Consider the following 58,536-nt stretch of genomic DNA (forward strand, 5'->3'; position numbering starts at 1 on the left):
GTACAGTGTGTGTGATGTGTGTGTATGATGCATGTACAGTGTGTGTGTATGATGCATGTACAGCATGTACAGTGTGTGTGTGTGTATGATGCATGTACAGTGTGTTGTGTGTATGATGCATGTACAGCATGTACAGTGTGTGTATGATGCATGTACAATATGTAATGTGTACAGTGTGTGTATGAAGCATGTACAATATGTAATGTGTACAGTGTGTGTATGAAGCATGTACAATATGTAATGTGTACAGTGTGTATGAAGCATGTACAGTATGTAATGTGTACAGTGTGTGTATGAAGCATGTACAGTATGTAATGTGTACAGTGTATGAAGCATGTACAGAATGTAATGTGTACAGTTTGTGTATGATGCATGTACAGTATGTAATGTGTACAGTATCTGTGTGTATGATGCATGTACAGTATGTAATGTGTAGTGTGTGTGTGATGCATGTACAAGTATGTAATGTGTACAGTATGTGTGTGTGTATGAAGCATGCATGTAGTAAGTAATGTGTACAGTATCTGTCTGCATGTACAGTATGCAATGTGTACAGTGTGTGTATGATGCATGTACAGTATGCAGTGTGTACAGTGTGTGTGTATGATGCATGTACAGTATGCAGTGTGTACAGTGTGTTGTGTGTATGATGCATGTACAGTATGTAATGTGTACAGTGTGTATGAAGCATGTACAGTATGTAATGTGTACAGTATCTGTGTGTATGATGCATGTACAGTATGTAATGTGTACAGTGTATGATGCATGTACAGTATGTAATGTGTACAGTGTGTGTGTATGAAGCATGCATGTAATGTGTACAGTATCTGTGTGTATGATGTATGTAATGTATACAGCATGGTGTGTGTATGAAGCATGCATGTAGTATGTACAGTATCTGTGTGTATAATGTATGTAATGTATACAGCATGGTGTGTGTATGAAGCATGCATGTAGTATGTAATGTGTACAGTATGTGTATGAAGCATTCATGTACAGTATGTAATGTGTACAGTATGTAATGTGTACAGTGTTGTGTGTATGATGCACGTACAGTATGTAATATGCAGTGTGTTGTGTATGATGCACGTACAGTATGTAATGTGTACAGTATGTGTGTATGAAGCATGCATGTACAGTATGTAATGTGTACAGTGTGTTGTGTGTGTGTATATAATGCATGCAGTGGCGGATCTGGGGGGGGGATGGGGCAATTCCCCCCCCCCCCCCAGATCAATTTCCCCATCACTATTAAGGACATCCCATGCCCCTGTTAACCCTCTCCGCCCTCGCAGGGACCGCCGGGAGGTAGCGCACGCCCGGATGTCACTGACGTTCCGTGCGTGCGCCCATTGGAAAGCAACGCGGAGGAGCGGAGCACCAAACAGGACAAGCGCTTGCCAGCATGGTAAGTGATCAGCGGCACATCAGCTTCACTGCTCCGACCACCGCTCCTCCAGTCCCGGGACCTATTGCTATGTTGGCCGGACCAGAGGAGCAGTGGTTGCAGCACTGAAGTAGGGCAGTAAACAGGCATACAGCCTGTATGTCTTTGGGGGAACACTGCTAGCCTAATGTGGGGGGGAAGTGTGCCGCACCTAATGCGGGGGGGGGGGGGAACTGTGCCGCACCAAACGTGGGGGGAACTGTGCCGCACCTTATGTGGGGGCCTCGTATCGACATTCGCTCACGTCACGCTCCCAGAATTCAAGGGCCGGCGTTACTACTTCTTGACGCCGGCCCTAGACCGTGACGTGTGTGAACATTAAGGGGGGGGGCCTCCATGTCCATTTTGCTTGGGGCCCCCAAATTCCTTCAAATGGCCCTGGTCCCATCAGTCTGACCCCCCGGCGATCAGACATCTACCCCCTATCCTGTCGATAGGGGATATGATATTCTGCGGCAGAGTATGCCTTTGCAGCAAGATGACCAGTCCTGCACTACTCCAATTCCACTCCAGCATTAGAGGGGCTCACACTTTTTGTGGTAATTTTTTATTCAGTTACTTGAGACAAAGCCAGAAGTGGAATCCGCAGGAAGGAAAAGTATATACCCTTTATATTACCTATTTCTTCAGAATCCAATTCTGGCTTTGGCTCAAAAAAATACCTGAAATTACGATGTCAGAAATGTTGCATGTACCAGTGGTTGGGAGACAACCGGCAAATTGGAATGACAGCAAGAAACAAACTGCTGCATAGACTGATCGGCAATCAGATGTTCAACTGACCTTACAACATGCTCGCAAAGGCTATCATGGGGGAACACATCAGACCACCCACAGCACGATTGCCGGGCTCCGATGAGTCAACATGGCTGCTGAAGGTCTCCTTACCTCTATGCCACTTTTCCGGGATCAATCTGCATGGTCTGCCTACTGGCACATTGTACAAATGGATCACACATAATGCCAATGAATAGCACTGAACAGTACTAACAAGCAAAGCAATCACTAATTTTACCACAAAATGTATGGAAAACCCCCAAAATTAAAAAATAACCTGAAATTTTGCAAATATTGGAGGGTTTTGTTTTCACACTGTACGGTAAAAATTACATGTTTTCATTATTTTGTGGGTCAATACAATTAAAATGATACCCATGTATACATGCTTTTTTTTATTATTGGACTGCTTTTAAATAAGCTCAAACTTTTTTCACAAAATAAGTATGTTTAATATTGCCCTATTTTGACCACCTATAACGTACTCATTTTTCCATATACGGGGCTGTATGAGGGCTCATTTTTTGCTCCGTCATTTTATTTTTTGTACCACTTTAGCGTATATGTGAATATTTGATCACATTTTATTATTTTTTTTAATGTGATGTGACCAAAATACAGCAATTTTGGACTTGTTTATTAATTATTTTTTTTACACATTTTGGGGTAAAATGGGAAAAATGGGTGATTTACATTTTTATTGGGGATGTGTTTTTCAATTAGTTTTTTAAACTTTCTTTTTTTTTTTTTTTTTTTTTACACTTTTTATAGGGGACTATTTATTGCAATCATTAGATTGCTAATACTATTCGTTGCTATAGGCATAGCCCAGTGAGTATTATCGGCGATCTTCTTATCTGGTCTGCTCGATGTCAGACCAGAAAAGAAGACCCCAGGAGAGTGGCAGAGGCATGTGAGGGGAGCTCCATCCACTATCTTGAATGATCGGATCCCCAAAATGCCGTGTATTGTAATGGCAGACATCAGCGCGATGCGAGCACCCCTCTGGTGCTCACATCATGTACAGGACGTTCATGTTAGTCCTGGTGTGCTAAGTCCCAGCAGATCAGCATGTACATTTACATCCAATGTCCTTAAGGGGTTAAAGCATACCTGTCATTTTAAAAATAAAAAAAGTTACTCAGTACCTATTCCTGACCATGCACATCTAATGTTTATGCCTCTATTACCTGTATTTATTATAAAAATCTCCTCTTTCATTAGCTCATAGTATTAGAAATCCTCTCGGGAAGAGGGCGTGTCCCTCCCTTGTGGTGGTGAGAGGTGATTGGTGTGTCTGCTCATGCAGCCTTGTCTGAGTCATCTCTTGTCCATGAGTCATGGACATGCCTGATGCTCCTGCAGGACTGGTTAGGGTCCCAGTAGGTATGGGGTCCCCTAGTGGTGGAATTTTCAGGGGCAGATTTCTTTATTAAATATATTTTTTTAAATTAACCATATTACAAAAGGTCTTACATTTTTATCAGTAACAACATATAAAAAGTTATACAGATTTGACTGTCCAGAGCAGGAGATGTTTTCTATGGAGATTTCCTACTACTCTGAAGAGTTTCTGACACAGACAGAGGTGACAGCAGAGAGCACTGTGGTCAGACTGGAAAGAACTAAACAACTTCCTCTGGAGCATACAGCAGCTGATAATCCTTCCAGTACTTAAGATTTTAAAATAGAAGTAATTTACAAATCTGTATAACTTTCTAGCACCAGTTGAAAATTTATTTTTCTACCTGAGTACCCCTTTAAATGAGTACTCCACTGCCCCAGCGTCCGGGCATCGTGATGTCACAGCCATGCCCCCTCGTGACATCATGTCACGCCCCCTCAATGTTAGTCTATGGGAGGGGGTGTAACGGCCAGCGTTAAGTACTAAATTTTCCTGGACGCTGGGTCAGGGGAGTATCCCTTTAAGTTCTTTTCTTGTGTGACTCCTCCTGGTCACACGACCAAGCACATTTCTGACATTGTCAAAGATCCTAGTCAAACCACTGATGAGAGGAAGTTAAAGGTGTTGTACACATGACATTCATCTTCACCTACTGCCCTGCACCCATCACACAGAGCAGAGCCAGCAGGCAGCATTAGGCTATGTTGACACAATGGAACTTCAGTGCGGAATTCTGCACTAGAATTCCGCACGGAGATTCTGCAGCAGCAGAGTCCTGTTGATATCAATAGGATTCTGTTGCGCTCTGCACAGAGCAGAATTTCTGCAGCAGATGTTTCCAGAATCCACAGAAAGGATAGTCATGTATATTCTTTCCGCGGGTTCCATATGGAAATGCATTGCTGTCTGAGATTCTGAATTTCTGGATGGTCCTAGCACCGCTATGTCCATCCAGCGCTCTGCCGTGCGGACATTGCCTGTGTGAGCATAGTCTTGGAACTGGACCCCACCCACCTCAATAATTACCAGTTCCCAAATGATACCAGTATAAGGGTGTGTTCACACGCTATTACTAGCAGTGGGTTTCACGCTGTGGGAAACCTGCTGCGAGTTACACTACCATTGATTGAATGGGTCCACAGACAGTCCGCAATAGTGTCAGATTTGCAGATCCATTTAAATCAATGGTAGCGTAACTTGCAGGGGTTTTCCCGCAGCTAGCTACTAGCGTGTGAACGCACCCTAAAAGAAACAAATATCACCACACATACTACCATTGAACTGTTACTGAACAAACCCTGTTACAGCAAGACCATCATTACCAATAATATAGTATTTAAGGGCCGAATAATATGACCACTACCATTACACCACAAATTTATTTACTAATATGTTATTAAATTGTACCTCCACACTATGGCCACTACCAAATCCCCCTCTTTTCCCATTTTACAAAAAAAAAATTAAAAATCAACACACTTGGTATCCTCGCATGGGGAAATGTCTGATCTCTTAATATATAATGATACTGATCCAGTACAGTACACAGTGTAAATGTGTAAAAAATACCAAAATAGTCCAAAATTGCAAATTTTTGGTCACATCACATCCCAGAAAAAAAAGGAATAAAAAGTAATCAAAAAGTCACACAGTGGTCCCTCAACATATGATATTGATTGGTTCGAGGAGAACCATCATATGTTGAAACCATCATATGTCGAGTACATATGTCTATGTAAAAATAGTAATTGGTTCTGGGGCCTCGGAACCATTGTATGTTGAATACATATCTCTATGGGAAACTGCTAATTGGTTCTGGGATGACCATTGTATGTGGAGTGTATAGGGAGTGTTTAACAAACCAGGGTGCCTCCAGCTGTTGCACAACTACAACTCCTAGCATGCATGTACAGCCATTGACTGTCTGGGCATGCTGGGAGTTACAGTTTTGCAACAGCTGGAGGCACACTGATAGGGAAACATTGATGTATGGGGTGTATAGTGTGTATATGTATTGTATGTGATGTGTGACATCGCATACAGTACTGTACAGTTCTTTAAATACCTTCAGGGGGGACAGAATGTCCTTCATTACGATCCTGCCGACTACAGCTCTATAGGAAAGGAAGGGGAGGGCAGCCAGCAGCTCATTGGATGCCTGCAGCAAGATGCTGCAGGCTATTGGCTATGGCTGCACTGGGGGGGCGGGGCTTACACGGAGCTCACAGTGGAAGCCTGCATGAGTTAGCAGGACGGGGCACACGGGCACATTAAACAACTATCTGTCAGTTGCTGAAGTTGTCAGCGCTGTCAGATAGCTGTTTGTACGATGGACCCAACACACAGCAGCATCATATGTCGATGTTGCCTTCAACATACGATGGGCTCTGAGAGGCCACCATATGTTGAAATGATCATATGTCAGGGCCATCATAAGTCTGGGGGTCACTGTAATATAAATAAACATTACAGAGCATGACACAAAAAATAGCTCTCATACAACCCCATATATGGAAAAATGACAAAGTTATAACAGGTCAGAATACAGAAAGTTTTGTAAAAGTAGTACAATAATAGGAAAATGTGTAAATACTGTATTTACCCACACAATAATGTGCACTGCGTCCCCCCCCCCCCCCCCCCCCAACAAAAAAAAAAAAAAATTGTTTTTTTTCTCAGTTTCCCACCATAAATAATATAGTTTTTGGTAGTGCCATACATTTTAGGGTAAAATAAAATATATAGTTTCAAGTACAATAAATGAATGAAGAGGATTTATTTCATAAACGGAAAACAAAATAAGACAAAATGAAAAAAAAACTGCTGGGGGGAATGATGTGTTTGGGGGTTAGCAACCCCTTCTTCAGATCAATATATAGTGCAAAAAGGCCACCAGTTACAGTGGGAGGGCCCAAACATGGTAAAACACTGGATACATTTTAAATTACTAATACATTAATTGTCTGTACATATAAATACAAGTATCCTGACATATGCAAGATGTAACTCCTGCAAAAAACGATCACCAGACCATTGCTAAGTAGCGTCGCTAAGTCACGGCCTTCCTCTTAATGTGGAATGGCTGCACAGAATCACATGATTTTACTCCCCTAGAAACACGATATTTGGACTCTTCATATGTGAGAGAAAAATGAATAAAAAGGGATCAAAAAGTGTGATCAAAACAAACTGCAAAAAGCGTAGAAAAATAATGAATACACATTTAATATCGCCGCGTGCGCAAAAGTCTGAACTATCAAAATATATTGTCAATTATCCCGTACGGTGAATGGCGTAAACGTTAAAAAATAAGAAAGTGCAAAATTGCTGCTTTTTTTGTCACATTTTATTCCAAATAAAAAGTAAAACCTAAGCAAACGTGGTACCAATAAAAACTGCAGATCATGGTGCAAAAAATTAGCCCTCATACCGCCCCATATATGGAAAAATTAGAAAGTTATAGGTGGTCAAAATAGGGCAATTCCAAACATACTAATTTTGTTAAAATAGTTAGAGATTTTTTTTTAAGCGGTACAATTAGGCTAGGTTCACATTGTTTAATTTCTGGGCAGAATTTCTGCCGGAGATCATGCTGGAGGCACTAGGACCGCGCGGACTGCATTGCCGTCCCCATAGATGATTGCCGTCCCCATAGATGTCAATGCATTTCTGAACAGATCTCCCAAAAGATCTACCCAGAAATGCATTGCCGTCTATGGGGACGATAATGCAGTCCTAGTGCCGCCGGCTAAATCTCCGGCAGAAATTCTGCCCAGAGATTCCGTAGAGTGAACCTAGCCTTATAGAAAAGCGTATATCATGGGTATCATTTTAATCGTATTAACCCACAGAATAAAGAAAACATGTCATTTTTACCGGAAAGTGTACAGTGCGAAAACACTCTTCCAAAATTTTCTACATTGCGGTTTTCTTTTCAATTTTCCCACATAAATAATATTTGTTTGGTTGCACCATACATTTTATGGTAAAATAAGTGATGTAATTACAAAGTACAATTGGTGACACAAAAAAAAGCCCTCATATGGGTCTGTGGATGGAAATATAAGAATTATGATTTTTAGAAGGCGAGGAGGAAAAAACGGAAATGCAAAAATAAAAATTGGTCTGTTCCTTAAAGGGGTATTCCCACCCTAGACATCTTATCCCCTATCCAAAGGATAGGGGATAAGATGTCTGATCTCGGGGGGTCCGCCCCCTCCCATAGACTTGAATTGAGGGGACGGGCGTGACGTCACACGGGGGCGGAGTTCTGATGTCATGGACTTCCGTTCCCGTTGTCGCGACTCAGACCCCCCAGCACTTCCTGACAAAAAAACAGGTGGGAGCCCTGAGATCAGACATCTTATCCCCAATCCTTTGGATAGGGGATAAGATGTCTAGGGTGGGAGTACCCCTTTAAGGGGTTAATAGCTGGAGGCACACTGGCTGGGAAAAAGCTAAGCTTAGTCTGGGCTGGTGTAGTTTTAGAGACTTTTCAGGCTTTGCGCCTTTTCACAAAAAGGCGCAGTTGATAAAACCCTTCCATATCATGTGTATTGCCAAAATCAGTTGATTACAACTCAAAATCAGCAGAAATATGTAAACCAAAAAGCGCAAGTAAACCCTGCTTGCGCCTTTTTTGCGCCTTTTCTAGACACAAAAATTGTCTAAAGACAATGATAAATGTTGGCCTATGAGAGGAGTTCATTAAGCTGTTTAGAAACTTTTTTTAAAATCTAAGATTGTCGCACAAAAAGTTTGTCAGTTCCCATGCGACTTTTGTGAGACTTTTGCTTTTGATCATATTTGAAAGTAAACCCCCATTTGCGGTGCTTTAGACTAGTTTTATGCAGTGGGCAGTGATTATGTGTGACTTTTCTCTGAAAGTCTCAAAAAAGTCTCAGCACCATGATTTACACACGAACTCACACCATGTTTTTTTTTTTTTTTTTTTAAGAGCTGAGGCAAGTGCTCTCTATCACCCAAAGTGCAAGAAAAAGTGCAAACATGTCGCACTAAAAAAATATGCACAAAGGATGCGGTCTATCGCTAAGCCCTTCTCCGATAGGAGAGAGGCCCCCCCAACAAATCTACCCTCCACCTCCGGGCCAAAAGGCCCCTGCAAGGATCCAGGTTCGATGCTCCTTTTCGCCGAAGCTACTAAGGGGCCGAAAATGCTCCTGGCTTCAACCTAAGCATTAGCCAAGGTATCAGCCGAGGAGCCGTATACTGGTGGCATCTTGACCAAAGCCAAGATGCCCAGGGGTTGCAGGGAGGTGAGGAACCTAATGGCCACACAGACCTCCCCTAGACCACCAGGAGGAACACCCAGAAGGGCTACCACATCCTGACAATCCTGTGTACAAATAAAGACACAAATGTGGCAGTGACAAACAAAAAACTCACACCATGTCACTTCAGTCCTGGAAAGCAGTCTAAACGAGTAGCATGAGCGTCAGTTATGTTGGGGACAGGTGGAACACATCCCCCAGATGAACTGACGTGGTGTGGGTCCTCTGATGCCCCCACCCTCAATTGTGCCCTCAGGATAATTTAGGATAACAGGCGGCAGGGGGAGGATGTTGATGCCGAGCAGGCAAGTGAGGCAGCCTGTTTCCATTGCCTGAACCTTGGCTGCTTAGCTTATTTCCAGTGCCGCGCGCTGACGGAACAGGTGGGAAAAATTGGATGACTCTGAGGTAATGTTCCAGTGCGCCAAATTCATCAAATGGCGTGCGACTTTTGGTGAATTTGGTGCTGGAAGGTGTATTCTTAGGTGACTTGTCACATCTATAATAGCACATATACTATTAAAATATTGATGGATGCCCCTCTATAAGGCTATGTTTATGAAATTTTCCGGACAGACATGCCGTAGACAGCGGTTTGTGGCAGAACATGCCAGTGCTAGACTGCTTGGAAATGCACTTTCTCCATAGACAGCAATGCATTTATGAGTGGATTCCGCCTAAAGAATTGGCATGTCACTTTTTACTGCCAAGACCGGAATTTGAATTTCAATGGCAGATGTTTCCAGCATGGCAGGATACAGCAGAATCACACTGAAAACAATAGGTATGTGCTGCAATGGAATTTCCAAGCAAAGGTTTTTGACTGGATTTCGCTTGGAATTGTGCTGTGTGAACATAGCCTTAGTGGTGCTTGTATAGATACATATATAGGTGGATACATAAATGGGCCCAAGACCCTCACTATTATGTAAAAAGTGAATAAGCAGCTATAAGAAGGCAGAAAATAAGCTTCTAGTCATGCTGCAGCAATTGGGAAAGAGCACAAGCTCTAATGATAAAGCCAGGCCTCATGACGTCATCAGTAACTGGGCAGCCCACGAAGCCTGACACTACATTTCCCGAGAGCCTCCAGGGCGCCGTCATGACGTTTTCGGAAACCGACGTCGAATTCTCACTTGTGCGTGACAGGAGGATCCGGTGGCACGCAGAGAGAGTCGAGGCTGCATTCACTATAAGACAGGATGACCGGGTTACCCCGCAGGATCGTTAAGGTAACGCAGAGGGCCCCCATCCGGGCTCTTAGCTGGGGCCATGTATTCCGTGTGCGGGGAGGAAGCCAGGGAGTGCTCCACCCTCCGTGCATCGCCAATATGGCAGGCGCCGGGTGGTGGAGCGGCCTGGTGTCTGTCGCCCCACGAGTTGGTGTATGAATGGGCTGTGTCCGGTGTGGGGTAACCTGCCGGGGCCCCCTGCACTAGCCGCCTGTGTTAGGATGTATGTGGCCTGCTCCTCACTCATTGAATGGTGTACGGGGCCACACCCACTGCCGCCCCTGGCAGCCCGCCCTCCCGCTGCTTCGCGGCTATACACACTGACTGCTGCCGCAGCGGTACCGGAGGAGGGGCGGCTGTGTGTGCTGGACCCAGAGCACCACTGTATAGTCAGCTTCCTTTCGGTCTCCCATTCATCACTGCAGATACTGGCTGATAACAGGGAGCAGTAGACTGCATGGAGCTATCCCTCAGTGTTTCCCAACCAGGGTGCCTCCAGCTATTGCAAAACTACAACTCCCAGCATGCCCAGACAGCCTTCAGAGCAGTAGACTGCATGGATTTATCCCCCAGTGTTACCCTACATCAGTGTTTCCCAACCCATGTGCCTCCAGCTGTTGCAAAACTACAACTCCCAGCATGCCCAGACAGTCTTCGGAGCAGTAGACTGCATGGATTTATCCCCCAGTGTTACCCTACATCAGTGTTTCCCAACCAGTGTGCCTCCAGCTGTTGCAAAACTACCACTCCCAGAATGCCCAGACAGCCTTCAGAGCAGTAGACTGCATGGATCTATCCCCCAGTGTTACCCTACATCAGTGTTTCCCAACCCATGTGCCTCCAGCTGTTGCAAAACTACAACTCCCAGCATGCCCAGACAGCCTTCGGCTGTCTGGGCATGCTGGGAGTTGTAGTTTTGCAACAGCTGGAGGTGCATTGGTTGAGAAACACTGCCCTATATAATCGTGTCCTGTTAAGGGGATCATACTAGTTAGAAAATGGCAAGTGTGACCAGGGCTGTAGTGTCCCTTTAGCATCTCTACAGAGGTACAGTCAGGGTCTGGTTCTATTTGTGGCTGTGATGGATGGGTGCTGGGGTTCTGATCTGAAGGGGAATCTGTCACCTGCATTGAGGGGGTGGTCCAGTCCTGAAAAACGTATCCCCTATCCTAAGGATAGGGGATAAGTTTCAGATTGTGTGGGTCCAAATGCTGGGGCCCCCTGCGATCTCCTGTACGGGGCCTGGCAAGCCCGTGGGAAGGGGGCGTGTTGACCACCGCACGAAGCTGCGGCTGACACGCCCCCTCAATACAACTCTATGGCAGAGTCGGAGTGCTGTATTGAGGGTTGGCTGCCGCTTCGTGTGGTGGTCAGGGACCCCGTACAAGAGCTTTCCGAGGGTCCCAGCGTTCGGACCCCCAGGATCTGAAACTTATCCCCTATCCTAAGGATAAGTTTTTCAGTACTGGATATCTCCTTTAACCCCTTAAGGACTCAGCCCATTTGGGCCTTAAGGACTCAGACTATTTTTATTTATACGTTTTCGTTTTTTCCTCCCCGCCTTCAAAAAAATCATAACTCTATTTTCATCCACAGACTAGTATGAGGGCTTGTTTTTTGCGCGACCAGTTGTCCGTTGTAATGCCATCACTCACTTTACCATAAAATGTATGGCGCAACCAAAAAATACTATTCGGGTGGGGAAATTAAAAAGAAAACCGCAATTTAGCAAAGTTTGGAAGGTTTTGTTTTGACGCCGTACAATTTACGGTAAAAATGACGTGTTCTTTATTCTTTGGGTCAATACAATTAAAATGATACCCATAGTAATATACTTTTCTATTACTGTTGCGCTTAAAAAAAAAAATCGCAAACTTTTCAACCAAATTAGTACGTTTAAAATCCCCCTATTTTGAAGACCTATAACTTTTTAATTTTCCGTATAAGCGGCGGTATCAGGGCTAATTTTTTGCCGCCGTGATCTGTACTTTTTATTGATACCATATTTGCTTATATAAAACGTAATGACATTTTTTTTGAATAAAATGTTATTAAAAAAAGCAGCTCACCGTGCGGTTTCATTAACATTTTATTAGTTCGGATATTTACGCACATGGCGATACCAAATATGTAAATAAAATATTTTTTTTACACTTATTGTGGGTGAAATAAGGAAAATGGGACAATTTATGTCTTTATTGGGGAGGGAGTTTTTTACTTTTTTTTTTTTTTTTTTACATTCGATTGCTAATACTGTTTAGTGTTATGCATAGGATATAGCACTGATCAGTGTTATCGGTCACACACCAGAGCATAAGACCCGTGGGAGGCAGGTGAGGGGACCTCCGTCTGCCGTGCTGGATGATCGGATCGCTGCGGTTGATTCGATCATCCATTTTAGTGTCCGCAATGCTGCAGATGCCGTGATCTGTATTGATCACGCCATCTGAGAGGTTAATGGCGGACATCCAATTGATCGCGGATGTCCGCCATTACCGGCGTGTCCCTGGCTGCTATCAGCACCCGGGACCTTCCGCACATGATCCGGGCATCGCTCCGATGCTCACGGTTAGGCATAGGACATACATGTACATCCTGGTGCGTTAAGTACCAGCTCACCAGGGTGTACATTTACGTCTGGCGTCGTTAAGGTGTTAATGGGGTACTCTGGTGGAAATTTTTATTTTTTTTTATCAACTGGTGCCAGAAAGTTAAACAGATTTGTAAATTACTTCTATTAAAAAAAATCTTAATCCTTCCTGTACTTATCAACTGCTGTATACTACAGAGGAAATTCTTTTCTTTTTGTGATTTCTTTTCTGTCTGACCACAGTGCTCTCTGCTGACACCTCTGTCCATGTCAGGAACTGTCCAGAGCAGGTGAAAATCCCCATAGCAAACCTCTCCTGCTCTGGACAGTTCCTGACATGGACAGAGGTGTCAGCAGAAAGCACTGTGGTCAGACAGAAAAATCCCAAAAAGAAAATAATTTCCTCTGGAGCATACAGCAGGTAAGTACTGGAAGGATTAATATTTTTTAATAGAAGTAATTTACAAATCTGTTTAACTTTCTGGCACCAGTTGATTTAAAAAAAATGATCTAAAAAATTTTTTTCGACTGGAGTACCCCTTTAATATGCTGGTACAGGCTAATAGTGTGGATGACGCTGATTCCAATGCTGTTCCACTCTGCTCACTCAGATCACATGACGATCATCACAGGTCCTTCAGCCATATTCTCTTCTATCAGCACTGCTAGGTACAGGAGGTGTCACAATCATGTGACCAACCAGGAGCTTAGCAGTGCAGGATATCAAATAGAGGAGTGGCTAACAGACCTTTAATGATGATCATGTGATCGGTGTCACAGAACATCCCCAATAGAGATCCGCTTTTATAAGCCACAGTGGAGAGCATTGTAAAAGCCTGTCCTCGCTGATCAACGGTGTATTGGGAGGCCTCTCATTGTGTTTCCCAACCTGTGGCATGCCCGCCGCTGCAAAAAAAAACTACAACACTCACAATGTGGCATGATAGAAGTTGTAGGTTTTCAACAGCTGGAGAGTGACATGTTGGAGCCACGGTCTTAACCCTTTATGGAGGTACGGTATGGGCCCATAGCAGGATAAGTATAGGTACTATTACAGAGACCTTGTTCAGCTGCGTACGTTAGGCTAAAACTATGGGAAACTAGATCATTAGGGCGAAAGGTTGTCAGGATATATACACATACTGGGGTAAAGATCTCTAATAGGGGGGTCCGAGAGATTCTTCCTGATCCATAGAACCGATAGAGCCACAGAAGGAACCAGAGGACAGAACGTATACATTTTTATAAAGATATAATATCTTAATAATCTATGCAGATGTAAAATGTACCCATCTTGTAGCCAGTGGGCTGGGGCAGATTTATGCAACCATTCACTGTGCTGCTTTCATTTTTTTTTTTTAAAGGAGCTGTGATTGGTTGCTGTTGGTAAATAAGATAACTTTTTGTTATATCTGCCCCATTAATGTTTTTTTCAGCAGCATTAGGCTGGTGACTATCAGGTTTCCGGCTTGTGTCAATCATTTTGCTGGACCTAAAAAAAAAAAAAAAAAAAAAAAAAAAAAATTACTACTTGCGACTTTTTTTTTTTTTGTCCCATTATTTGAATGGATTCTATCACAGATGTGAATCTAGCTTTACTAGAGCAACAGACTAGATAAAAGCCCAGGGGATGTGTAGAGTGGTAATTGAAAATTATACTTGGCTTCATTCCTGATCCCCTATATCGGACATTCAATGTATGGTCTCTATGACCACAACAATAGTAATGTTGAGCATTTATGACGGAGCAATGATTATTCAAATTGAATAAATTATCGTAAAATGTAACCTTCACTGTACAAAAATGTATCTCAAATCAATTCCTCTGTATTCAAAATGACACCCATGTAGTGGGACTTTGGGCCATAATCCTTAGATCACTGTCACCATATATGGGGGGGAGGTATTAGTCTGCAGATAGGGCTGATACTTGACCAGAGAAAATAACTCCTAGTCTGAAGGGGTGGGATGGGATAGGTGCACACTATTTTCCCACCCACAGTCTCTCCCTCCTTACTAGGTTGGCGCCTGTGACAGTCTCTTCCTCAAAATAACAAACAAAGGGTTAGAAAGAAAAATCTCCATTTAAAATTATTACATGCTTAATGTGCCATCTATGGTGAGCAACATTATGCACAAAGTGCACAAAAGCCCCACATACTCTAAAAAGAGTCAAAAAGAATATTCACAATGTTGGATCAAATATTACTCAGGTGGTCCCCAATAAAGTGGATTCTCTTTGGGGTTAGTAACTGAATCTCTGTTATATAGGTCCTGACAAGTTTTCTTACTTTAAATGGGCACTCTTATGAAAACTGATTTTTGCTATTGGTAAATAAAAAATACAAAGCAATATCAAGGTAGAAAACTAACAAATAATAAAAATAACAGCAGGGGGGGGTTTATCATGATTGGGCAGTGAACTGGAAGGATTATAAAATTTAACAAGATCATAACAGGTACTCTTTCAAGACTTGGTGGCTTTATACACTGCTCAAAAAAAAATAAAGGGAACACATGCTAGATCTGAATGAATGAACTAATCGTATGAAAAACTTTCGTCTTTACATAATTGAATGTGCTGACAACAAAATCACACAAAAATTATCAATTGGAATCAAATTTATCAACCCATGGAGGTCTGGATATGGAGTCACACTCAAAATCAAAGTGGAAAACCACACTACAGGCTGATCCAACTTTCATGTAATGTCCTTAAAACAAGTCAACATGAGGCTCAGTAGTGTGTGTGGCCTCCACGTGCCTGTATGACCTCCCTACAATGCCTGGGCATGTTCCTGATGAGGTGGCAAGTGGTCTCCTGAGGGTTGTCCTCCCAGACCTGGACCAAAGCCTCTGCCAACTCCTGGACAGTCTGTGGTGCAACGTGGCGTTGGTGGATGGAGCGAGACATGATGTCCCAGATGTGCTTAATCGGATTCAGGTCTGGGGAACGGGCGGGCCAGTCCATAGCATCAATGCCTTCCTCTTGCAAGAACTGCTGACACACTCCAGCCACATGAGGTCTAGCATTGTCTTGCATTAGGAGGAACCCATATGGTCTCAGGATCTAATCTCTGTACCTAATGGCATTTAGGCTACCTCTGGCAAGCACATGGAGGGCTGTCTGGCTTCCCCAAAGAAATGCCACACCACACCATTACTGACCCATCGTCAAACCGGTCATGCTGGAGGATGATGCAGGCAGTAGAACATTCTCCACGGCGTCTCCAGCCTCTGTCACATGTGCCCAGTGTGAACCTGCTTTCATCTGTGAAGAGCACTGGGTGCCAGTGGCGATTTTGCCAATCTTTGTGTTCTCTGGCAAATGCCAATTGTCCTGCACAGTGTTGGGCTGTAAGCACAACCCCCACCTGTGAACGTCGGGCCCTCATACCACCCACATGGAGTCTGTTTTCTGACTGTTTGAGTGGACACATGTACATTTGTGGCCTGCTGGAGGTAATTTTGCAGGGCTCTGGCAGTGCTCCTCCTGCTCCTCTTTGCATAAAGGCGGAGGTAGTGGTCCTGCTGCTGGGTTGTTGCCCTCCTACGGCCTCCTCCATGTCTCCTGATGTACTGTCCTTTTTCCTGGTAGCGCCTCCGTGCTCTGGACACTACGCTGACAGACACAGGAAACCACCTTGCCACAACTCACACTGATGTGCCATCCTGGATGAACTGCACTACCTGAGCCACTCTTGCTCACTAGAATGAAAGCATCGCCAGCATTCAAAATTGACCAAAACATCAGCCAGGAAGCATAGGAACTGAGAAGTGGTCTGTGACCACTGCCTGCAGAACCACTCCTTTATTGGGGGTGTCTTGCTAATTGCCTATAATTTCCACCTGTTGTCTGTTCCATTTGCACAACAGCATGTGAAATTGATTGTCAATCAGTGTTGCTTCCTGAGTGGACAGTGTGATTTCACAGAAGTGTGATTGACTTTATGTTTAGTGTTCCCTTTATGTTTTTTGAGCAGTGTACATATTGCCTTTGCTACTGCTTACACCTCTATGCATGAGAGAGAGGTTGAGCTTACCTGGCACCAGAGTTTTGTTAGGAGCGATGCCAGATGCTGTGCTCTATTGTGTGACAATTGGACTTCATTTGATCCATTCAGGTTTATGGGCCTCTCTGCAAACTGGTTATTAGAAATGCTGATATGAAGCCTGACATTTTGCCGACGTGCCCGTGAACAAGTAAGGAACATATTCATAATTGTGAAGATATTTGCCCATTTGGACGAGCAGCCCTATGTAAGAATGTGCCTTTATAACAGCCTTCAGAGGTTTTGGTCATCTGGTCACTTTGCTGCTGACATTTGGGACTTGCTAGCCTTTGCTTAGAGCTGTAAACCAGAATAATCCTTGTTCGCATGCTTCTCACCTGCTTTAATAGCACAACGGACGGACTGTTCTCTTGCACATCCTAAATATGTCCTTTTCACTATCCATAGATATTTTTCTCACAGGTATTCTCCCATTCAAGTGTTGTTTTTAAAGGGGTACTCCACCCTAGACATCGTATCCCTTATCCAAAGGATAGGGGATAAAATGTCTAGGGGTAGAGTATTCTTTAAAGGCACCACGAGGAGTGTAGATAGGTCTTCCCTTATGTGTCTATATTAAAGACCAATCAAAATGAAGATAAAAACTTTGTGCTTTGCCCATAGCAACCCATCACAGCTAATCTTTTATTTTAATAGTGCAATTTAGCTGTGATTGGTTGCTATAGAAAAATAGGACCGTTCTTTGGGTCAGTTTTGATAAATCTGCCCAGAAGGCTCCTTGTGGGGCCCATACCCCTGGCGTTACTTTGTGCATGAGGCCTAAAAGTCACTTGAATAACAGACTAAGGTGCACAAGACGATCGTTGCTTGGGGCCTATTTTGCAGCATTAGCATACCAATGAATGAGGAAGCCATGTAAGCACGTTGTAGGGAAGTGAGATGAAATGACTGTACAGAACATGCTGGAATAGTCTCTGTAGGGAGGGTAAATACATGGGTTCCCTTTTTACTGTGGCACTCCTGCCATGTGACATCGGATTAGCCCGCGGCCTAATCATCGGGGTGAAAAGTGCAGGTTTATATGTTTTGCTTCCAGTCAGGCCGATTATTTACATTAGGCAGACTGGATTGGCTTCAAAGAATAGCCCAAGAGCTGCGAGCACTGTGCCAGCAATTCATCTAATCTGCTTTCACTGCATTACCTAGTGGAAGTGATCAAGAAGCAACAATTGCAGCTGGTGCCAGCAGTGTGGTGCCCATGTGAGGAAGGTCAGAGGGTGACGATGATGTGGCCAGAATACATCTGCCACCTTCACATCATTTTTCCTTTTAGGGACTGTTTCCAACTAAAGGCTGGGCTACTGAAGTGCCGTGCCCCATGCTCTCTTCACTACAGGGATATGGAATTCCTATCACCCGACACCCGGGACATGCAGTGGCGGGCGCCGGGCAGGTGAATTTTTCTGGCCCTTAGCCCTGCTTCGGGCAAGCAGTGCCGGACCTGACAAGCACGGCGGCGCTCAGCAGTCTGTATGGAGCCGGCTCCAGACTCCTGCCCGCTCCGTACTCTGCAGCCCCCAGCTGTTCTCAGCCGGGGGCCGCCGCTAATAGCCAGCATGCGGCGGGATATTAACCCTTTAGAAGCTGACAGCGGAGTCTAAAGGGACATGTGAATGCTCCCTGGTGGGCTAGTTGGGTGGATCGCTCCCTACCCACCCCCTGGCTGGACTAGGCTCTATCAATGGATTGCAGAGCACACAGATCAATGGAGTTCAATAGAACAATATTGATCTGTATGAGGAATCTAATGATTTCTCCTAAAAGTCTAATAAAGTGTAAAACTAAAAAAAAAAGTTTAAAAAAACGTTTGACACACATTAACCCCTTCCATGTTAAAAGTTTAAATCACCTCCTTTTCCTATATAAAAACATGTAAACATAATAAAAGTATATTTAGTATCGCTGCGTGCGTAATTGTCCAAATTATCAAAATATAACATTATGTATCCCATATGGTAAATTATGTAAATGTAAAAAAAAACACAGAATTGCAATTTTTAGAATATCTCAGAAAAAAAAAAAGCTAGATCAATACCAAAATGGTACCGATACAAAAAATTGATTATAAACAAGAATTTCCAGCACGGCAGATTCTCTTATGAACTTCCAGCTTTATTGCAATATAAATAATCCAACACACAGGGCAGGAGAATGGTGACATGTTTCGGTCTGATCACCAGACCTTAGTCATGACTGGTAATCAGACCGAAACATGTCACCATTCTCCTGCCCTGTGTGATGGATTATTTATATTGCAATAAAGCTGGAAGTTCATAAGAGAATCTGCCGTGCTGGAAATTCTTGTTTACAGTTTGCTGGGTGCGTCCACACCTATCCTTGCATTGGCCGGACATGGAGGTGAGCTGGCTGACTACACCTGCTGCAAAATAACAGATTATGGTGCAAAAAATTAGCCCTCCTACAGCCTGGTATGCGGAAAAAAGAAAAAAAGGCTACGGGGGTCAAAAATGTCAATGAAAAAAATTTCAAAAAAGTTCTGAATTATTTTTTTAATTATTAAAACATGACGGAAACTATACAAATCTGGTATTGCTGTAATCAGGCGACCTAAAGTATCAAAAGAACATGTTATCTCAACCACAAGGTAAATGGCGTAGAAAAGAAAAAACACCAAATTTGCTAAATTATCTATTTCACTTAACTGATTATATATATATATATATATATATATATATATATATATATATATATATATATATATATATATATATAAATAAATTATACATTTTTTTTGGGTGAGAGAATGTTATTGAAAAATGAAAAGGTATCATTATAGTAGGTAGTTATGGCTATTATAGGGCGAGGAGGAAAAAATGAGTGTAAAAGCGAAAATTGGTCCTGACAAGTGGATCATCGTGAGGGACAAGTAGATTTTGCTCCGTTTTTTTACTAAATTTCCACACCCTTGCACTACATACATCAGGGGAGAACCTGGTTGTTTTGGTAACCGCTACCCTTTGCCTTTATATTAGTTCTTATAAACCAATAAGCTGTCACAAGAGCTCAAGTTGGTGAAGATAATGTTGCCAAAGTTATCAGGCAGGTTTTCCAGATTTTGTCCTTTACAACATTTTGCAGATTAAAGGAAATCTGTCAGCTGTATCTCCCACACACAGGCTTGTAGTGCGGGTGATGCTGTTCAAAACGATACGGCGTCCAGATTCGCCCAGCCGTTCCGCCGCAATTCGCTTTTTCTTTTTATGCAAAGGAGCTCCGAACCGAGCTATGGGCACACTGACGTCATCTTAGCTCCGCCCGGCTCATCAATATTCATAACCCCACATGTGCCATACACTAACACGGGGTTCAAGAGCAGCGGGTTATGTATATTAATGAGCCGGGTGGAGCGCCCGCCTGGCAAAGATTGTCACGCTGACTTAATCTTTGCCAGGCGGGCGCTCCACCCGGCTCATTAATATTCATAACCCGCTGCTCTTGAACCCCGTGTTAGCCCCTAGCTCGGTTCGGAGCTTTGCCCATGACCCAAGGCCCTCATTTGCATAAAAAGAGAAAAGCAAATTGCAGCGGAACAGCTGGGCAAATCTGGACGCCGTGAGTATCGTTTTGATCAGCATCACCCGCACTACAAGCCTGTGTGACAGGACAGATTCATATAATGTTACTATATGGCCAACTGCATACACACACAAAGAAAGCAAAGCCAGTCCTAATATGGGCCATTGACTTTCATTTTCATAAGTAAAATCATAAGACAGGAACTATATGCAAAACCCCACAACAAGGTGTTCAGTGTAATGTGACGTATGGATTGGGCAGAACTGGGCCTTGTGTACTGCTTCTGGTGGAGGATACATTCGTAATGTCAGATCCAAGGGATCCCGACAAACATTGGCTCTCCTTTACCTCCTAATAAAAGTGCAGCTACAGTAAGGCCCTATAGACGTCTGTGTGCTGTGTTATAGCTGGCACAGGGCTGTGGCATGGAAGCTAATATGTATTTGCTGCAGAGTCACTGTGGGATCTAATTTATATACAGTCGTTGTTGTCCACCCATACCTGACCCAGTAAGCTATAGTACACAGGTTGGAACAAGTAGCCATTTACTAATGTGCTATTACTGTGGATACCAGGCACATGCTGTTTTGATGCGGTTTTTGGAGCCCAGAGTGGATCTCTTAGAGAGAACTGACTTAGAAAAGGGGATTACAATGAAGCCAGAAATGTGCGCAGCTCACAGCTAAAATGTCCGAGGTTAATGTGGTTAATTACCCAACGATCTAAATAGAAATAATCACACCTAAAGGACACCACCATTACAAATGGTGCATAATAATAGGAAGATAAAAGACTGTGCTTCAATTTCATATAATATTTATAAAAAAAAAATAAAATAGACATATAATAATAAAACAAGCACTAATAACAATATCCTTCCGCTGGGCCCCAGTGCTAGGGAAATGAAATGAATACCGCACTGTTACATGGAAATACAATGATCATATAGCTAGTAAATAATGGCATTAGATGTTATACTTCCACATTATTACTGTATATTACCTATGATGCAGGATATTAATAATGTGGAAGTATAACAGCTAATGCCATTATTTATTAGCTATATGATCATTGTATTTCCAAGTTACAGTGCGGTATTCATCTAGGAAGGATATTGTTATTAGTGCTTGTTTTATTATTATATGTCTATTTTTTTATTTTTAATAAATATTATATGAAATTGAAGCACAGTCTTTTATCTTCCTGATATTATGCACCATTTTTAATAGTGGTGTCCTTGAGGTGTGATTATTCTTTCTTAGGTTTGATATAGAAGAGACTACTACTACTCTCCGATGTGCAGACTCATCCTCTATGTAATAAAATTGGCACAGAATTTGACCAGCAGTCCAGTTTTTAGATTTGCAGCATGTCGGTGTATGCCGTAGATATGTTGCAGATGTTCCCCGTTGACTTCAATGGGGAAGTTAAAATCCGCAATGGAATGTTTTCTTTACAGAATCTAAGGAAAGATCTCACAATGTACCATCTGATGCAGATTTGCCACTGCAGTTGTTTCCACAAAATTTAGGGTGCAAAGCCGTAGCATATTTTCCCCTGTGAACTTGCCCTTTAAAGGAGTACGCCACCGCAAAATAATTTATCCCCTATCCAAAGATTAGGGGATAAGTTACAGATCGCTGGGGCCCCCCATGATCTCCTGGACTGGGCCGCGGCAGTCTGGAGGAAGGGAAGTTTCGTCCCCAGCAGAAAGCCGTTGCAGACCCACCCCCTCCATGTATCTCTATGGGGTACATGGAGGGGGTGTGTCAGCCGCCGTGTCATGCGGGGATGGAACGCCCCTTTTCCAGCATACTGCTGTGGCCCCGTCCAGGAGAGCCGGGAGGCCGCAGCGCTTGGACCCCCCGCGATCTATAACTTATCCCCTATCCTTCAGATAGGGGATAAGTTATATTGCACTACAGATGGTTTTAGACTGTTACTATACATGTGAAATAAAAGGTCATGCCGTGGTAGCTTAGAACAGATGGTAACTGGTGGGGATTCCGTTACATGACTGAAATGTAAGTAAGGTTTTCTACCTTATGTCTCTGAGAAGCCTTACAGGCCATATATATATATATATATATATATATATATATATATATAATGCCAAAGGATATGTCCAGCAGTCTTTTATTAATGCTTTGTTCTCTAGTATATTGTATAGGCCAATGTCAGCCTTGATTATTTAGTTTTTCTTAACATTCTACATCTTCGGGCAGTGTTATAACATATAGGTTGCCTTCTGATGCAATGTCTGCTTGGAGGGATCAGATGACACTGAAGAGATGTTGGCATTAGTGATCTTGTAGTGAAGGGTTTATTGAGTTTGTGCTACGAGCACAGCATGGGCTTGGTCCGCATTATCTTCCTCATTGAGGTCACCTATAGAGTCTAGGAAGCAAGCCAAGTTTGTCTTTCGGAAAGTGCCCCTCTCCGTAGTGGCTCTTGAATGTTTTACATGCCTTTTGATAAGTAGAAGTGTCTCACAGATGATGTGCGTCAATTACAATACATGATCTATTATAGTACCTGAAACATTTGCCCAAATTTGAGCACAAGTCTCCCTGAGGGTTTCATTGTGTAATAGGGGAGAGCTATCAGAAATGGAGCAGTTGCCCAGAACAACCAATCAGAATACAGTGATCCCTCAATTTACAATAGTTTCAACATATAATGGTCTTTTCTGGACCATTGTAACTTGAAACCAGACTCAACATACAATGCTATGGACAGTCCAGATCTGTAAAATGTGTCAATACCTGGAAGAACTGACCAATTAGAATGGACATTCACTGGTAAAACCCCTGTATTACTGAAGTGTATGCACTGACTGGCTGGTAAGGCCCCCTACAGTACAGGGAGGTATCACATGTTCTGTACTCTTTACCTGTTCCAGGGTTAGCTGCTCCTTTGGACACCAGGTTAGGGCGACTCCATGTTACTTTTTTATTACATTGTGTATTCTGTACAAAACCCTGAAGAAGCTCCTGTCCTCTACATAGACCAGCATTTCCCAACCAGGGTGCCTCCACCTGTTGCAAAACTACAACTCCCAGCATGCCCGGACAGCCTTCGGCTGTCCGGGCATGCTGGGAGTTGTAGTTTTGCAAAAGCTGAAGGCACCCTGGTTGGGAAACACTGACATAGACAATGATTTACAGCTCCCAGCAGATCTTTCTTACTTTTTATATGGAAGGACTTGCTTTATCTGTATTAGTTATCTACTTATTTTTCTTTAAAGGGGTATTGCAGGAAAAACATTTTTTTATATATATATCAACTGGCTCCAGAAAGTTAAACAGATTTGTAAATTACTTCTATTAAAAAATCTTAATCCTTTCAGTACTTATGAGCTTCTGAAGTTAAGGTTGTTCTTTTCTGTCTAAGTGCTCTCTGATGACACGTGTCTCGGGAAATGCCCAGTTTAGAAGCAAATCCCCATAGCAAATCTCTTCTAAACTTGGCAGTTCCCGAGACAAGTGTCATCAGAGAGGATTTAGACAGAAAAGAACAACCTTAACTTCAGAAAGCTCGTAAGTACTGAAAGGATTAAGATTTTTTTTTTTAATTTACAAATCTGTTTAACTTTCTGGAGCCAGTTGATATATATAAAGTTTTTCCTGGAATACCCCTTTAATCCTCACATTTTCCTATTTTTGGATGACATTTTGGGGGCTTCAGAACCAATTACCAGGTTTCCATAGAGTTATGGTCTCAACATACGATGGTTTCAACATACAATGGTCATCCTGGAGCCTATTAATATTGTAACTTGAGGGACCACTGTACTGCTGCCGTTCCGAACAACGACTACTAGAATCTTTTTGCCGCTATAGTTTGCTGTTCCTCTTTTTCTTTCCATTATCTACTACTATTACTAGATTTTTCTCTAGGGTATAAGAATTGTTTGTGAAATCTCAGAACTGATTCAGAATGCTTCTTGATGTCTCGTTTTATGTGTGTAAGGGTTGGTTCACGTCATGGTTTTTTTCCCCATTGAGTAGTGTGTACACCAGGGAAAACTGACAATTTAACACATTAATTGAAGGCTGTGACGGATGCCTAACAGGGGCATCCGATACCCGTAGGCTAATATGGCACATGTTTATTGATACCTTGTGAGCTTTTTCATGGCCTATTTGTTATGGCCAATGCAAACTATGGAATTTCTGCCACCTGAAATTTTGGTGCGGCAACCTTTAGTTCTCATCGCTGTGCACACTGCAGAATTTCCAATGCCAGACTCAGACAAACGAATGAATATGTTCATTCTTTCAGTGGAATACCGTGTGAAACTGCATTGCCTTCAATGGGGACGGACGGGTCTGCCCGGTCATGGCACCAATTTATTATGGCGCCTCCTGTTGCAAGCATAACGTCTGCCTGGAATGTCTGCCTGATAGAGCAGGAGGTATTCTCTTTTAAAAGCTCTTCACTTTCAGGATTGTATCCTCCCTTTTTGGTCGCCATGCTCAGAGCTGAAGTATTGGAGAGACTTGTTGAGCCTTTTTTAGAAGCACACTATGTATGTTGGGGCAGAGACTCACAAGGAGGGCAGAGCTTGGGTAAGAGTTCTCAGAACTGCCTGGGGGGATTAGATTGATGTAATCCTGTGGTTCACAGGAAGTCACCAACACAAGAGACCAACATCCTGGGTACACAGTACTGCATTTACTGGACTGGTGGTGTAGGTGGTGATCACATGACCCAGCTCCAGTTATGTATGGATACAGCTGGGCTGGAATGAAACAGATGCCACTACAGGTGTGTTCCTTAACTTGACTGTTAGAGCCAGTGTTATAAGCTAGGGTGCTTGCTTTTTTTTTTTTTTTTTTTTTTTTTTTTTTTTTTTAATAAAGTCTGCTATTAAATCTTACTGTATTTAATTTGTTTTATTTTGTAGGAAACCCAGCGCCTAATGGCAGAGCCAGTTCCTGGGATAAAAGCTGAGCCAGATGACTGCAATGCACGATACTTTCATGTTGTAATTGCGGGTCCACAGGATTCACCCTTTGAAGGAGGGACATTTAAACTTGAATTATTCCTTCCTGAAGAGTACCCAATGGCAGCTCCTAAAGTACGCTTCATGACCAAAATCTATCACCCCAATGTAGACAAGCTGGGAAGGATATGTTTAGATATCTTGAAAGGTAAGACTACTAATTTGAATCCCACTACTGCACAATCCTTTATCCATTGCCATTGTATGGTACCTTCAACCTGTTTGGGACCAAGGGCATATGGGTACGGCCTTGCGCCCTGGTACTTAAGAACCAAGAGCGTACGTGTACACCCGTGGAAATTTCAATCCCTGTGCTAGCCGGACGGGGATCGGACCAGGAAGCCTGCTGAAATCATTCAGCAGGCATCCCGTGCAAATGCCCGGGGGGGGGGGGGGGGGGGGGTTCAATTCAGATCAGCGTTTCCGGGCTGATCGGCTCTCTGATGGCCCAATAGCCTGGAAAATGGGGATGTTCAGGGCTGTCAGAGACATGGACAAGGGTTTACAGCAAGTTTAAATAAAAAAACGTCTTCAGCCTCCAGCTGTTGCAAAATAAAAACTCCCAGTATTGACTGACAGCCATTGACTGTCCAGGCATGTTGATGAGTTTTGCAACAGCTGGAGGCACCCTGTTTGGGGAAAACTGACGTACAGTATTTTTGGTGGAGGAGGCAAGTGTAACGTTTGCTTCCGGGTACACCCCAATGAAAATCCCTAATATAGGCCTCAAATGCGCATGGCGCTCTCTCACTTCAGAGCCTTGTTGTATTTTAAGGCAACAGTTTAGAGCCACACATGGACTATTTTCGTACTCAGGAGAAATTGCTCTACAAATTTTACGGGGCTTTTTCTAATTTTACCCATTATGAAAAGGAAAAGTTGGGGTCTACACCAGCATGTTTGTGTATAAAAATTATTTTTTTTCCCACTAACATGCTGGTGTTTCCCCATACCTTTTATTTTCACAAGAGGTAAATTGGGGGGGGAGAAAGACCCCCAAAACTTGTGACACAATTTCTCCCAAGTACAGAAATATGTGGGCGTAAAATGCTCTGCTGCAGCACAACAAGGCTCAAGAGTGAGAGCGCACTATGTACATTTGAGGCCTAAACTGGTGATTTGCACAGGGGTGGCTGCTGGTTACAGCGGTTCTGACATAAGCGCAAAAAATGAACACCCACATGTGACCCCATTTTGGAAACTACACCCCTCACAGAACGTAACAAGGGGTGCAGTGAGTATTTACACCCCACAAGTGACTGACAGATTTTTGGAACAGTGGTCCGTGAAAATGAAAAATTTAATTTTTCACTTGCTCAGCCCACTGTTCCAAAGATCTGTCAAACGCCAGTGGCGTGTAAATGCTCACTGCACCCCTTTTTACGTTCCATGAGGGGTGTAGTTTCCCAAATAGTATGCCATGTGGGGTGTTTTTCGCTTTTCTGGCATCATGGGGGCTTCCTAAATGTGACATGCCCCCCAAAAACCATTTCAGCAAAATTTGCTTTCCAAAAGCCCAATGTCGCTCCTAAAAAAATATGGGTCTACAAGAACATGTTAGTGTAAAAAAAATGAAGATTTAGAATTTTTGCCTCCACTTTGCTGCTATTCCTGTGAAACATCTAAAGGGTTAATAAACTTTCTGAATATCAATTTGATTACATTGAGGGTTGCAGTTTTCATAATGGGGTCCATTATGGGGTATTTCTAACATAAAGACCCTCAAATTCACTTCAAAACTGAACAGGTCCTGGAAAAATTCAGATTTTGAAATTTACTTGGAAAATTGCTGCTATACTTTGAAGCCCTCTGATGTCTTCAAAAAGTTAAAACATGTAAACTTTATGATGCAAATATAAAGTAGACATATTGTTTGTGAATCAATATATCATTTATTTGGTACCGTATATACTCGAGTATAAGCCGACCCGAGTATAAGCCGAGGCCCCTAAGTTCAACCCAAAATCCCAGGAAAAGTTATTGACTCGAGTATAAGCCTAGGGTGGGAAATACATCATCCCCCCCTGTCATCATCCAGACCCCCGTCATTAACATCCTCATCATCATCATCACCCTGTCATCATCCAAACCCTCATCATCATCACCTGTCATCATCCCCTTGTCATCATCCCACACCACCCCTTCATCATCCCCTTGTCATCATCCCCACCCCCCTTCATCATCCCCTTGTCATCATCCCACACCCCCTTGTCATCATCCCCTTTCATCATCCTACACCCCCCTTCATCATCCTCTTGTCATCATCCGCCCTCAGTGGTCTTCAACCTGCGGACCTCCAGAGGTTTCAAAACTATAACTCCCAGCAAGCCCGGGCAGCCATCGGCGGTCCGGGCTTACTGGGAGTTGTAGTTTTGAAACCTCTGGAGGTCCGCAGGTTGAAGACCACTGCGGCCTTCGACATCATCCAGCCCCCTCTTACCCCCTTTAGTTCTGTACAGTACTCGCCTCCGCTCGGCGCTGGTCCGGTGCTGCAGGACTGTCCGGTGGGGAGGTGGTCCGGTGGGATAGTGGTTCCGGGCTGCTATCTTCACTGGGGAGGCCTCTTCTAAGCTCTTCGGGCCCAGAATAGAGGCGTTGCCTTGACGATGACGCAGAAGTACGTTGGTAATGAACGTACCTCTGCGTCTTCGTCAAGGCAACGTGACTATTCTGAGGCCGGGCCCGAAGCGCTTAGAAGAGGCGCCCCCGGTGAAGATAGCAGCCCGGAACCACTATCCCACCGGACCACCTCCTCTCCGGACAGTCCTGCAGCACCGGACCAGCGCCGAGCGGAGGCGAGTACTGTACAGAACTAAAGGGGGTGAGAGGGGGCTGGATGATGTCGAAGGCCGCAGTGGTCTTCAACCTGCGGACCTCCAGAGGTTTCAAAACTACAACTCCCAGCAAGCCCGGACAGCCGATGGCTGCCCGGGCTTGCTGGGAGTTGTAGTTTTGAAACCTCTGGAGGTCCGCAGGTTGAAGACCACTGCGGGTGGGGAGTTCACTCGAGTATAAGCCGAGGGGGGTGTTTTCAGCACGAAAAATCGTGCTGAAAAACTCGGCTTATACTCGAGTATATACGGTATGTCTATTTTCCTTACAAGCAGAGAGCTTCAAAGTTAGAAAAATGCAAAATTTTCTATTTTTTTTTCAAGGAAATTTTGCAAGTATCAACGAAAATTTACCAGTACCCTAAAGTAAAATATGTCACGAAAAAACTATCCCGGAATCAAATTCATAAGTACAAGCATCCCAGAGTTATTGATGCTTAAAGTGACAGTGGTCACATGTGCAAAAAATGCTCTGGTTCTTAGGGTCAAAATGGTCTCTGTCCCCAAGGGGTTAAACAGACTTGACAATAACCTTGTTTTCTGTTTGCTCTAGTGTTATGACTTCTGTTTATAATGGGTTCTGTTTGTGACCTGTGTGATGGAGGCCACTTCCACCTACAGATCTTATTGAAAAACAGACACACACTTATACCAACAGACTAAAATGGATTATCAACGTTCAAATTTTATTTAATGACAAATGTGATAAATTTGTGACAAGTGTGATAAAACACACACAAAAAAAGCACAAAACCCAATCCATACTGTGTCCTGTCAGCGCTGATTACCTGTATAAGCTCCTGTTGGTGGTCCGGTGTTTACCTCTGCCGCCAGTCAGTGGTCATTAGCATGGCACATGACTACTGAGGCCGCTGATTGGCTGCAGCAACTGTGCGCCATCCACTTCTCAAAGAGATTGTACATGAGGTGTCAGAGCTGGACCGGACAAGGAAGTATAAATTGTTTTATTACATTTAGAGCTATTTTATGAAATGACACTCTTTTCAAGGAGAACTTCAAGAAGTAGTGTTGTGTTCTTAGTCCAGTAAGTATACATAAAATGTAAAGAAAATGGTACTAAAGGGGCATCGCTGACTGCTATTTCTTTGTATCATTTCATATGGGTCTTTATTCAAACCCCTTAATGACAAAGATCCATAACTTTTATTTTAAAATCTCATATGAGGGCTTGTTTTTTGTGTGACCAATTGTACTCTGTAATGACAGGTAAAAAATTTGTGGGGAAAGCGAAAAAATGCAATTTTGCAAGATTTGGAGGGATTTATTTTAATGCACTTTACGGTAACAATGACGTACTCATTATTCTGTGGGTTAATACGATGAAAATTAAACCTATGGTTACATGCTTTATATTGTACTGCTTTAAAAAAAAAAAAAAAATTTCCATATTTTGACCACCTATAACTTGAATGCTGAGGTCCACCATTACCAGTGGGTCCCTGGCTGCTGATAACCGTTATGTACCAGGGCATTAGGATATACATTTACATCCATTGTCCTTTAGGGGTGAAACAATGTTTATTCTCTGACACATTCCTCTTATCTGTTGTGTAACATTACCTGCAGGAAGAGAGGGCATGTTGTGACCAGGGAGCAGTATGCTAGAATACATTGGAACTCCTGCTTTCCTACACTCCTTGTATAAAGACGAATGAGGGTACAGTAACTGCATGACAAAATAGTACACGCTGACATGCCCTCATTTCTGTGCCTATAATTGTAGAGGGGCACAGACATGGCATTGATGTAGAGGAATGTATCTTACAAGGAGTGCCTCTTTGGCAGGAAATGTCTTGCATATAACAAGTGCTTTTCTTTAGAGCATGTCAGTACAGTGATCCCTCAACTTACAATGGCCTCAACATACAATAGTTTCAACATACAATGGTAATTTCTGGACCATTGTAAGTTGAAACCAGACTCAACATACAATGTACAGACAGTCCAGATCTGTGAAATATGTCAATGGCTGGAAGAACTGACCAATCAGAATGGGAATTCACCTGTATTACTGAAGCGTATGCACTGACAGATGTCTGGTAGTGCCCTCTACAGTGCAGGGAGGTATTACATGTTCTGTACTCTTTACCTGTACCAGGGTTACCTGCTCCTTTGGACACCAGGTGAGGGCGACTCCATGTTTCTTTTTTAGGACTATGTTGTCCTCTACATAGACCAGTGTTCCCCATGCAGGGTGCCCCCAGCTGTTGCAAAACTACAACTCCCAGCTTGCCCGAACAGCCTTTGGCTGTCCGGGCATGCTGGGAGTTGTAGTTTTGCAACAGCTGGAGGCTCCCTGCTTGGGAAACACTAACATAAACAATGATTTGCAGCTCCCAGCAGATCTTTCTTACTTTTCTATGTAAGGACTTGCTTTATCTGTATTAGTTATCTACTTATTTTTCTTTTTCCTCTTTTTGGATGACATTTTGTGCCTTTAGAACCAATTACCAGATTTCCATAGAGTTCTGGTCTCAACATACAATGGTCGTCCTGGAACCAATTAATATTGTAACTTGAGGGACTACTGTAGTTCACCCTGCTAACTTATCTCCCTTACAGCACCACATACTTGATGGTTGCAGTCAGATATCAGTGGCCTGTTCAGCAAAAGGCAGAAATGGTGACCACCTACTGTACACTAGGCACATGTGTACATGTGGGGGAGACTTATCAACCTTTTGCAGAGCAGTAAAGCAGTTCCCTATAGAAAGCATTTTTCTTTGTTCTAGAAGCAGACAGGTATATGAAAGGTACCATGTGTCTTCTCGCTCTAATAGTGTCAGCAGTTTGAAACATGAATTACAGATTCCCTTTAAGGCTAGGTTCACACTGCAGCATCTCCAGCCAGACAAATTCTGACCGGAGATTCCAAGTGCGGCCAGCTAGTACCACACAGACATTGCCTTCCCCATAGAGGATAATGTCTCCCGCGTGGATTAGGTCTACAGAATGACGGAGTATGTTCTTTTGGTGGTGGAATATCTGCCGCTGAAATTCCGTAGTGTGGACTGCAGTGGAATCCCATTGACAACAATTTCCGAGTATAAAATCTAAGCCGAATTTCACTTGTAATATCATAATGTGAACCTAGCCTAAGGGGTTTGTGTACAGTTAGTCTATAATGTATAATGTTTATCAGACTTGTCTATTAGGATTGATTTGTGTGATCACTGTCACTTTTAAATGGGCACTGTCAGGTATAAAAACTTTTTGTATGTTGTACATCTAGGCAAAACAATAGTTTTTCTATTATAATACTTTAAAAAAAAAATGTTTACATTTCCTTAAAGAGAGCAGCCTTTTCAAAATCCCACCACTAGGGGTCCCCATACCTCCTGGGACTCTGAGTCCCACAGCAGCATGAAGTGTGTCCAAGGGTCATGGACACGAGATGGCTGATTGACAAAGCTGCAGGAGGAACACAGCCTGCGGCAACACTACTGTAACAGAGTTTTACCAATCATGTGCCTCCAGCTGTTGCAAAACTACAACTCCATGCATGCCTGGACAGTCAAAGATGTCTGGGCATGCTGGGAGTTGTAGTTTTGCAAAAGCTGTAGGCACAGAGCTGAAGGCAACACTTCTGCAAAAATGAGTTATCCAAACACAGTACCTCCAAGTAGTGCTGGGCGGTATACAGATTCATGCCAAATACCTGTGTGTGTGTGTGTGTGTGTGTGTGTTTATTTTTTTTTTTCTGTACGATATGAATTTTTCCCTATAACACAATACCGGTCGGGACCCTTCCCCCCCCCCCCCCCCTCGAATGAATGAACTATCAGCTGCAGTGCTGTCCCCACATCAAGGGACTAATCATGTTACCCGCAGGCGCTGCTCTCCTTCTCCTGTGAGCCACGGGCGCAGGACTTCTGTTCGGAGAACGGAAGCTGTCACCTCCCCCTGGAAGCGCAGAAAGCCAGTGGGCTACGGGCGCTGCAGAAATATGTGATTTTCTATGATTACGTTTCCTTTAAGGTCTATAGTAGTTAAAGAAGTACTGGTAAAATGTAAGAAATGTTCCATTTTGTCAGATATTGCACATGCTGAGAGATGAGCAGCTGTTTATTTTGTATGAAGTAGTAGGGGCTATGTGGCAAGTCCAGCTTCTCAGCCCAGTATGCTAATGCTATATGAAGAGTGTTTCCTGGTATGTGCTCTTCAGCAAAAATAAACAAGACATTTATAAGATTCCTTACAGTTACTTGAACTGCATTATGCCTGATCTTAGTGAGGGCTGAAACTATCCTGGTAACAGTCATGTGTTATCTCTAAGGAATGTCACTTTGTCCTTTTATTTATATGTAAATATAACATTTTAAGGGTTTTTCCACTAGTAGAAAAACACAATTTTTGTTCAAAAACAGCACCGCTTCTCTCCACTGGTTGTCTAGTATTGGATCTCCGCTCCATTGAGGTGAATGAGCCAATGCTGCAGTACTACACACAACTTGTGAACAGGAGTGGTGCTGTTTCTGCCCCCCCCCAAAAAAGTCACCTTGAATGAACACATTTATAAATAACAGGCTTTGCTTCTATGGCACAGAACCACGTTAATTCCATTTCACCTCTTCTGTGTGCAGATAAATGGTCTCCAGCCCTGCAGATCCGTACAGTGCTACTATCAATTCAGGCTTTGTTAAGCGCACCCAACCCCGATGATCCATTAGCAAATGATGTAGCCGAGCAGTGGAAGACAAATGAAGCCCAAGCCATAGAAACAGGTATTCATTGTTTTTTTTTTTTTTATATACTAGTAACACAATATAGTATTACATAACACGCTGTATACATCTGTTCTTTTTATGGCTAGGTGTATATTGCACTTTACTGTGCTCTAGTAGTTGCAGATGCACCCAGCTCATCTCAAATAAAACCTATATATGTAGATGTCATATAATCTTGTACTTGCAACTACCAAAAGTGCACACATCATTGGCCAGACTAGTGCGATGCACTAGTCTGGCCAATGATGTGTGCACTTTTGGTAGTCCTGGCTCCCCCCACCCGCGTTGGCAGGTGGTGCGGCAGTGCACTTGGCTGATGTGCTGATAACATTGGCTGCATTACATAATGTAAAATATACATAGTTGTAAATGGCATGGAGCAGGAAGGGTGTAACCTCTTGGTGACACACGTTATATATGTGCAAGGAGCTGGAAGTAGTGTCATAAGTGTAATCTCTCCTGTATTACTGAGCAACAATGAATCATTGATCGCAGCTGAAGTTTCAGACTATTTACTCATTCAGTGACGGATAAACTGCTTGGGTTAAGTTTACATGAGACTTACCTTTTAGGGCCACCTGTGTGTAAGAGATTACACATTCCTCTTAAAGGGGTACTCTGGTGGGAAAACAATTTATTTTTAAATCACCTGGTGTCAGAAAGTTAAACAGATTTGTAAATTACTTCTATTAAAAAATCTTAATCCTTCCAGTACTTATTGGCTGCTGTTTACTACAAAGAAAGTTCTTTTCTTTTTGAATTTATTTTCTGTCTGTCCACATTGCTCTCTGCTGACACCTCTGTCCATGTCAGTAACTGTCCAGAGCAGGATAGGTTTGCTATGGGGATTTGCTCCTGCTCTAGACAGTTCCTGACATGGGCAGAGGTGTCAGCAGAGAGCACTGTGGACAGACAGACAAGAACTATACAACTTCCTGTGGAGCATACAGCTGCTGATAAGTACTGGAAGGATTAAGATTTTTTAATAGAAGTAATTTACAAATATGTATACCGTATATACTCGAGTATAAGCCTAGTTTTTCAGCACGATTTTTCTTGCTGAAAACACCCCCCTCGGCTTATACTCGAGTGAACTCTCTGCCTGTCAGTCCCTTCTCAGTGGTCTTCAACCTGCAGACCTCCAGATGTTGCAAAACTACAACTCCCAGCATGCCCGGACAGCCATCTGCTGTCCGAGCATGCTGGGAGTTGTAGTTTTGAAACATCTGGAGGTCCGCAGGTTGAAGACCACTGCGGCCTTCATCATCATCATCCAGACCCCCCCCCCCCCTTTAGTTTTCTACTCACCTCCCCTCGGTGGGAAGGAAGGGTGAGCTGGTCCGGGCCATCTATGCTGCAGGGACCGTCCGGTGGGGATGGTTAGTCGTTCAGGGCTGTCCATCTTCACCGGGGGGGCCCTCTTCTCCGGGCCCGGCCCAGTGACGTTGCCTCGACGATGACGCACAGGGACGTTCGTCCCTGCGCACGAACGTCCCTGTGCGTCGTCGTCAAGGCAGCGTCACTAGTCCGGGGCCGGGCCGCAGTGGTCTTCAGCCGTTGGCTGTCTAGGCATGCTGGGAGTTGTAGTTTTGAAACATCTGGAGATCCGCAGGTTGAAGACCACTGGATTGACAGGCGGGGATGATGAAGGGGGATGATGACAGGCGGTGATCATAAAGGGGGGTGTTAATGATGGGGGTCTGGATGATGACAGGGGGAATGATGTATTTCCCACCCTAGGCTTATAGTCGAGTCAATAACTTTTCCTGGATTTTTGGGGTGAAATTAGGGGCCTCGGCTTATATTTGGGTCGGCTTATACTCGAGTATATACGGTAACTTTTGGCACCATTTGATTTAAAATAAATAGTTTTCCACCGAAGTTAAAACAATAAAGTGTGTAAAAATTTTCAGATGTCGTAAGTAATTTGAGATCTATTGTTTTAATAAAACCTGTAATAAACCTGTACTTGCCTCCAGCGATCCCCTGTTCCCTCAGTATCGGTGCTCCAGTCTCCAGTGCTATCCTCTTCCTGGTGCTGGTGTTTAGTGGGTCACAGTGTAGCTTAGTGAATCGCTGTCCATAGTGATGTCCAGACAGTGATTGGCTAAGTGGCAATGTGATGTATTGAGCCCCAGTCTTCTTCCTGGTGCCTGAGAGGATCACTCTGGAGACTTGAGCAGCTTTATCAAAAGTGAGTTTTTTTTAATTTTATTTATTTTTTTAATAACGCTGACTTTATAAAAATAAAAATACCCCTGCCAGAGTACTCCTTTTAGGCCTTTAGGCCTAACACTTGTTAGTCAGCAGATCGCCGTACAGCACCAAAAATCATTGTTATTCAGCCACAATCTCCCTCTGTAAGAGATGGTGATGTACTGAACGGCTGCATGACATTTCAGCGATCGTTCGTGCAGTCCTACTCTGACAATAGTCATGTAGATTCTTTTAAACAAACCTACAAGATTGGCACTTGTTATACTGTAAGCAGGCAGCCTGCTGACTGCCACCTAAGTGACATTGCAACAAATTTTTCACTAATTCTTCCCTTTGTTCCTTGCAGCCAGAGCGTGGACTAGGCTATATGCCACGAATAATGTCTAAATTCTTCTTGATCTCCCAAGTGTGCATCAAATCTTCTGTTCTGCCAAGACTTCTTCCTTTTTTGTTTGCATTTAATGGACACAGTCTTAAAAAAAATAAAAATACTGAATAATAAAAAACAAAAACAACAAAGCCCAGACATGGTCAGTCTTTGGTGATTAAATGCACAGTAGCAAATCTCATGTCTTGTCCTAATTCACTGTTGTACCGCATGAGCAGAGGCTGTAGATTATCATTAGCATGTTCAGAAGAGGTGGCACTACCTCTCGATCTCCATTTTGGCATTGAGTTCAGTTTAGGCCCTGGAATGGAGATGTTCTAGGTTAGTTGCATCCTAATTTTTTTCTTCTTTCCCTTTTTAATGAATGGGCACTTTCCTTTTATTGTTCTGTGAATGCAGCTAACCTGAACCCAGTGTATTTGCCTGATGTAGTCTGCTAGTGTAGACAGAGTAGGCGGACAAGCTTGATTGAAGAACCAATGGCGAAATCAGGAGGCCGTATGATCTTGACCTTCACTAACCTCCTTTCTTTTGAGTGTTAAACCTTCCAAAGCTTGTGACCATTTTGTATGGCTTGTCTTGAAAATCTGTATATCTTATGTTTTAGTAAAATATTTTTTTTTGTTATCCTACTTTTGCCTTTGTACAGTTTTTCTTTATTTTTCTGTAATGCTCATGAACTTGACTAAAACAAGAAAAGTCCTCCTTCCCACAAATGTCTTCTACATTTAAGAAGACAACGGTGTACTCCTAGTAACCCGCAAACTTGCAGAATAGTCCTCAGGTCTGGTGCTATTGCAAAATGTGAATTTTATAACTTTACTTCTCTTCTGAAATTATGTCAAGAAACAAGTCTCCATGTGGTGATAAAGCAGTTTCAGCATTTGGGCCTTTATTCTGGTATTATACTAGTACTTTAATAATGTTACTCCCCAATTCCAGTCATACCAGTAAATGCCTATTTCAGAATACCCAGACCAGCGTGAGGCACTCCGAACATTCTATTGGTAGCAAAGAATGTTGCAGTTGTGACTATAAGATTTTTGTTTACTGTGCTACTCTATGGAGTTTTCTGTTTTTCTCATCATGTAGATTCCCTTTTTCTAGGTTTACCGTACATTATAAAAAATAATAATTTGAGACTGTGGTGTCCTTTTCCTTAATTGATTTACACTTATTTGTGAACTGTGCTTTACAAATGCATTCAGCATGAAGATACATGACCCTGCAAAGTATACAATGGGTTTATGCTGTTCCTGTTTTATAGACTTTTTTTTTTTTTTTTTCCCCAGTGTCAGCAAGTCTCCTTTCACACTATATGTTGTTCTGTTTTACAACGTCCCATTAAGAAAACCCTTAAAAACATCCGTTAAAAAATCCCTCCGTCACATATAATGTCCGTTAATCATAACGGGCTATAATGGGTGATAACCTATAATCAAAAAATCCCAGACTTGAATGGGTTTTCTTAACGCGTCTTTAAAATGGAGTGTGAAAGGAGCCTAACAGTTCATACTACTGTAAGCAAAATATCAATAAGAGACGATCTGATGGAAAAAATGTTCACTGTGCATGCAGTAATAACCTCACACATTAACCTATGGGGCATACATCACCACCACTCACTCCCTGTGTGGTGGACGGCGTTGTACCCATACATTTTGCTGTATTATTGAATGTTACTTATGCCCCGAGTTGGCTCTGTCCCAGTTTAAAAGCAAGGTCTTGCGTTCTCCTAAATTGATACCATATGGATATAAGGTCCGAAATTGATTGATAATAAGGCTATATTGTACTGTTATTCCTAGAGCATCCATCAAAGAAAAAGAAAACTTTCCATTCTTCACATTTCAGCCAAGAAGCACTCCTTGTACAGGCTCCTAAAGGGGTACACTGGCCAGCGTTTGGAATTAAATGTTTCGAGCGCTGTTCACGCGCTGCGGGGGTTGGCCACGTCCCTTGTGACGTCATGACCACGCCCCCTCAATGCAAGTCTATGGTAGGGGGCGTGATTACGTCACACCCTCTCCCATAGACTTGCATTGAGGGGGCATGGTCATGATGTCACGAGGGACCTGGCCGACCCCCGCAGCACAAAAACAGTGTTCGGAACATTTAGTTCCGAACGTTGGCTAGTGGAGTACCCCTTTAAATACGTAGTCTGCAGGATAGTTAAGAATATTCCATGCAAGACAAGAGATTGCACATAGGGAGATCATGTCAATTTTTCCTGCAAATGGGATAGCCCTTCCACAGAGATCTTTATTCCCGAACATGTTCAACCCCAATGTAAGACTTTGCAAAGGAACATGAAGTGTAACTGGTGATAAAGGTGTTTTGAAGGGGTCTTCCACAGTGTCTATATGAAAAGAAGGTGCAGGTAGAGCTTTAAAAGTCCATTTCAGAAGGTCTGTGGAAGATGTGGTCTTTGGCTTTGGAGCATGACCCTTTCTCATAAGGGTAGCGTTTTATATTCCTATTAAGGAAAAACTGTTAAAATGTTCTCTGTGCAGTGAGTTAAAGGGCTTGGCCACATAATGTATATTTTTTGAAATGTGTTAGAAGCAGCTTTATATGCTTCTTATATCCATCCATCACTGTCCTCCATTGATAAATGCTGCATATGTGAAACTAGAACATGTGCTGTTTTTGGTCGTGTCTGGTTACAGGCCCCTCTGTCAGCAGCCATGTTCAGGATAGGAGTGCAGTGCAATCCATTAGGAAGACTGCAAGTAAGGGACGGTGCTTTTCAGGGGAAGAAATTGGCACTTGTACTCTGACATGTATATTAGTAAATGGCAAATGCTGTTTAGAACATGTTTGTGACAATAAAATAATATGTCTGATCATTTTTAAGTTGATCGTACAGGGGTTAGAAAAACATAGCAGTGTTTTTTCAGAAACAGCGCCACTCTTGTCCTCTGTGTGTGAGTGGTATGGCATTTCAATTCCATTGACGTAAATAGAGAAGATTCTAATACTACACACAATTTGGGGGACAGATGATGTGCTGGTTTTGGAAGAAAGCAGTTCTGTTTTTCTATTCCTGGATAACCCCTTTACCTCTGAATGCTACTGTGAAGCTAAGTGTAAGGAAATAATAATGAGTGTAACTACAAAGTTGTAGTGGCAGGAGACACTTTTAAAATGCCCAGAAACTGTGTAGTTTACAGCTGAAGCATGCTGTCCACAGAATTGCTGATAGTCCCATGGACTTGCATAGGATGTCTGGCAGCTGAGTAGACCGCCCATGAGAGTTTTAAGTGACTTCTGCCACCACGACAACTTTGTTCTCTTTGTTCTCTAGTTGTTGTGTCGACTTTATGCTTTTAAGAAGAAGAAAGTAATTTTGACTCAAGCCTGAATTTGTAGGAAATAAATAAAAACTGTGAAAACAAAAATTGTCTGGTTTTGCCCAGACAACCAATGACAGCTTAACAAGCTCTTGTAAAATCTGAGCTGTGATTGGTTATGGGCAAAACCAGACAGTTTTTTTTTTTTTCCCCGTCTTTATTGGTTCCAAATGTTTTCAGGTTCATTTTACATACAACATATTTTAGTTTTGTGTTAAAAAAAAAAAAAAAACTTTTTAAAGAGGTTGTAAATGAAAACAAGCCTATCCCTGCAAAAAAATATAAAAAACAGAATTTTAATTTATTTCATGAGATAAGCTCTGTGCAAAAGCCACATGAACCACTCACAGATCTGACTGTAAATGTAAGCTGTGAAGCAGATCTTTCCTTCTCCCACAGCAGGAAGTCTCAGCAAGATTGCAAGCACAGTTCACAACTCCTTAAAGCCGAATGAATGTACCGTATATTCGTATTGGAGGCACTCCACAGGTTTTTCCGACTGTTAGACATTTTTAAAATACACTACTGCACTAGCATTTGATGGTCACCACATCTGTATTTTTACACCAGACTTTTAATTCCCCCCCCCCCCCCCCTAAATTTTACTGCAAGTGGCATACAAAAACTCTTACAGCTTTGATGTCCATCAACATGTGTTTTAACTTACGATTATATTGTTACATTGAAAATAACCTGCTAAACAAGCTACTATCTAACAATGTACTCAAATGGACGTGTCCTGTCCAGACATGTGAAAACCCCCTGCCAAGTGATGTTTCTGCTGGATATAAATGAGGCATATCCAGTGCAGAGTTTGTAAATAAACATTAATGCAGATTTGTAACCTAGGAAGTAGTCTGCTATTGTTTGGATACGTTTCCTGCATGCAAGTCCATATTTTGTGTGATGTCTGACTGCTCAGAGACCCTTATGTTCATGGTTTTGGCCAGACATGAGACGTAACCTTTTCAGAATGCGTTCTTTCATACGATAGTGTCCTGTGAAATGGGTTGAAGTTCTAATTGTGCAGTTTCTCATCAAAATTTCTGTATGTTAATTCTTTAACTTATTGTAACACTTTGTAATGGCTGAAAAAGAATGTACAATAGGTCTTCTCCTATAATGGCATGTCTTAATGTAAGATAACATTGCAAATAAAAGGAAGAAAGTGTTTTGAGTCCTGCATTTCTTCCAGGGTTGGTAACTGCTGTCTCACATTCAATGCTATAGGTAGGATGGAGTAATAGGCCAGGAATCATATATGCAATATAGCATTGCTTTACAATATTTTGATGGAATGCTGCTTAGGCTTCTTTCACACCACCGGCATGTTTCTGTCTTCTGACATCCGTTATTCAGCAAAAACAGGTCATGGAAAAATAGATGCAATAACTGAACATAACGGATGACCATTGTCTGTCAAAATAACGGACATGTTCCATCTGTTATGACCCGTTATTTCATCCGTCGTGCACGGTTATAGTCCGTTATTGTATGTCTGTTGGGATGCTGTACTGAGCATGCTCTGTAGCAATGACGGATCATAAGGAAAGGTGAAAATAATTGGCGCTAACGAATTCTTTGTGAACATTTGTCAGCCATAGACTTCAATGTTAAAATTTTATCGACCGTTATTTCACTGTTCTTTTTAACAGGACAAAAATGAGTGCATGCACCTTCTTTTGTGCCGTCAAAAATAACCAATGTTGGTCATAACTGGACATTACTGATGCTATAGGATGATTAAACAATCCCATTGACGTGAATGGGATTTTTTGACACCTGTTTTTCTGACACAAGTTCATGACGGAAGATTTTGGAGGGTGAAAACGGTAGTGTGAAAGGGGCCTTATTCTGCAACTTTATCAACAATGCCTTTCAAAAACAAAAAGCAAAAAGTTTCTCTTCTGACTACACAGGAATGGTTTGTCAAAAGCGAGCATCCCCCTTTATTTTTCCCTGCTTGCTGCTCTTTTTTCATGCTAGTAGAAAACAGAGGCAATCTACTTTTTGTGGAATTTCTGAAGCTAGCTAGCTGTGGCTTCAGTCCTTTTTTAAGTCACAATTTTTGTGCAAACCAATTGCCGTCTGTATGATTCGGCTAGAATGTATTGTAGCATTGTACTCCCTGTATTAATAAGGGAAAACAAAGCTAGAAATTTGGGATATTTTCTAGCTTGCTAAAGGCTGATGGTAGCCACCACTAGAGGGCGATTGTTACATACAGTAAGTTTATAGTGCACTGTTCTAGTTCACTGGAAGTTATCTTTATGTAGTGACATCCACTCTTCCACCTCTGTGGCAGCTATAGGCAGAAAGAATTTTACCATTTAAAGAGAATCTGCCATCTGTTGAGTTATAGTGCAGGTGAAGTGCTTTAAAATGAAGGGTCGGTCACTCATCTTGGTGGGTTCTGCACAGAGTTTAGACTTTATTATTTTATTCATATTGCGCTCTAGCCCGCGTTCGAGGTGGGTAGCCGGCTCGCCGAGCTCCCCTGCCTCATCAATATTCACTTCCCAGCCCACCCCCTTCTATGACATGGGAGCCAATGGAGGAGTCTAGTGGGGGGGACGAGTGGAAAAACAGGGTGCATCCCCCACAAATTTCCAAATGGGGTTATCATAACAAGCACATGGATTTTTCCTGTACTGTAGGTCTAATGATCCAAACTAGTCTGATTACGCCAAGATTTGTGGCCGTACTACGGATACTAAACTGAATACGCATTACTAATATGTGAATAAGGCCTTGGTGAGGCGGCCATAAGTACTATTTATGTGGTGTTCTTTTCATTGGATAAACCATAGGGCTTTAGAAAAAATGAATCTTACTAGATTGCATGTAAGGTTTACAACAATTATCAATAAGCACCTGTTAGATATTAGGCAACCTAGATAGGTTTCTGCAAAGGGGCGCTATGCTGTTTGTTCGCCACCTCTGTATCTCTTTAGGCACTTTTAATAGAGGCACAACAGCTTGAAGTTGTCGTTTTGCTTTAGCTGGAAAGCCTGATTGTTTATCTTCTGATTGGCATCTGCTCAGACTATGGGAGGAGGCTGGCCTGTTTTCCAGCTGCTCCCCAGAGTTTTAGTGACAGACCTTATGTTATCACTGATAAAGGTTCCATAGTGGCAGAAATACATACTGTGCTACATCAGTCCAAACCATGAGGAAAACCAGCCTGACCTATGCTCCTTTGCATTTCAACCTGGTACCTTCGCTTCTGGTTTTCTGTTATTGACCATGGTTCAATTGTCTACTTCTTGGAACCTCCATGTGTATGTTGGCTTGGTGTTGTGTAGCAACTGTACAATGGGAGTGAAAAGACAGAGGTAACAGGTGGCGATCCTCTGATTTTTATTATATGTGATATCCCAGGTTAATCATTTTGTGCCTTATACACGCAAGACATTGTCCCTCTGCACCCCTGGCCAGGGCATGTGAGCAATTCTGTTTGTAAAGGACCAAATTAAAATACATAATGTGACCACCAAAATATGAATAAAGTTACCCTCCAGTATTCACAACACTATAACTCACTCAAGAGTTATCTCTGATCCCTGCTTTTTGACCTTATGGAGTTTGACAGGAGGGAGCGCTCTCTGCCTCAAAATTGATACAATTTAGGAATGCCAATAGGTTACTATTGCTGCTAGTTGTCAACGTTGTGACCCGATAGATTACTTGTCAGTTTTAATGCTGGAAATACTGCTTCAGATTGCGAAGTACAGTATTTAAAAGCATTAAATATGAGATCAACTGATAGCAGCTTCTACAACCTGTAGGACAAAAGTATTGACATGGTAAACTGTCAAAGGATGTGTTCACACAAACTGATTTCTATTCAAACTAACAGCATTGCCAGCAGATTTTTTTAGCAGCGGAAACTCCGCTATTGAGTTTGAATAGAAATCCGCTTGTGCGAACCAGCCCTAAAAGCAAATCCCAAAAATGTAAAAGTTTTTACTTTAAAAAATTGACTGGTGCCCTCAAAAACATTATTATTATTATTATTATTATTATTATTTTTTATAATTATGAATCAACAATCACAACATTGTGTGTTAGTTTCATTTCATAGCCTTACAGCTCTTCTAGTAAAAAAAAAAAATCCCCACCTGTGATAAATTGCTGTAGAGGATGCCCCCTTGTCTTGGTTACCGGCCTAGGTATAAAAAAAAAGATCATTAGGAAGATCTCTGAACTGTCCATTATTATATTTGTACATTGTGGTTAGATCACCAGTAGAGCTCCTCTACTTATCCCCTATCCTGTGCAAAGGGGATATGTTTTGTTAAGTGTCTGACTCTTGGGGGCGATTGGACCTCCTGCCCGGCGCCCTGGCTCTCCCAGGGAATGGAGCTGTGTTGACACCGCACGGAGTGGTGTCCGACATGCCACCGCCATGCATTTCTACTTCTTGGAACCTCCATGTGTATGTTGGCTTGGTGTGGTGTAGCAACTGTACAATGGGAGAGAAAAGGCAGAGGTAAAAGGTGGTCATTGTAATCATCAGATTTTTATTACTTGTGATATCCCAGGTTAATCATTTTGCTCATACATGCAAGACCTTGTCCCTCTGCGCCCCTGGCCGGGGCATGTGAGCAATTCTGTTTGTAAAGGAAAAAATGTAAATACATAATGTGACCACCAAAATATTAGCCAGAGATTAAGTGCTTGTGTATCTCGGGCTTGTCCATAAAGATGCATAAAGGGGGGGGGGGGTCAACCACCACTTCACATGTACAGCTCCAGTGGTCAGACCCTCCATGATCAGACACTTATCCCCTATCCACAGGATAGGGGATAGGTTGTTAAATACCGGAGTCCTCCATTAAGTACAAGAGTTTCTCTAAACCTCAACATTGAAATTTAACATTGAACACCAAGGAGGACAAGCCGAAAGGTTATGCAAATTGGGGAAGCTGCACAATTCACCAAGATCTGCAAATGATATCATTTTCAAGCACCCAGCTCAAATTTGTTGCATGTGGGAGGGGCTTCAATGGGATAAAAGACTGATTGTAATCAATTTTTTTTCAGCCACATGAAACCTCAGAAAAATTCTGTACAGTATAATTGTGTGATGCCTTCTGTTCATTGACATGCCAGTTATTACCACTCGGAAACAGTGACCGAATCCTTGAACTGAGACACCTTGGTTTATCACTCAGGCAGATCACTGTGCAGGTAAGCAAAGATGTCAGTAAGAAGAAACTGCGCATAGTAATCCATCCTGTATTGGAAGCAAAATTTGAAGTCACCTACTAAGCCTAGTGCGTGGAACAGCATCTACCCCAACTTTTAGAAGGCGCTTCCACAACCTAGGCCTGCAAGCAAGCTTCCTAGCTACAGTCGTTCCTTTGGTCCTCATGCTACCACCTTCAAAGGCTAAGATGGCGCAGACAAAATCGTGTTGACCTCCTGTCACCACAGTGCTACTTATTATAGTATAACACTGCAGCAGGCTCACTCACCCAGCCTGGTGCAAGTAAAGTGAGTAGTCGTGTCCTGTATGCATGACTGTTCACTTGTATGTCAGCTCTAGGCTGGATGCTCTTGCCCAACGACAATTGAGTGACAATTTGTACTGTATACATCAATGCTCAGTATGGTACAAGAGCAAGGGGTCTGGGCATAGACAGTCCCTGTTCCTGTACATAAATTACAGAAACAGGGCCAGCACCCCGGCGATCTGAACATTTATGTTCAGAATGCTGGCTTTGGGTCCCCAAGGTTGTGATGCCACTCCCCCTCAATTAATGTCAACGGGAGAGGGCGTGACCACAGCCATCACATCTTCTGCTTCAAAAATTATGAAGTGTGAATTGGTGGACGGAAAACCCATTGACTAGCTTGTAAATTTTAGTAAGCAGAATTTCTGCCTGCAATTTCAAAGCGAAATTGCAGACAAAAATGCCGTAGTGTGAACCTAGCCTTAACCTTCTTGTAGAAGCTTGTCAGCATAGTTTGACAATACCGATTAGAGATGAGCGAACTTACAGTAAATTCGATTCGTCACAAACTTCTCGGCTCGGCAGTTGATGACTTATCCTGCGTAAATTAGTTCAGCCTTCAGGTGCTCCGGTGGGCTGGAAAAGGTGGATACATTCCTAGGAAAGAGTCTCCTAGGACTGTATCCACCTTTTCCAGCCCACCGGAGCACCTGAAAGCTGAGCTAATTTATGCAGGAAAAGTCATCAACTGCCATGCCGAGATGTTTGTGACGAATCGAATTTACTGTAAGTTCGCTCATCTCTAATACCGATCTCTCAAACTAAAGCTGTGTGCCAGGCTAATGTCTATTTCACATGGACTTATGATGATATATGATGATGTGAATATTGGTTAACCTGTAAATCTTGTACCGTAATTGAAAATTAAATCACATGGGGGTACACAAATTAAAATATAACTTTTAATAAAGACCCTTAAAAAAGTGAACAAAGCCCCACTCAAAAAATGTTCAAAACAATTAAGTCAGGACGACAACCAGAGAGAGGCATGATGATAGATAAGACCCTGGACTATAGGTGTTTTGCAATAAGCCAACAAAATAATTTAACTATTGCCCATCCACATAGGCCTGGGAAGTACCATATATAGGGGAGCAGGGTGGAAATCCCTAAGGTGTGATAGAATCCCTGGAACACCCTATCAGGGAGATGTAGTGAAAACTACCACCTACTCCCACAGGGACCGTCGGAGCACTCTCCCTAAAAAGGGTGACCCCTGCCCGAACTATCCCTTTGACTCACCCTGTTGAATCCCTAAAAAGCAAAACACACTCGTATATTGGTGTGTCGCGTTTCCGCCACGTGGGTGGGTTCCTCAGGGGTTAACCAAATAGACAGAGAATTAGCATGGGAAAATGTGTGGCACAAAAGTTCACAAAGGGCACCAAAAATCTGCTCTATGTACAATCACAAAAAGATCTGAGGCATGAGTCAACCACCATGAAACAGGATATAAAAAACACCAGCTCTATGTTTAGTCACAAAAGGCTGTAGCATGAGTCAAATATTGGGACACTGAAATTAAATCCCCAGTCAGGCAGATAGCATCCTGTGCAATCATACAGTGAGGTTACCACATGCTGATACAGCTTGAGCAAATTGCAGGTACCAAGAAACACTCAGATACAAATGTGTCCCCCCTGACATGGAAATACTCACTGTACCCTTACAGCCGCAGTGGCGGCATCACCTGCTTTGCTCCACAGAGGTCGAGGGCAGCTGACCAGAGGTCATCCAGGCTCCCGAGTGCAGTACGCCAGACTCTTAAGTAAGCATGTCTTTACAATGGGGAAAACCGCACTTGCAAGTCTCCAAGTGCCGCTTCCAGAAGTGCATGTCACTTCTGGGGGCACGTACCAGGTGAGACTGCGCACCAGGCATTGCCTAGCAGCGCTCAGACGATACTCAGCGCTGTCAGGACTTAAACAAGGTAAAATACGTATAGGGCATTTAGCTGTCGTCACAGCCTTTAGTAGGATTGGGCAGGAATACTGTAGGTATACACAGGATTGAGGTATAAGGAGAGGATGTGATTAAATATGTGAAAGGAATGGTGTTCCCATATTATAGGGAACCTCAGAGAGGCTCAGAGGTTACGCCATATGGATAGAATATTGGCAGCCCATTAACAATGTACATCACTGGTGGGCGGAAGAGTGGTGCAATGAAAGGTCCTCAGATGAGAGTATGCAATGTTCAGCAAAGGCAGCTACGGCTAATGTGAACAAGAATATTAAGGGCAAGGGGCAGCAACAAACACTATTAACAGATTATAAAAAGCAGGCAAAACTCAGTTGTTACTGTGAATTTTTTTGCACTTTGGGCATGGCCGGTTTTCTCGCAGCAGGTCTGAACACAGACAATTGGGTAGCGGAAGTATCTGAATTATTCTCAGAAAAAACATTGGTCCGAAAACTATATACTCCATCCTTTAAAGCTACTTTCAGAGAGCTCACCAGACTAAGGAACGCAGCACTTCCTCATGGGAAGTGCAGAGCCTGGACAGCTATCTGAAGCATCAGATTGTGCCCCGTGGGTTGCAGAAAAATCTTACATCGGCAGCCAGGTGCAGGAGTCGAGCTCTAGTTACTAAGTAGGAGAAAGAGGCGACACTTGGCTCACTGAGATTCATGCAGTTAATCCTCAAAGAGGAGAGAATAAACTTTAAGAAGAGAAACGTAAGGCCCAAATTGAGATCACCCAGGGGTTATCATGAGAAACAGAATTTCCCTCAAAAGAATTACAACTAAAAAATACAGTTGAGAGGTTTCAATACCACCTAAAGGAGAGAGAGCAAACATTTTGTAAGAGATCTACAAGACTTTAAAGACAATGTGGGATATTTATCAAAGTTGTCTATGTCTCGCATCAATATAGACCAAACTACAGAGGCTTAGGCTGGTCTAGTGTGCGTCTAAGTTATCCGAAGGCGCACGGCTCTTGATAAATTCTGTGCACAGACTTCGGGATCTATGCTTTAGACCGTATTTAAACCTGCTCCAACATGGTCTGACATTTCGGTGTACTTTCAGCCAATGCGACTTGTCGCTGAAAAGTCGCTTTTGATAAATTCAGCACCAATGCATTTTTCTGTCTAAAATAGACCAGAATGCATCATGTTCTAAAAATCCTCTAAAGCAAAAGTCGCAGAAAAGTCGCACATATTTAGACTGCGACTTTCTGTGCGACAAATTTAGACAGGAAAAAACAGTCTAAATCCTTTGATAAATCTCCCCCAATAAGGTATATGTGTTTCTCTCTAAAGGTGGTACTAAAGACTCAGAAGCAGAAGGGTCTTCCACTGAGACTAAAGTCTCTGATTCAGAGAGAGAAGGTCAGGGGAAAAAGAGGTGGGAGAGGTGGTCCCTCCACTGAATCAGCACCTTTTTTTTAGAGAGATCTCATCAATACACAACCTATCCCCTATGCAACAGGTACACGTAAATAGTTCTGCGTTACAGGTTATTAACCTCTCTGCACGCACACTCACCACAGCTGAAATGTGTATACTCAGTAAGGGTTTGGGCTTCGTGGACACCACTTCATTTAACAAATTTAACTGGATTAAATATCTTTTTACCAGAAAGCTGCACTGGCACAAATTTCATAAACATGTGAAAAGGAGATGAGCCCAATAACTTGGTCTCTCTGGTGATGTTCTGCAGGGAGCAGACATCCTGGTAGGCATTCTTAATGAAGGTGACCATCCGGATGAATGTGGTCCATTTACCAGCTTGAAACATAAGAGCAAAAAAATGCCACCTGCGGGGGACATTTCGTTTGTGGATGTGTTCCTTAATCTGGTCCTGCAGGACCTTGAGAAGGTAAAACACAGGGATCGGAGCAACTTCACACATGAAGAAATGATGTTGTTGCTCAAATTATAAAAGGATGCATCTTTGGTCATCAAGCCCTCCGATAAGGGGGGGGGCAACGTTGTGATCATGGACCAAGTACAATACCGTAGGATGTGCTTAGATCTGCAGCTTAACGGCGAGTGTTACGAAATTTGGAGAGATAATCCTATTAGCAGTTACCTTCATGAGCTTAGAGAAATTGTTCATAAAGCACAAGATTTCAACTTAGTCAGCAAAGAGGAAGCTGAATTCTTGGTACCACACCACCCGAGTGTGGCAACTTTCTATGCTTTGCCAAAGATTCACAAAAGCACTTCACCTCTCAAGGCTAGACCCATTGTCTCTGGTGTAGGTAATTTGTCCCAAAATGTGGGTATTTATGTGGATGCCATATTACAATCATTTGTTATGCCTTACCCTCATACACCAGAGACACTACTGATTTATTGAAAAAACTGGAAGGTCTAACCCTTGAGGGTGGTGCTGGCTAGCTAGCATTGACGTGGAGTCGCTATATTCATGCATCTCCCATGCGCTAGGAATTGTGGCAGTGGAATTTTTCTTACGGAGTAGAGGATGCCAATATCGAGGCAATAGCCAAATGGTCATTGAATTGCTACACTTACCCCAAATTTTTTTTTATGTTTGACGAATGCACCTTCCACCAGCTTACAGGGAATGCTATGGGAAACCCGTGTGCCCCCAGTTATGTTAATTTCTATCTAGGCTGGTGGGAAGAGGTGCTAGTATTCAATGACAAACTCAGTCATCACACGGAACATATTGGCTTATGGGCACGATATATAGATGACACTTTTATTTTGTAACCAATCAAATACTCCTAAGTGTCTCAGGGCCAAACAATGAAAAATACAATTTTAGGGACAAGTCCCCAAGGACTGCCCTAAACTAGAGACCACTTAACTAAATTATTAAAACTTAACTTTTATTACAACTACTTAATTATAAATTGTGCTTTTTGGTACCATAGTGAAAAAATGTTAAAAAGTCCGGTCATCCACTCTGTGACTACAAATAGGTCAATACTTCCAATATGCTTTGTGATCAGTGTCACTGTGGGAAAATCTAGTTCTTACAGACAGTGTTACCACCACTGACTAGAAAGAACTCCCACCCAATTACAGTATTACTCTTGTGTCACTAGGAAGCCGTTTTATAAAAACATTATAGCCCCTCCTGCTAACGTTTCGCCAGTGTACCCTGGCTTTTTCAAAGAAGTGAGTGAGCAAAGGAGTTATTTAGAAAGTAACATGTGCCTGTGATTTAGAATACATAGGCAAAACTATCAGGGAATTCAGACGCAGAATAGGGGAACAATTACGTGACATTGCCAATAAAGCGGAGAAACCTATAGCTAGGCATATGAAAGAGATGCATGAAGCGGACCCCAGTAAGATCAAATTTGTTGGGATGGAATTAGTCAGGCCCGTAGTGAGAGGGGGGGGGACTGGGACAAAAGGATTTTACAAAAAGAAACCTGGTGGATTCACATCTACAGACTTAATCCCTGCATGGTCTCAATGAAACTCTGAGGTTTGCCTGCTTTTTATAATCTGTCAATAGTGTTTGTTGCTGCCCCTTGCCCTTAATTTTCTTGTTCACATCACCCGCAGCTGCCTTTGTTTTTTCTTATTCAAGACGGTCATTATTAACAACATAAACCGTACAAACGTCCAACATAGGGAATAACATCAAAACATACTGAACTGGTGTGTAAGAAAAATAAAAAAATAAAAAATTTCAGCAAATAATCATCACATGAATCAAGCATACTAGTACACAACCAGGTGTAGGAGCTATATTACTTCACAGGGAGCCCCATAAAGTGCACATTCTCCAATGTAGGACAGAAACCAGAAAGAAGGTAAGAAAACATAAACAATCCAGAAAAGAAAGGGGAAGTAAAAACTAATGTGGTAGTGGGGAAAGGGAAGGGTGGGGGGGAGGGGCAGGGAGGAAAGGAAAAAGGAAAAAAAAGGAAAAAAAAGGGGGGGAGGAGGAGGACACGGGAGTCACCAACCTGAGTGTTCCCGTTCGTCAAGCGTCCACAATCACCGCCGTCACCCTTTGTCCCTCAGTCCAGAGCCGGGCGAGTCCTTCCGGAGTCTGTCAGTGAGGTAGGGGTGAAACAGTGGGGGAGGGGGTGATTCCTGTAGTGGGGGGGGTGTCTAGGTAGGCCAGCCAAGGTCCCCAGATCGCTCCGAATCGCTCAGCATGACCCGAGGAGTCAGCCATCAGTTCTTCCATCCGACACAAGAAGAGTACTTCTGAGTACCATTCCGTCATCGTTGGGGGGCATGTAGATTTCCAGTGTCTGGGGATTACAGTGCGGGGCGCCATTAGAAGGAAGTGGGCCATGACCTTAGAAGGAGTTTTACGGGAAAGGGGGAGTATAGTCAGGAGCAGTATTTTAGGGTTGTTTGGGTAGTGCACCCCCGATATTGTCTCGATACGTATAATTATCTCTGCCCAAAAGGGGGAGAGCACAGGACAGGACCACCATACGTGAGACATCGTGCCCCTCTCCCTCCCACAACGCCAGCATAAGTCTGATGTCGAAGGGTACATTTTGTGCAGTGTCACAGGTACCCTATACCCCCGGGAAAGTAGCTTAAAGTTAGTCTCCTGTGCTGTGCAAGATATCGAGATCCTGTGACACATAGTGAACGCCCTGGACCAGTCAGACGGGGCAATAGAGATCTGCAGTTCCTGTTCCCATGCTGCTACATACGTCGGGGGTTGACTGGCTGTCTCCTCCTTGAGTAGGCCGTAGATTATGGATACCGCCTTAGGAGACGGGGAGGCAGAGGTGCAGAGTTTCTCAAAGGGGAGAAGTGGCCTGTGGAGCTTGAGATGTGCCTGTTCCGTTCTAACATAATGTGCTAGTTGGTGGTAGTGCAGAAGGCTAGTGGGGTTGCGCCGATGCTCCGGTTCTAGTGTTTCGTAGGGGCGGAGCACAGTTCCATCTAGGAACAGGCGTATAGGTAATGCTGGAGGGTCTGAGATCCCGAGAAAGGAGGAACAGGAGAGGCCTGGTGGAAAACGTGGATTGCCCAATATCGGTGACATAGGGCCGTCAGGGGAGAAAAGCTGGGTTTTGGAGAGATACCTTTGAATAGTGGCCACCAGCTCCTTGGATACCCACGGTAAGTGACGTAGTCTCATAGGCGTGATAGATCCCCTTGGCAACCAGGGAATCGATGTCATCACCAAATCTGTCCCCCCGGTCTCTATTTCCACCCAGCGTTTCGAGGAACGGCCCCCAAAGAAGTCCAACAATCGAGTCAGTGAGGCTGCAATATAGTAAGCCCTACAATCAGGAACAGCAAGACCACCCTCTGGCTTCCGTCTAGTTAGGATTCGTTTGGCAATTCTTGAGGGCCGTCCCAACCAAACAAAAGATCGAAACGCTGCGTGGAAGGATATTTTCAAAATATTTGCCCTACCCAACCAGGAGAATGTCCCTGTCGTCCACTTTGAGAGGCCACGTTCTAGAGTAGCTAGGAGGGGGAGGAAGTTTAGTGTGAAACCCTCCCGGGGATCGGCCGGGACTTGTACTCCCAGGTATTTAAGGGATTTGGTAGCCCACCAAAATGGGTAGGCTCTCCGTATAGTAGACTGATTGGAAGATGGTAACATTATGTTTAAAGCCATGCTCTTGGTCATATTAATTTTATGGTTGCTAAGCTGGGAGAATGTGTGCAGGGTCTGAGAAATGGCAGGTAGAGAGGAGGACGGTGAGGTGACGAAAAGGAGAAGGTCATCCGCAAACGCCGAACAGAGGTGCTCGCTCCCCCCCACACGGAGGCCCGTAACAGTCGGGTTCCTCCTCAGAGAATTCATGAGGTGTTCCATACATAACACATAGAGGAGGGGGGAGAGCGGACATCGTAGCTGCCTTTGTTGTACATTGCATACTCTCATCTGAGGACCTTTCAATGCACCACTCTTCCTCCAACCAGTGTGTACATTGTTAATGGGCTGCCAATATTCTATCCATATGGCATAACCTCTGAGCCTCTCTATGATTGAGGTTTTAAATAGCCCCTTATACTTCATATTTAACATTAATCTGTTTCAGTTTGAAACGGCTTTCCTCTATGCCAATTTTACTATTATGTCACCATCAGCATTTACACCCAAATGCGGGTGTGTTTTGCTTTTTAGGGATTCAACAGGGTGAGTCAAAGGCATAGTTCGGGACAGGGGTTGCCCTTTTTAGTGGGAGTAGGGGTAGTTTTCACTACATCTCCCTGATAGGATATGCCAGGCCTTTCCACTCTGCACCCTTATATATGGTACTTCCCAGGCCTATGTGGATGTGCAATAGTTTAATTATTTTGTTGGCTTATTGCAATATATCTATAGTCCAGGGTCTTATCTATCATCATGCCTCTGGTTGTCGTCCTGACTTAATTGTTTTGAGTGGGGCTTTGTTCACTTTTTTTAAGTGTCTTTATTAAAAGTTGTATTTAATTTTGTCTACCCCCTGTGATTTCATTAACCTGTAAACCTGATGTCTGGCAAAGACTGTCATTACACGGGATGAAGAAAGGCAAATGTAAATATTCTCATATAAGAATAGCCTAGGGCTACACTATGACGTTTTGTACTGTTTATGATTGAGTGAACTGGTTAACTGTTGAGATACAGCTACATTGAAATGCATGCAATCTTGTAGACGTTAGCTCAGTGCTTCCCAATCAATGTGTCTTCAGCTGTTACAAACCTACAACTCCCAAAGGCTATCTGTCCTGGGAGTTGTAATTGTGCAATAGCTGGAGGCATACTGGTTGGGAGACACTGCTGTAGCTGATACTAGCACCAAAAAAAGTACCGTAGCTTTAAGGTTATTTTTATTGAAATACCCCAGGATAGAAAAACCTTTATATAGTATGGTAGAGGAAAAAAAAAGCATTTAATAGATTGGCCTTTTCCTCATCCTCCCCCACCAATGCACCAATATTATGCACACATAACTTTCAGATTTATTGAGAGACACACGCCTTAGTATATCAACGTATCTGACACTAGCAGACTTTTACATACCAGTGTTGGTAAATTCCCACATACTGTTTTCAGTGTTCTGTCACTTATACCAGAGTGTACTGTAGTTTACAATCTAGAAGCTGCTAGAGAACAGTCAATGGTATTCATTACTCTCTGATAATTGACAAATTAACAATTTTTCCTCATGCATAGTGATAGACAACAATCACCAGCAATCCATGTGATGCCACATTTTCTCAAAACAAACATTGACTGGTGTTCGCATTGCATGCTAATGAGTGATAGCTTCTAGTCATACATAATACACCAACATCCCTCCTAGACCCGCTTTATTGACACCCTGGTTACTGGGAGGAGCCTAGTTCTTAACCCCTTAAGGACCCTTGATGTACGCGTACGTCATGACAACCTGGCACTTAAGGACCCATGACGTACGCGTACATCATGGAGAATTTCGGCCCCTGCCGCACGCCGGGCGGGGATCGGACCGGAATGCCTGCTTAAATCGTTCAGCAGGCATCCCGTGCAAACGCCCAGGGGGGGGTCATCAGACCCCCCCATGTCGGAATTCACACTTGCGATTTGCGCGATTACGGTTCTATAGTGACCCGGAATATAAGGGGGATCGCGGTTGTCTAAGACACCCACGATCCCCCTGAAGGCATAGGAGTGAGGTGGCAGGGGTGCCACCCCTCCTATCCCTGCTATGTGTGGTCTAGACGCGACCACCAATAGGCGGGGGGGTTAACTTTCATTTTCCCCGTCCTGCCCACCCACAATAGGCGGGGCAGAACGGGGAACGAAAGGAGACCGGCGCCGAAGATCCACTTACCGATCCGGGGCGGGCGATGGAGGCTGCAGGCGACGGAGATTGGCGGGCGGCGATGACTTGCAGCTGGATCTGACGGAAGGCGGTAAGTTGCCTAGCAACATCTGGAGGGTACAGTTTGAGACCATAATACAGTGGTCTCTAACTGTAGCCCTCCAGATGTTGCAAAACTACAACTCCCAGCATGCCCAGACAGCTGTTTGGGCATGCTGGAATATGTAGTTTTGCAACAGCTGGAGGGCTACAGTTTGAGACCACTATATAGTGGTCCCTAAACTGTAGCCCTTCAGATCTTGCAAAACTACAACTCCTAGCATGCCCAAACAACTGTTTGCTGTCTGGGCAAGCTGGGATTTGTAGTTTTGCAACAGCTGGAGGACCACAGTTTGGAGATCACTTAACAGTGTTCTCTAAAACTGAAGCCCTCCAGATGTTGCAAAACTGCAAATCCCAGCATGCACAGACAGCAAACAGTTGCGTACCTCCAGCTATTGCATAACTACATCTCCCAGCATGCCCTTCGGCGATCAGTGCATGCTGGGAGTTGTAGTTTTGCAACAGCTGGAGTCAGACTGGTTGGAAAATACTGAGTTAGGTAACAGAACCTAACTGAAGGTTCTCCACCCAGTGTGCCTCCAGCTGTTGCAAAAGTACAACTCCCAGCATGCACGGTCTGTCAGTACATGCTGGGAGTTATAGTTTTGAAACAGCTGGAGGTTTGCCCCCCCCCCCCCCCCCCCCCCATGTGAACGTACAGGGTACATTCACACGGACAGCAAACTCCTAGCGGGAAACTCACCGTAACCCGCCAGTGCGAATGTACCCTAAAAACACTACACTAACACATAATAAAGAGTAAAACACTACATGTACACCCCTTACACTGTCTCCCCCCCCCCAATAAAAATGAAAACCGTATTATATGGCAGTGTTTACAAAACAGAGCCTCCAGCTGTTGCAAAACAAAAACTCCCAGCATTTCCGGACAGCCACTGACTGACCAGGCATGCTGGAAATTTAGCAACAGCTGGGAGAAATTGCACTACAAATTTTGGGGGCCTTTTTCTCCTTTTACCCCTTATGAAAAGGAAAAGTTGGGGGCTACACCAGCTTGTTAGTGTAAAAAAAAAAAAAAAAAAAAAAAAAAAAAAAAAAAAAAAAGATTACACTAAAATGCTGGTGTTGCCCCATACTTTTTATTTTCACAAGCGTTGAAAGGAAGAAAAGACCCCCAAAATTTGTAACCCAATTTCTCCTGAGTACGGAACTACCCCATATGTGGGTGTAAAATGATCTGCGGGCGCACAACATGGCTCAGGAGTGAGAGCGCACCATGTACATTTGAGGCCTAAATTGGTGATTTGCACAGGGGTGGCCGATTTTTACAGCGGTTCTGACATAAACGCAAAAAAATAAATACCGATATGTGACCCCATTTTGGAAACTACACCCCTCAAGTAATGTAATAAGGGGTACAGTGAGCATTTACGCCCCACAGGTGTCTGGCAGATTTTTGGAACAGTGGTTCGTGAAAATGAAAAATGTAATTTTTCATTTGCACAGCCCACTGTTCCAAAGATCTGTCAAATGCCAGTGGGGTGTAAATACTCACTGCACCCCTTATTAAATTCTGTGAAGGGTGTAGTTTCCAAAATAGGGTCACATGTGGGGGGGTCCACTGTTCTGGCACCACGGGGGGCTTTGTAAACGCACATGGCCCCTGACTTCCATTCCAAACAATTTTTTTCCCAAAAGCTCAATGGCGCTCCTTCTCTTCTGAGCATTGTAGTGCGCCAGCAGAGCCCTTGACGTCCACACATGGGGTATTTCCATACTCAGAGGAGATGGGGTTTCAAATTTTGGGGGGGCATTTTGTCCTATTACCCCTTGTAAAAATTTAAAATTTGAGGGAAAACTAGCATTTTAGTGAAAACAAATTATAATTTACACATCCAACTTTCACGAAAAGTTGTCAAACACCTGTGGGGTGTTAAGGCTCACTGGACCCCTTGTTACGTGCCTTGAGGGGTGTAGTTTCCAAAATAGTATGCCATGTGTTTTTTTTTTTTTTTTTGCTGTCCTGGAACCATAGTGGCTTCCTAAATGGGACATGCCCCCCAAAAACCATTTCAGCAAATTTTGCTTTTCAAAAGCTAAATGTGACTCCTTCTCTTCTGAGCATTGTAGTTCGCCCGCAAAGCATTTTACATCCTAACATGGGGTATTTCCATACTCAGAAGAGATGGGGTTACAAATTTTGGGGGTCATTTTGTCCTATTATCCCTTGTAAAAAAAATTAAATTTGAGGGAAAACTAGCATTTTAGTGAAAAAAAAATAATCATTTTCACGTCCAATTTAACGAAAAGTCGTCAAACACCTGTGGGGTGTTAAGGCTTACTGGACCCCTTGTTATGTTCCTTGAGGGGTGTAGTTTCCAAAATAGTATGCCCTGTGTTTTTTTTGTTTTTTTTTTTGCTATTCTGGCACCATAGGGGCTTCCGAAATGTGACATGCCCCCCAAAAACCATTTCAGAAAAACTCACTCTCCAAATCCCACTGTGGCTCCTTCCCTTTTGAGCCCTCTACTGCGCCCGCCGAACACTTGACATACACATATGAGGTATTTTCTTACTCGAGAGGAATGGGGTTACACATTTTAGTAAGATTTCTCTCCTTTTACCCCTTGTAAAAATCCAATAACTGGGTCTAAAAGAACATGCCAGTGTAAAAAAATTAAGATTTTGAATTTGCTGATATTCCTGTGAAACACCTAAAGGGTTAGCAAACCTTTTGAATGTCATTTTGAATGATGCAGGGGTGCAGTTTTTATAATGGGGTCATTTGCGGAGTATTTCTAATAAGAAGGCCCTTCAAATCCACTTCAAATCAGAACTGGTCCCTGAAAAATTTTGATTTTGAAAATTTTGTGAAAAATTGGAAAATTGCTGCTATACTTTGAAGCCCTCTGATGTCTTCCAAAAGTAAAAACATGTCAACTTTATGATGGAAATATAAAGTAGACATATTGGCCCACATTTATCATTGTCTTTAGACAGTTTTTTGTGTCTAAAAAAGGGGCAAAAAAGGCGCAAACAGGGTTTTTTGCGCCTTTTTTTGCCCTTTTTGTTTACACATTTCTGCTGATTTTGAGTTGCAATCCACTGATTTTGAGTTGCAATCCACTGATTTTGGCAATAGACATGATATGGAAGGGATTATCATTGCCCCTTTTTGTAAAAAGGAGCAAAAAAAGGTGCAAAGCCACTGAAAAGTCTCTAAAACTACACCAGCTCAGACATGGTGTAGCTTTTTGGTGTATGTGTAGACAGAAATTTCAGAAAATGTGACCTGCACAAAATTTATCAAAGCTCTTTTACCTTTTAATAAATTTGGTGCTCCTACACATTATCAGCACACAAAAAAAAAGGTGTAAAAAATGCTTCACTTGCACTGCAATGATAAATGTGGGCCATTGTATATGTGAATCAATATATAATTTATTTGGGATATTCATTTTCCTTATAAGCAGAGAACTTCAAAGTTTAAAAAAATGCAACATTTAAAATTTTTTCATCAAATTTTGGAATTTTTCACCAAGAAATGATGCAAGTATCGACAACATAAGAGTGAACTTATGGAACAGTCTACCTCAGGAACTGGTCACAGCAGGAACAATTAACAGCTTTAAAACAGGATTGGATACATTCCTGGAACAAAATAAGATTAATGCTTATGAAGAAATATAAAATCTCATCCCTTCCCCAATATCGCGCCACACCCCTACCCCTTAATTCCCTGGTTGAACTTGATGGACATATGTCTTTTTTCGACCGTACTAACTATGTAACTATGTAACTATGTAACATTTTACCACTAACATAAAGTAGAATATGTCACGAAAAAACTATCTCGGAATCAGAATGAAAAGTAAAAGCATCCCGGAGTTATTAATGTTTAACCCCTTCAGGACCAAGCCCATTTTGGCCTTAAGGACCAGAGCGTTTTTTGCACATCTGACCACTGTCACTTTAAACATTAATAACTCTGGAATGCTTTTAGTTATCATTCTGATTCCGAGATTGTTTTTTGTGACATATTCTACTTTAACATGGTGGTAAATTTTTGTGGTAACTTGCATCCTTTCCTTGTGAAAAATCCTAAAATTTGATGAAAAATTTGAAAATTTTGCATTTTTCTAACTTTGAAGCTCTCTGCTTGTAAGGAAAATGTATATTACAAATCAAAAAAAATTTTATTCACATATACAATATGTCTACTTTATGTCTGCATCATAAAAGTGACGAGTTTTTAATTTTGGAAGACACCAGAGGGCTTCAAAGTTCAGCAGCAATTTTCCAATTTTTCACAAAATTTTCAAACTCACTATTTTTCAGGGACCAGT

At 42.9% G+C, this 58,536-nt stretch overlaps 1 protein-coding gene across 1 annotated transcript; it reads left to right on the forward strand.

Annotated features, from left to right (window-relative positions):
- The first annotated feature begins 9,995 nt into the window (after positions 1-9,995).
- Positions 9,996-40,068, forward strand: UBE2N (ubiquitin conjugating enzyme E2 N). Its single transcript, XM_056574344.1, has 4 exons — positions 9,996-10,152; positions 25,262-25,508; positions 32,796-32,936; positions 35,503-40,068. Exons 1-4 carry the CDS (start codon positions 10,123-10,125, stop codon positions 35,541-35,543), a joined length of 459 nt encoding a protein of 152 aa, XP_056430319.1. The 5' UTR covers positions 9,996-10,122; the 3' UTR covers positions 35,544-40,068.
- The last annotated feature ends 18,468 nt before the right edge of the window (positions 40,069-58,536 follow it).

This window comes from Hyla sarda, chromosome 4 (genome assembly GCF_029499605.1).
Source record: "Hyla sarda isolate aHylSar1 chromosome 4, aHylSar1.hap1, whole genome shotgun sequence".
NCBI classification, from domain to species: domain Eukaryota; kingdom Metazoa; phylum Chordata; class Amphibia; order Anura; family Hylidae; genus Hyla; species Hyla sarda.

Excerpts from the sequence above, each read along its gene's own strand:
- UBE2N (XM_056574344.1), top strand. The coding sequence starts at position 10,123 with ATGACCGGGTTACCCCGCAGGATCGTTAAG. Across the intron at positions 10,153-25,261 it reads TACCCCGCAGGATCGTTAAG|GAAACCCAGCGCCTAATGGC; the intron begins GTAACGCAGAGG and ends TTTATTTTGTAG. Across the intron at positions 25,509-32,795 it reads ATGTTTAGATATCTTGAAAG|ATAAATGGTCTCCAGCCCTG; the intron begins GTAAGACTACTA and ends TTCTGTGTGCAG.